The sequence below is a fragment of the Rhipicephalus microplus genome, chromosome 2 (assembly GCF_043290135.1).
Source record: "Rhipicephalus microplus isolate Deutch F79 chromosome 2, USDA_Rmic, whole genome shotgun sequence".
NCBI lineage: Eukaryota > Metazoa > Arthropoda > Arachnida > Ixodida > Ixodidae > Rhipicephalus > Rhipicephalus microplus.
The window spans coordinates 31,243,492-31,315,580 of NC_134701.1; the positions used below are offsets into that span (position 1 = coordinate 31,243,492).

A 72,089-nucleotide genomic window follows, 5' to 3' on the forward strand; every position below is an offset into this window, starting at 1 on the left:
AGGATCACCGTCCTACCAGGGCTAGCCAGGGGGGCGTTTCCGGAGGCCTTATAAAAGAAGACAGCACCGTTGGACTGGCATCAGAGCAGATCCGGCAGCCGCGCGGGCACGCTCGCAAACGCTGCCCTGTTTTTGCTGCAGGCAAAGCTCAGGAAACTGTCTTCAACTCTTTTGCAAGCTAACGTGGTCTTCGCCAGCTGTGCACTACTGCGGCTGCGCAAGTCGACGACTGACGTAACCACTTCGACGCATGGCAGGATCACTATCCTACTAGGGTTAGCCAGGGGGGCGTTTCCGAAGGCCTTACAAAAGAAGACAGCACCGTTGAACTGGCATCACAGCAGATCCGGCAACCGCGCGGGCACGCTCGCTAACGCTGCCCTGTTTTTGATCCAGGCGAAGCTCAGGAAACTGTCTTCAACTGTATGCAAGATAACGTGGTCTTCGCCAGCTGTGCACTACTGCGGCTGCGCAAGTCTACGACTGACGTAACCACTTCGACGCATGGCAGGATCACCGTCCTACCAGGGCTAGCCAGGGGGGCGTTTCCGAAGGCCTTACAAAAGAAGACAGCACCGTTGAACTGGAATCAGAGCAGATCCGGAAGCCGCGCGGGCACGCTCGCTAACGCTGTCCTGTTTTTGGTACAGGCAAAGCTCAGGAAACTGTCTTCAAATGTATGCAAGCTAACATGGTCTTCGTCAGCTGTGCACTACTGCGGCTGCGCAAGTCTACGACTGACGTCACCACTTCGACGCATCGCAGGATCACCGTCCTACCAGGGCTAGCCAGGGGGCGTTTCCAGAGGCTTTATAAAAGAAGACAGCACCGTTGGACTGGCATCAGAGCAGATCCGGAGCCGCGCGGGCACGCTCGCTAACGCTGCCCTGTTTTTGCTGCGGGCAAAGCTCAGGAAACTGTCTTCAACTGTATGCAAGCTAACGTGGTCTTCGCCAGCTGTGCACTACTGCGGCTGCGCAAGTCTACAACTAACGTAACCACTTCGACGCATGGCAGGATCACCATCCTACCAGGGCTAGCCAGGGGGGCGTTTCTGAAGGCCTTACAAAAGACGACAGCACCATTGGACTGACATCAGAGCAGATCCGGCAGCCGCGCGGGCACGCTCGCTAACGCTGTTCTGTTTTTGATGCAGGCAAAGCTCGGGAAGCTGTCTTCAACTGTATGCAAGCTAACGTGGTCTTCGCCAGCTGTGCACTACTGCGGCTGCGCAAGTCTACGACTGACGTAAACATTTCGACGCATGGCAGGATCACCGTCCTACCAGGGCTAGCCAGGGGGGGGGGGGTTCCGAAGGTCTTACAAAAGAAGACAGCACCATTGGACTGGCATCAGAGCACATCCGGCAGCCGCGCGGGCACGCTCGCTAACGCTGCCCTGTTTTTGCTGCAGGCAAAGCTCAGGAAACTGTCTTCAACTGTATGCAAGCTAACGTGGTCTTCGCCAGCTGTGCACTACTGCGGCTGCGCAAGTCTACGACTGACGTCACCACTTCGACGCATGGCAGGATCTCCGTCCTACCAGGGCTAGCCAGGGGGGGCGTTTCCGGAGGCCTTATAAAAGAAGACAGCACCGTTTGACTGGCATCAGAGCAGATCCGGCAGCCGCGCGGGAACGCTCGCTAACGCTGCCCTGTTTTTGCTGCAGGCAAAGCTCAGGAAACTGTCTTCAACTGTATGCAAGCTAACGTGGTCTTCGCCAGCTGTGCACTACTGCGGCTGCGCAAGTCTACGACTGACGTCACCACTTCGACGCATGGCAGGATCACCGTCCTACCAGGGCTAGCCAGGGGGGCGTTTCCGAAGGTCTTACAAAAGAAGACAGCACCGTTGGACTGGCATCAGAGCAGATCCGGCAGCCGCGCGGGCACGCTCGCTAACGCTGTCCTGTTTTTGCTGCAGGCAAAGCTCAGGAAACTGTCTTCAACTGTATGCAAGCTAACGTGGTCTTCACCAGCTATGCACTACTGCGGCTGCGCAAGTCTACGACTGACGTAACCACTTCGACGCATGGCAGGATCACCGTCCTACCAGGGCTAGCCAGGGGGGCGTTTCCGAAGGCCTTACAAAAGAAGACAGCACCGTTGGACTGGCATCAGAGCAGATCCGGCAGCTGCGCGGGCACGCTCGCTAACGCTGCCCTGTTTTTGATGCATGCAAAGCTCAGGAAACTGTCTTCAACTGTATGCAAGCTAACGTGGTCTTCGTCAGCTGTGCACTACTGCGGCTGCGCAAGTCTACGACTGATGTCACCACTTCGACGCATCGCAGGATCACCGTCCTACCAGGGCTAGCCAGGGGGCGTTTCCAGAGGCCTTATAAAAGAAGACAGCACCGTTGGACTGGCATAATAGCAGATCCGGCAGCCCCGCGGGCACGCTCGCTAACGCTTCCCTGTTTTTGCTGCAGGCAAAGCTCGGGAAACTGTCTTCAACTCTATGCAAGCTAACGTGGTCTTCGGCAGCTGGGCACTACTGCGGCTGCGCAAGTCTACGACTGACGTAACCACTTCGACGCATGGCAGGATCACCGTCCTACCAGGGCTAGCCAGGGGGCGCTTCCGAAGGCCTTACAAAAGAAGACAGCACCGTTGGACTGGCATCAGAGCAGATCCGGCAGCCGCGCGGGCACGCTCGCTAACGCTGCCCTGTTTTTGCTGCAGGCAAAGCTCAGGAAACTGTCTTCAACTGTATGAAAGCTAACGTGGTCTTCGGCAGCTGTGCACTACTGCGGCTGCGCAAGTCTACGACTGACGTAACCACTTCGACGCATGGCAGGATCACCGTCCTACCAGGACTAGCCAGGGGGGCGTTTCCGAAGGCCTTACAAAAGAAGACAGCACCGTTGGACTGGCATCAGAGCAGATCCGGCAGCCGCGCGGGCACGCTCGCTAACGCTGCCCTGTTTTTGATGCATGCAAAGCTCAGGAAACTGTCTTCAACTGTATGCAAGCTAACGTGGTCTTCGTCAGCTGTGCACTACTGCGGCTGCGCAAGTCTACGACTGACGTCACCACTTCGACGCATCGCAGGATCACCGTCCTACCTGGGCTAGCCAGGGGGCGTTTCCAGAGGCCTTATAAAAGAAGACAGCACCGTTGGACTGGCGTCATAGCAGATCCGGCAGCCCCGCGGGCACGCTCGCTAACGCTGCTCTGTTTATGCTGCAGGCATAGCTCAGGAAACTGTCTTCAACTGTATGCAAGCTAGCGTGGTCTTCGCCAGCTGTGCACTACTGCGGCTGCGCAAGTCTACGACTGACGTAACCACTTCGACGCATGGCAGGATCACCATCCTACCAGGCCTAGCCAAGGGGCGTTTCCGAATGCCTTATAAAAGAAGACAGCACCGTTGGACTGGCATCAGAGCGGATCCGGCAGCCGCGCGGGCACGCTCGCTAACGCTGTCCTGTTTTTGATGCAGGCCAAGCTAAGGAAACTGTCTTCAACTGTATGCAAGCTAACGTGGTCTTCGCCAGCTGTGCACTACTGCGGCTGCGCAAGTCTACGACTGACGTAACCACTTCGACGCATGGCAGGATCACCGTCCTACCAGGGCTAGCCAGGGGGGCGTTTCCGAAGGCCTTACAAAAGAAGACAGCACCGTTGAACTGGCATCAGAGCAGATCCGGAAGCCGCGCGGGCACGCTCGCTAACGCTGTCCTGTTTTTGGTACAGGCAAAGCTCAGGAAACTGTCTTCAAATGTATGCAAGCTAACATGGTCTTCGTCAGCTGTGCACTACTGCGGCTGCGCAAGTCTACGACTGACGTCACCACTTCGACGCATCGCAGGATCACCGTCCTACCAGGGCTAGCCAGGGGGCGTTTCCAGAGGCTTTATAAAAGAAGACAGCACCGTTGGACTGGCATCAGAGCAGATCCGGAGCCGCGCGGGCACGCTCGCTAACGCTGCCCTGTTTTTGCTGCGGGCAAAGCTCAGGAAACTGTCTTCAACTGTATGCAAGCTAACGCGGTCTTCGCCAGCTGTGCACTACTGCGGCTGCGCAAGTCTACAACTAACGTAACCACTTCGACGCATGGCAGGATCACCATCCTACCAGGGCTAGCCAGGGGGGCGTTTCTGAAGGCCTTACAAAAGACGACAGCACCATTGGACTGACATCAGAGCAGATCCGGCAGCCGCGCGGGCACGCTCGCTAACGCTGTTCTGTTTTTGATGCAGGCAAAGCTCGGGAAGCTGTCTTCAACTGTATGCAAGCTAACGTGGTCTTCGCCAGCTGTGCACTACTGCGGCTGCGCAAGATTACGACTGACGTCACCACTTCGACGCATGGCAGGATCACCGTCCTACCAGGGCTAGCCAGGGGGGCGTTTCCGGAGGCCTTATAAAAGAAGACAGCACCGTTGGACTGGCATCAGAGCAGATCCGGCAGCCGCACTGGCACGCTCGCTAACGCTGCCCTGTTTTTGCTGCAGGCAAAGCTCAGGAAACTGTCTTCAACTGTATGCAAGCTAACGTGGTCTTCGCCAGCTGTGCACTACTGCGGCTGCGCAAGTCTACGACTGACGTCACCACTTCGACGCATGGCAGGATCACCGTCCTACCAGGGCTAGCCAGGGGGGCGTTTCCGGAGGCCTTATAAAAGAAGACAGCACCATTGGACTGGCATCAGAGCAGATCCGGCAGCCGCGCGGGACGCTCGCTAACGCTGTCCTGTTTTTGCTGCAGGCGAAGCTCAGGAAACTGTCTTCAACTGTATGCAAGCTAACGTGGTCTTCGCCAGCTGTGCACTACTGCGGCTGCGCAAGTCTACAACTGACGTCACCACTTCGACGCATGGCAGGATCACCGTCCTACCAGGGCTAGCCAGGGGGGCGTTTCCGAAGGTCATACAAAAAAAGACAGCACCGTTGGACTGGCATCAGAGCAGATCCGGCAGCCGCGCGGGCACGCTCGCTAACGCTGCCCTGTTTTTGCTGCAAGCAATGCTCAGGAAACTCTTCAACTGTATGCAAGCTAACGTGGTCTTCGCCAGCTGTGCACTACTGCGGCTGCGCAAGTCTACGACTGACGTCACCACTTCGACACATGGCAGGATCACCGTCCTACCAGGGCTAGCCAGGGGGGCGTTTCCGAAGGTCATACAAAAGAAGACAGCACCGTTGGACTGACATCAGAGCAGATCCGGCAGCCGCGCGGGCACGCTCGCTAACGCTGCCCTGTTTTTTCTACAGGCAATGCTCAGGAAACTCTCTTCAACTGTATGCAAGCTAACGTGGTCTTCGCCAGCTGTGCACTACTGCGGCTGCGCAAGTCTACGACTGACGTCACCACTTCGACGCATGGCAGGATCACCGTCCTACCAGGGCTAGGCAGGGAGGCGTTTCCGAAGGTCTTACAAAAGAAGACAGCACCGTTGTACTGGCATCAGAGCAGATCCGGCAGCCGCGCGGGCACGCTCACTAACGCTGTCCTGTTTTTTATGCAGGCCAAGCTCAGGAAACTGTCTTCAACTGCATGCAAGCTAACGTGGTCTTCGCCAGCTGTGCACTACTGCGGCTGCGCAGCCTACGACTGACGTCACCACTTCGACGCATGGCAGGATCACTGTCCTACCAGGGCTAGGCAGGGGGGCGTTTCCGAAGGTCTTACAAAAGAAGACAGCACCGTTGGACTGGCATCAGAGCAGATCCGGCCGCCGCGCGGGCACGCTCGCTAACGCTGCCCTGTTTTTGCTGCAAGCAATGCTCAGGAAACTCTTCAACTGTATGCAAGCTAACGTGGCCTTCGCCAGCTGTGCACTACTGCGGCTGCGCAAGTCTACGACTGACGTCACCACTTCGATGCATGGCAGGATCACCGTCCTACCAGGGCTAGCCAGGGGGGGCGTTTCCGAAGGTCATACAAAAGAAGACAGCACCGTTGGACTGACATCAGAGCAGATCCGGCAGCCGCGCGGGCACGCTCGCTAACGCTGCCCTGTTTTTTCTGCAGGCAATGCTCAGGAAACTGTCTTCAACTGTATGCCAGCTAACGTGGTCTTCACCAGCTGTGCACTACTGCGGCTGGGCAAGTCTACGACTGACATCACCACTTCGACGCATGGCAGGATCACCGTCCTACCAGGGCTAGCCAGGGGGGCGTTTCTGAAGGTCATACAAAAGAAGACAGCACCGTTGGACTGGCATCAGAGCAGATCCGGCAGCCGCGCGGGCACGCTCGCTAACGCTGCCCTGTTTTTGCTGCAGGCAATGCTCAGGAAACTGTCTTCAACTGTATGCCAGCTAACGTGGTCTTCACCAGCTGTGCACTACTGCGGCTGGGCAAGTCTACGACTGACGTCACCACTTCGACGCATGGCAGGATCACCGTCCTACCAGGGCTAGCCAGGGGGGCGTTTCTGAAGGTCACACAAAAGAAGACAGCACCGTTGGACTGGCATCAGAGCAGATCCGGCAGCCGCGCGGGCACGCTCGCTAACGCTGCCCTGTTTTTGCTGCAGGCAATGCTCAGGAAACTGTCTTCAACTGTATGCAAGAAACGTGGTCTTCGCCAGCTGTGCACTACTGCGGCTGCGCAAGTCTACGACTGACGTCACCACTTCGACGCATGGCAGGATTACCGTACTACCAGGGCTAGCCAGGGGGGTGTTTTCGAATGTCTTACAAAAGAGACAGCACCGTTGGACTGGCATCAGAGCAGATCCGGCAGCCGCGCGGGCACGTTTGCTAACGCTGTCCTGTTTTTGGTACAGGCAAAGCTCAGGAAACTGTCTTCAAATGTATGCAAGCTAACGTGGTCTTCGCCAGCTGTGCACTACTGCGGCTGCGCAAGTCTACGACTGACGTCACCACTTCGACGCATGGCAGGATCACCGTCCTACCAGGGCTAGCCAGGGGGGGGCGTTTCCGGAGGCCTTATAAAAGAAGACAGCACCGTTTGACTGGCATCAGAGCAGATCCGGCAGCCGCGCGGGAACGCTCGCTAACGCTGCCCTGTTTTTGCTGCAGGCAAAGCTCAGGAAACTGTTTTCAACTCTATGCAAGCTAACGTGGTCTTCGCCAGCTGTGCACTACTGTGGCTGCGCAAGTCTACGACTGACGTCACCACTTCGACGCATGGCAGGATCACCGTCCTACCAGGGCTAGCCAGGGGGGCGTTTCCGAAGGTCTTACAAAAGAAGACAGCACCGTTTGACTGGCATCAGAGCAGATCCGGCAGCCGCGCGGGCACGCTCGCTATGCTGCCCTGTTTTTGCGGCAGGCAAAGCTCAGGAAACTGTCTTCAACTATATGCAAGCTAACGTGGTCTTCGCCAGCTGTGCACTACTGCGGCTGCGCAAGATTATGACTGACGTCACCACTTCGACGCATGGCAGGATCACCGTCCTACCAGGGCTAGCCAGGGGGGCGTTTCCGGAGGCCTTATAAAAGAAGACAGCACCGTTGGACTGGCATCAGAGCAGATCCGGCAGCCGCGCTGGCACGCTCGCTAACGCTGCCCTGTTTTTGCTGCAGGCAAAGCTCAGGAAACTGTCTTCAACTGTATGCAAGCTAACGTGGTCTTCGCCAGCTGTGCACTACTGCGGCTGCGCAAGTCTACGACTGACGTCACCACTTCGACGCATGGCAGGATCACCGTCCTACCAGGGCTAGCCAGGGGGGCGTTTCCGAAGGTCTTACAAAAGAAGACAGCACCGTTGGACTGGCATCAGAGCAGATCCGGCAGCCGCGCGGGCACGCTCGCTAACGCTGCCCTGTTTTTGCTGCAGGCAAAGCTCAGGAAACTGTCTTCAACTGTATGCAAGCTAACGTGGTCTTCGCCAGCTGTGCACTACTGCGGCTGCGCAAGTCTACGACTGACGTCACCACTTCGACGCATGGCAGGATCACCGTCCTACCAGGGCTAGCCAGGGGGGCGTTTCCGAAGGTCTTACAAAAGAAGACAGCACCGTTGGACTGGCATCAGAGCAGATCCGGCAGCCGCGCGGGCACGCTCGCTATGCTGCCCTGTTTTTGCGGCAGGCAAAGCTCAGGAAACTGTCTTCAACTATATGCAAGCTAACGTGGTCTTCGCCAGCTGTGCACTACTGCGGCTGCGCAGCCTACGACTGACGTCACCACTTCGACGCATGGCAGGATCACCGTCCTACCAGGACTAGGCAGGGGGGCGTTTCCGAAGGCCTTACAAAAGACGACAGCACCATTGGACTGACATCAGAGCAGATCCGGCAGCCGCGCGGGCACGCTCGCTAACGCTGCCCTGTTTTTGATGCAGGCAAAGCTCGGGAAGCTGTCTTCAACTGTATGCAAGCTAACGTGGTCTTCGCCAGCTGTGCACTACTGCGGCTGCGCAAGTCTACGACTGACGTCACCACTTCGACGCATGGCAGGATCACCGTACTACCAGGGCTAGCCAGGGGGGCGTTTTCGAAGGTCTTACAAAAGAAGACAGCACCGTTGGACTGGCATCAGAGCAGATCGGGCAGCCGCGCGGGCACGCTCGCTAACGCTGCCCTGTTTTTGCTGCAGGCAAAGGAAGCTGTCTTCAACTGTATGCAAGCTAACGTGGTCTTCGCCAGCTGTGCACTACTGCGGCTGCGCAAGTCTACGACTGACGTCACCACTTCGACGCATGGCAGGATCACCGTACTACCAGGGCTAGCCAGGGGGGCGTTTTCGAAGGTCTTACAAAAGAAGACAGCACCGTTGGACTGGCATCAGAGCAGATCGGGCAGCCGCGCGGGCACGCTCGCTAACGCTGCCCTGTTTTTGCTGCAGGCAAAGGAAACTGTCTTCAACTGTATGCAAGCTAACGTGGTCTTCGCCAGCTGTGCACTACTGCGGCTGCGCAAGTCTACGACTGACGTCACCACTTCGATGCATGGCAGGATCACCGTCCTACCAGGGCTAGCCAGGGGGGCGTTTCCGGAGGCCTTATAAAAGAAGACAGCACCGTTGGACTGGCATCAGAGCAGATCCGGCAGCCGCGCGGGCACGCTCGCTAACGCTGTCCTGTTTTTCCTGCCGGTAGGCATCCTGTATCATTACCTATGTATGAACTAAAGCCTTTGACTTGAATGGCTGTTGGTCTGCTCTGGTGCCATCCGCTGTTTTCAGTGTTTTAGTGATGTTATCGTTTTAACGTTGTGCTGTACATTTACCATGGCTGGAAAAAGCGACGTGGAGGACACCGACACTGATGCGTTAGTGACCTTCACGAAGGCTTTGGGTGATAAAGCCCCTAACAGCGTAAAGGAGGTGGTGAAAGTGTTACTGGAGACGACCACTAAATTTACCGTTGCAATGAACGATCTCAGGTTAAAAATGAAGAAACTTGATTCCTCGAACAATAGCATAAAGGTTGAGCTATCATCAGTAAAGATGTCCATGGACTTTGTTAATACGAGTTTTGAAGAATTTAAGGAGGAACTCAAGTTGTTTCGACAAAAATTTGCAGAAGTGAAGAAATAAAATTGTGAGACTTTGAAAACAAATAAGAAATTTAGCAGTGAAATACAGTTAATTAGAAAATCGCTAACAGAACTAAAGCAGTACGGAAAATGGAACAATGTTGAAGTGAAGGGTGTTCCGCTTGCGGAACACGAAAACACACTCGACACGATTGAGCAAGTTGCCGAATGCTTGCGCATTGAAGACTCCAGCAAAGAAATTGATGCTGCGCATCGCTTTCCCACAAAAAGTGGCACGCCCCCAGATATTGTCATCCGACTTGTGTCACGGACTTCGAGAGACAACTTTCTGAGTGCAGCTAAAAAGCACCGCCTTAACACTTCAATGCTTGGTTTTGAAAAAAACACGCCAGTGTATGTCAACGAACATTTGTGTGCACAGAACAAAGTCTTGCTGGGTAAAGCCTTAAAGGTAAAACGAGAGAATAACTGGAGGTTTGCATGATATCTGATGGAAAGATATAGCTTTCCCACAAAAAGTCGCACGCCCCCAAATATTGTCGTCCGATTTGTGTCACGGACTTCGAGAGACAACTTTCTGAGAGCAGCTAAAAAGCACCGCCTTAACACTTCAATGCTTGGTTTTGAAAAAAAAACACGCCAGTGTATGCCAACGAACATTTGTGTGCACAGAACAAAGTCTTGCTGGGTAAAGCCATACAGGCAAAACGAGAGAATAACTGGAAATTTTGGATGGGTATCCGATGGAAAGATGATAATGCGTAAAATTGAGAACTCCCGAGTACTACGTGTGTCATGTATTGATGACCTTAAACAAATAAATTAACCTCTTTTTATGGCTGAGTCTTACACATCGAATCCAAAAGGAAATATAACTCGTTTCCACTGTAATACACGCAGTATAAGAAAAAATCTTAATATTCTTCTCTCATCTATCTCGCGGCATGGCAAACATTATGACGTAATAGCAGCTACAGAAACATGGCTGAGAAAGGATGAAACTATAAATTTATATCTCAGCCACGTGCATCTAACTCTCGCGGTGGAGGCGTTGCTTTTTTTTTCGTAAAGAACGGACTCCGCTTATCTTTACTATCTGAATTCATATGCAGCCTCCCATAATAGAAGCACTTTTTGTAAAGATAGAATGCTCTGTTGTTGGTGGTGTGGTGTATCGGCCGCCAAACGTCTATACTAGCTGTTTTTTTTTTTTTATAAACTTGAGGGCATTCTGTCCACCCTGGACAGAATGCCCTCATACTCGGGTTATTATTCTTGGGGTTATAAACATTGATGCCTTTAGTTCTAGTTATAAGGACTACGCTTACCTTATACAATCATATACCTTCCGCAATCTGATCACTGCGCCTACTCGAGTAACAAGTACAACAGAAACTATGTTGGACCATGTCCTCACAAATATTCCTAACAACATAACAGCAGGTGTTCTTAATGAGCTTGTCACTGATCACATGCCAACATTTGTCACTGTGGATGGAGGGCCTATAGTAAATCATCAGAGGAAGGTTACTTCTTATAGAATTGATTACTTAAAGGTTCGTTATTTTTGATGCTCTTTTAGATGGCTTGAGGTTTATCGTGATGAGGTAGACCAAGAGTTTGCTAATGTAATTATTGTTATTATGGAAGCCGTACATACCTCGAAAAAAGTCATCGGTAGACGCTCATATAATACACCAATCTGTTCTTGGATGACCCAAGGTTTATTAGGGGCGCTTAAGGCTAAAGAGCACAGGCATCAGAAGTGGAAACGTGATAAACACAATGCTCATCTACTACATGAGTATAAAGCTGCTCGTAACAAATCGGTAGCCATGTCGCGTAAATGTAAAAAAGACTATTATTCGAAGCTTATTGAGCAAGCTTCCGGAAACTCGCGCAAAACTTGGCAAATAATAAGCGAAGCGATCGGGCGTACTCGTGCTGAAAAAACGCTACCCGACAATGTCACTGAGGACACTGTCAACGACTCTAATACTTATTTTACAAATGTTGGTCCTTCGTTAGCCAAAATGCTGCCTATTCCTAACAAAGCGCTGTATGAACCAACATCCTTACCAAATAGCTTCGTTATAAGCCACATAGAGATTAAAGAAATTCTGCTTATTGTGAGCAAACTAGTAATTAGCAAAGCGCCGAGTCATGACGATATTCCAGCGCGCTGTATAAAAGAGAACATTGATTTAATTGGAGAAGTATTATGTAACCTATTCAACCACTCATTATATGCCGGTCAATGCCCATCAATACTCAAGATAGCCAAAGTCAACCCTGTTTACAAAGAGGGAGATAGGTCCGATGCTTCTTGTTACCGCCCGATCTTTGTACTGAGTGTACTTAACAATATCTTTGAAATAATAATTTTGAAACGTATGCTTTCCTTTTTGAGCAAATATCATGTGTTATGTCCGCACCAACATGGCTTCCGGCCAATGCGCACTACAATTACAGCAGTGCTCACTCTAAGCCAAGTTTTAAATACTGCCCTCCAAGATAACAAATTCGCCACAGTGGTTTTTCTGGACCTCAGAAAAGCGTTCGACACAGTAGACCATGACATCTTACTTTACAAATTACGTACATAGGGTTTTCGCAACACTATGTCGAATTTTTTTCTAGTTACCTTCAAGGTCGACACCAGATGGTAATTATCAGTAACATTACTTCTTCTTACATGAGGCTATGACAAGCTACCGATATGCAATGAAAAGGAGAAGGAATGCATTGATTGTGCGAGCATTCCAAGCTAGGAAAAGGCTAGCAGTGGTCTGTGGCTTCTGTAGCATAAGCCATAAAATAACAAAAGCAACCACCGTCACTTTTGCCGCCATCTGAAACGTTTCTTAATGCCACAGTTGTCTTATTCGGCGACTTCAATTTTCCTAACATAGATTGGTCTGATCTCGTCTTCGTCACATCCAAACAAAACATTGAAAGCAACATTGTCGATAGATGTTTAACGTTTTCCCTAACTCAAATTTTTAATGCAACAACAAGGCAATTCAAATATTCAGCCAATGTACTTGATCTCATATTAACCACCCATCCTTAAAAAATCACCTCAATTTCATACCTCAATGGAATAGGCGATCATAAGATCATTCATGGTTTTTTCCAATGTAGACTGAACCGGCCCACGAAAACAAGCAAAAGCTCACCTTATACGATAAGGGCGACTATATCAGCTTCAATAGAGAATTAGAAATATCCTGGCAATTATTATTCAAAGATTTTAATGAAATATCTGTTACAACAAATTGGTTAATGTTTAAATCCAAAATGCATGAGCTGATCAGTACTTCCATAGCAGCCATCGAAATTCGTGAACGCAGCACTTCCCGCTGGTTTAATCTTGAACTTAAAAGGCTTGAAAACAAGAAGAAGCGACAATTTCGCTCTGCAAAAAACACCAACAATGCCGTGGCGTGGCAAAAATATTAAGCCACAGCAAAACAGTACTGCTCTGCTGTAGATAAAACAAAACTACTTTTTAATGAAACAACCTTGCCCAATTTACTCCGCACTAACCCAAAACAGTTTTCAAAGGTGATTAACCCACGACACAAAAACAAATGCATATCCATATTGAATGATACTCGACAGCCTACCGCCGATAACAAAGTAGCTGAAGCACTAAACCTTACTTCTTCTGTCTTTACCAGAAAACCAATTGATAACCTCCCTGATGTATCTTCCCTAAACTACCCTCCCATGGCCAATGTCATATTTTCATCTCAAGGCATCCAGAAAATCATCGAATCGTTAAAACTTACTTCACCCTGCAACATCAATGCTAAGGTGCTCAAAAACACCAAAGAAATCACCAGTGTTATTCTTTTTCATATATTTCAGCAATCGCTATCATCCGGCATTGTTCCTCATGGCTGGAAAGTGGGTAAGATCGTTCCAGTTCCAAAACCAGGTTCATCTAGTTACCGACCCATATCTCTAACCAGCATCTGTTAAAAAATAATGGAACATATAATTCATTCAGAGATTGCTAAATTCCTCGTCTCAGTTAAGTTTTTTCACCCTAATCAACACGTATTTCAAAAAGGACTTTCATGCGATACTCAGCTTGCATTATTCATCCTTGACTTAAGCGCACATACCAGTTTACGCCATTTTTATAGATTTCGAGAAAGCTTTTGACGAAGTTCCTCACAACCGCCTACTTATAAAGCTCCCTCAATTAAACCTTAACCAATCTGTCTACAATTAGATTAAAGACTTTCTCACTAACCGTCAGCCATTCGTAGAAGCTAATGATACCTCCGCATCCCTAATGTTGTTTCCGGTGTACCAGAGGGTACAGTTCTGGGTCCTCTCCTCTTCCTAATTTACATAAATGACTTACCCGATAATATTTCATGTAACATTCGCCTCTTTACTGATGACTGTGTAATATACAGACTCATTACTAACGTTTCAGATAGTTACCCTGCAGCGTGACCTACTAAAACTTGGCGAGTAGTGCAGCAAACGACTCGTGGTTTTAAATACTAATAAAACTACAGTTGTTTAATTCCACAGACGCCAGAGCTTTGCCACTGCTAACTATATAATTAATGGCTGCACAGTTTTTTCCCTCAGCTGTATAAAATAGCTTGGCATCAACATTTCGCAGAATCTAAACTGGTTGAAGAATTGATTTGCTGCACAAACTTGAAGGAAAAAGAGGGAGACAGGAAAGAGCGCAGACTACCATCTGTTTATTGTCGTTTCTTGAAGCCAATATATACGCATGCTACGCTGCGCTTCCACGATGCGCACAAAACTAAAGATGCCGCAAACAAAGCCATCCCAAAACAAATCAATTCAAATGTGACTGCCACCGCAACGCCAAATGCGAAAAATGGCAAATTACAAAAGTGATATCCACCACAATCAAACTGCGTATTCCCAAGGTGTGCGCTCTTATTTAATCTAAAGCTTATCTTTTATTATTTTTTGTATTTTTATTGCACCAAGCATCAACAAAGGCGTGAAAATATGCAATTGTACGCTAGAGACTTCTGCTTAAAAACATTTAAAAAGTGCTTAGCACCATAAAACAATAAAATCATTTTATATTCACTCCAAGCAGCCCCAAGTGAGCAAACCCGAAGAAGCAGTACGCCGAGAGAGTAAAAAAAATATAACAACAAACATAATACCTTACAAAACATTACGTATAGTCGCATGGGGAATAAAACGGGAACACTCATGAACAAAAGAAGAGAAATGGAAGAGAACACTATCCAAGGCGTTACCCACAAGATTACACATGTCATGTAGGAAGACCATTTCCCTGTCCGAAAGTGAAAATGAAGGCATGCTTATGTACTTGTCATTATATTGCCTGATGAAGTACGCTTCGATAATCTCCCTTTCGGTCCTTTCACGTGCCCTAGCCATGACTAACGTATTTTCGAACCGGGGGGTGCATCTGCATGTCCTACAGTGGAAATCTAAATGACCACCATTTTTTTTTCTTTTACGGCCAGACTGTGCCCACGCAAGCGTTCGTTGAGGCAACGCCCTGTCTGCCCTATGTACACCCTCCCACACGACAAAGGAATCAGATATACAACAGCAAATACAGACCTAATGAACACGCTCGCATGCTATTTTGTGCATTTTGCCTTCTTCTGTTTAGTCAATAACGAACAGATCTGACCTAACTTTGTAGGCGCTGAAAACATTACATCAACACCGTACCAATTAGCCACCTTTTTTACATTATGGGAAACACTATGTAAGTAAGGCATAACATGAATAGGCCTCCTCTTTCTTTCTTCGACGCTTGGACCCCCGTTCTTGTCCAAAAGCTACGTCCAAAAAGCTGGAATTTGTATCGGTTCTGCAGTTGCGCCTGTCCTCAGTAACATATTCTTGGCAGCCTTCGACCAACGCCTGAAGGATGAGCTGTCCCATTTGGATGTCGTTCGCACCTTCAGGTATGTGAACGACTACCTTATCGTGCTTGGGAAGGTACCATGTGAACGTGTACAGGGTGTTGTGAAAGGTGTCCTTGAGGTTTTCATCAGACACTCCAGTGGCCTGAAGTTCACGCACAAAATGCCGGTCAAAAATGAGACCCAGTTTCTGGACCTACGGCTGAGGTTTTCCAAGGAGCACATCTGCTTCAAATACAATCCGCGATCGAAGAAAGGCTTGTTGCCTTTTGAAAGCGCGCACTCTAAGTTGATTAAGAGAGGCATTGTGTTGTCAGCTTGTGGGGCAGCTCTCAACAAGTCTTGCCCTCATCTGATGTTTGAAAGCTTCGAGAATCAGGTAGCTTGTCTGGGCGCGGCTGGACACCCGGCACAGATTGTAGCTAGTGCTTGCGAAACCCTTCTTAAAATTTACAAGAACGGGGGTCCAAGCGTCGAAGAAAGGAAGAGGAGGCCTATTCATGTTATGCCTTATTTACATAGTGTTTCCCATAATGTAAAAAAGGTGGCTAATTGGTACGGTGTTGATGTACTGTTTTCAGCGCCTACAAAGTTAGGTCAGATCTGTTCGTTATTGACTAAACAGAAGAAGGCAAAATGCACAAAATAGCATGCGAATGTATTCATTAGGTCTGCATTTGCTGATGTATATCTGATTCCTTTGTCGTGTGGGAGGGTGTACATAGGGCAGACAGGGCGTTGCCTCAACGAACGCTTGCGTGGGCACAGTCTGGCCGTAAAAGAAAAAAAATGGTGGTCATTTAGATTTCCACTGTAGGACATGCAGATGCACCCCCCCCCCCCCCCCCCCGGTTCGAAAATACGTTAGTCAAGGCTAGGGCACGTAAAAGGACCGAAAGAGAGATTATCGAAGCGTACTTCATCAGGCAATATAATGACAAGTACATAAGCATGCCTTCATTTTCACTTTCGGACAGGGAAATGGTCTTCCTACATGGTCATGTGTAATCTTGTGGGTAACGCCTTGGATAGTGTTCTCTTCCATTCCTCTTCTTTTGTTCATGAGTGTTCCCGTTTTATTCCCCATGCGATTATACGTAATGTTTTGTAAGGTATTATGTTTGTTATTCTTTTTTTTTACTCTCTCGGCGTTCTGCTTCTTTGGGTTTGCTCACTTGGGGCTGCTTGGAGTGAATATAAAATTGTTATTTTATTGTTTTATGGTGCTAAGCACTTTTTAAATGTTTTTAAGCAGAAGTCTCTAGCGTACAATTGCATATTTTCACGCCTTTGTTGATGCTTGGTGCAATAAAAATACAAAAAATAATAAAAGATAAGCTTTAGATTAAATAAGAGCGCACACCTTGGGAATACGCAGTTTGATTGTGGTGGATATCACTTTTGTAATTTGCCATTTTTCGCATTTGGCGTTGCGGTGGCAGTCACATTTGAATTGATTTGTTTTGGGATGGCTTTGTTTGCGGCATCTTTAGTTTTGTGCGCATCGTGGAAGCGCAGCGTAGCATGCGTATATATTGCCTTCAAGAAACGACAACAAACAGTTGGTAGTTCGCGCTCTTTCCTGTCTCCCTTAGTTTGTGCAGCAAATCAATTTTTCAAGTATGAACCAACTAGTCTGCAAAAAAGTATTGCTTCTCTAAACTGGTCTTCTCGTGTATGAAAATAGCTCACAATGCTAATAAAGCTCTTGGTTACTTTCGTCGTAACATACATCTTGCCCCTCCCTCAGTAAAATTACTAGCCTACAAAACTCTGATTCGCCCAAAACTAGAATACACATCCACCATTTGGCACCCACCACAAAGTAACCTAAGTAAATCCATTGAACTAATTCAAAACCGTGAAGTTAGATTAATCTATACTGACCTTGGCCTACGTCGTAAGATTTCTACTCTCATTGTACCACAAAATGTATCGTGCGTTTAATTAAAACTCCCCCATTCAGCCAGCCCATCCGACTTCAGCCCGCACAAGCCACTACAAGGCCGTCTACCCCCGTCCTGCTTGCACCACAGCCCACCACCATTCCTTTTTCCCTCAGGCAGCCAGGGACTTCCCTAAAGCGTCGTCGACCATTCCAACACACATACATTTAGGAGTACCATAGAATCGTTTTATTAAATCGTTATTGTTTGCCCCTCTCATGTAAAGCCCTCTTGAGAGCCTTTGAGGTATATTAAATAAATAAGAGCACTACCAAAGGCTGCATCCAGGGTTGTGCAGAGGCTTACGTTATGCAGCTCCATAAAAGTAAAGCAAGGGCACATAAATGTCTCGATGTGGTAGTGTCAGAGCGCATGCTCAAATCTGTTGCGGCCAAATTAGAAGAAAATCACTGCTTTTTTACCGAGTCATTTTGGAAAAAGCTTTAAATCGGTTTGAGGACAATGTTACATTCTACTATAGATATTTGCTGAATATAAATTCTTCGTTAGATTATAAACTTCGTACAATGGTTTCGCTAGATCGAGCTTTAATAGTATTTATTGATAATAGTATTTATAGTACACATTGGGGAGCCATGAAAATTTTGTAGACGGGGGGTGGGTGCTGGAGACGATGTTTTGACAAGTGAACTTGTCTTCCACAAGGCTCAACAAAATTGAAAAATTTCGATCAATACAAGAACCATATTACTTTATCACTGTGCCTATCCCAAGATATGAAGTTATCGATAATATAGAGTAGCTGAGAAATGTAACTTGATGCTATATAATATTGCGCACACGCACCAACGAAGACCAAAAGCTTGTACCGTGCACAGACTACTACTGCTTTTCTTGCATGCTCGTCTACTGATGCAACCAGCAGCCATGGAGGTAGTGACCTCAAGAGTGCACAGACAGGGTTTGAGCATTCGCACGCGTGATCATACCGGTGTCACACGGGCACTTTTGATTGCAATCAGCTAGAGTGTCAGCGCCGAACTCGATCCGGCGCAGAAGCGACAGACTTGTCGATCTCGATCAAAAGTATTTGAGTGACATCAGTATTAGTCCCCGCGAACTGCCCAAACTAATCGGATTAAATACGGTGCAGCCATCATCTAACTGCAATATAAAAGGGTACGGCATAGCAAACAAGAAGCGGTGTGACAGCGGTGTTGTCAGTACAGTGCATCATACCCTAAATCTCATTCAGAAGTATGTCTGATCACAACACCCGGCACCAAGTGCATGATCACGCCTACGCAGGAGTAATTCAACGCTATGGCTCGCATGAACCAGCCAACACTAACATCAAATATGCAGGGAATTAAATTTGTCAAACAAACCACCCCACAGCCCACACAAGACAGCCAGCAGTTGAGCATATGACATCGATGCGGGATGTTGGTCATTCAATGCTACCGCTTGTACGAAACAATCACGGCGCTCATCTCCACCTTTGAAGGATCGGTCCGCTGAGAATCACTTCCGCATCACCAGATTCGCAAGGAATAATACGGTAATCTATACACACCGCCACACAACCCCAAAATCAACGTTGACCAAAATAGAGGAAGCGCCGACAGTCGACGCATAGCTAGGGACTAAAGCGCCTAGGGATGTTCACGCGATTTGGTGCCTAGGCAGCGCGCGTTCACCAGAAATGCACCTAGCGTGCAGCCACTCGCATTAGTTGGCGCCATGACTCGCCGTGGCGCTGCAGTCTCTGGCTGGAATGGTGCTGCAATGTAAAGGCGCATCCAGAGAAGACAATACTGGTGCGCGTTCGCCTCACGACATGACATGACAAGGCGCAGTGGCGCCGTAAGACACCCTAGCGGCTGTGCGTGTAATTTTGGATAGTCGAGATGGCAGCCACTGCCTGCCGGTCGCGCCACTAGACCATATTCTAGTTCACTATAGCCGCAAACGTGCACGTCAGCATCGCAAAGCGTGAAGACGCGCTCGTGACTACTGAGAAACCGAACTGCATCGCAGATTCTCACCGTGAGACAGCTTCAGAGCGCGGTTGCATGGCGCCGCCTACGTCGCTAGAATGACCGAATAGTTGCGCTTATCGGAGCTTTGGTTGCGGTCCCGCCGCAGAATGAGGAATTTCATTGCTCCGCAGTACTGGCGGTCAATTTTTCGAGGTGGCAATGACCTGTTCACAGGAAGGTAAAGAATTCTCTCATTAGAACTTGACCGCTGTCTCCGGTAATTAAAACATTGCTTATTTAAATAGTGCTGCAATTACACAGTCTAGCGATTTTAACATTTCTGACATGCCGGACGCCGCATAAAACCGCCCAGCGAGCCCGCTGAAATGACCGAATAGTTGCGCTTATTGGAGATTTGGTTGCGGTCTCGCCGCAGAATGAGGAATTATTATTCCGCAGTACTGGTGGCCAATTTTTCGAGGTGGCAATGACCTGTTCGCAGGAAGGTAAAGAATTCCCTCATTAGACTTGACCGGGTAATTGATTTGATTGATTTCTGGTGTTTAATGTCCCAAAACCACCCTTGATTATGAGAGACGCCGCAGTGGAGGGCTCCGGAAATTTCGACCACCTGGGGTTCTTTAACGTGCACCCAAATCTGAGCACAAGGTGTCTCCGGTAATTAAAACATTAGTTATTTAAAATACTGCCGCAATTACAGTGTCTAGCGATTTTAACATTTCTGACGTTGTGCCGGACGCCGCATAAAACCGCCCAGCAAGCCGCATGCGGCACACCCCCCGAGGTGGACGGCTTGGCGCAATTCACGTCGATTTTATTAGGTTGGCGCAGCAGTGGGATCACCCGACCAACACAAATGCCAGGCGCACACATGATAATCATGATAAGAAAGTGATGTATGGCATAATTTGTCTGCCTCGTAACATTGTGCTAATGTTAAAGTGACATATATCAACCATCCTCATTCAAGCTTCACATATCGATTTCCACTATATGCAGGATCTGCCAATTTTTCGCCATTGGTTACCTCAACAGCCGTCAGCACAATCGCGCGGAAGTCTACGTAATTGATCGACCGATTCCATGTTTTCGTAGCAGCGCAGGTGTACAAGATGGCAACCAGCCCGTCACATTTGTTCACTATGCATGCTGTCAACATTACTGCCGGTTCCAAAATCACGATGTGGCACAGCAATTGTGGAAATCAGACAAAAAAGACCCCTTTGGAGCTCTATGGCGCAATTTCCAGTTGGAGCAGGTTTGCCACCACTGCAAAAGCAAAGGACAGAATCAACTTGCTATGTTGAAGATACAGGTCAATTTGTCTTTAAAGAATTGTGCAAGAAACAGTGCTACGGTTGTAGCAGATTTTCAAAAGTGGTCACTTGAGGCACTGTCACCCAAAATATTGTGACCTCATATCTTGGCTGCCTGTCCTCAAATACTAAGGCAGACTTGCTTTTAGTATATTTAAAACGTGGAAAAATTAAGCTTTTAAATGATATACAAGCCAACTATACAAAAACAGGTACAGCTGCTGTATCAGCTGGAAAAACGACGTGCTCATGACACTGGAGTAAGACTGCCACCTAAATAACAAGCCCAAACACGGCCCATCACAAGTGAGTGTGTCAATGTACATTTATTGGTGAACACTTATGCAGTGAGGATGCAAGCGCCCCCAACACTCTTCACTTTCTCCTCAGCCTGGCGGCTGAACCACTTTGCCTTGACAATAACTGGCTGCTTGGGGAGAACACCTTTGCCCAGAAGCTTGTAGTATCCCTGCACAAAAACAGTTGCACACTTGTAAACCTTGGCTTGAATCTGCAATGCAGCACTGGCTAAAACACCATGAGCCTTGTTCCAAAATTAATAGGCACAAGTGCCACAAACATTTCTGAACATGGTGGCATTTGTCATCCTTGAAGGAACACTGAAGGCCAACAGCAAGTCCATTGTTGAAATGGTGGTTTGGAAACTTTGTAGTGCTTGTTTTGAGCCTAGAAAATGCTTATTTTAGAACAAATTCATGTTTTAGCAGTCCACACGGCAAAGTCACGTCAATTTTTATGCAGTGGTTGAGGTGATGTACACAACTCAGGCATCCACTAACTTTCACGAGTGTGCAAAGTACACACAGAAGTATGTGTTACGTAAACTGTCACTGAGAAGCAAACGCGAGAGCAAAGCAGTTTTGCAGAAACAGAACTTTTGAACCACTCGCAAGCAAGGTTCCTTTACAATCGAGCAAACAAGGTTCCTTTACAATCGAACTAGTTCGATTACTAACGATTAACTGCCATGGACATCATCGAAAATAAAAAATGTCCTACTCGTATGCATGGTGTCGTACATTTGCCTTAATTTCCCAATTAGCAGAGCACTGCTGTTGAAAATTTTCTATTTGTTCATTTTTTCAAACATTATTCTGTCACTTCGACATCAACTGTTATTTGCCTTTAGTGTCCCTTTAACTGTGATAAGCCCCACTGTTCAATTGGTCACTCTCCCAATATAATGCTTATTGTTTCTAAACATTCATAAAAGATTGCAACAGCACCGAACATAAACTTTATCGCTAGTGCAAGTTGATGCACTAACTGCTCATGCACAGAAACGCAAAATGCCACAATGGTGCTTTGAGCTTGGCTGACTGGGGGAGGGGGGGGGGGTTCATTGGCAACATTTAAAATGCCTATACATTGTTCTGAGAAGCAGGCAGGTTATGTGCCTTACGACGAAACCCACCATGCTCTTAATCACACAGTACAACTTCGATAATTGAGGTTAGGTCTAGTAAAGACTGAGGAGCAGGTGCACCATATGCGTAACCTATATGTGATACACCTAATATAGGTGCAACCTGTAACCACACGCATGAGTTGGTGCAATATGCCTGCTGGTCTGAGACTATCTCGTGCTATGTTCACAAACTTATTTCTGAATTATAGCGAATGTGCAAAAACATAAACCACATTACAACTAAGTTGCATATGACACGAAAATAGGTTCATTACATCCAATTGTTCTTAACACTAATGCAAGAATATTCATTTAGTTTGTTATAACTGGTATTTAATATAGCAAGGCTTCAGTGTACCGTATACTACACGTGTAATTGAAGATGAACGAGACATTTTGATTTTTGGAGCAGAGCCTGGAGCAGGAAAAATGCTGCTCTGGAGCAGATAGCAAAATATTCTGAATGACTCCTGGAGTTAGTGCATCATTTAAGGGGGCGTACTGGTCTTTTACACAAAAATGTGAAAATAAATTCAATTTTTAATATTTACATGTTGGTTTTTGCTAGTATTTTTCTATCTCACATCCAAGTTTCACACACTAGGAGTTAGCGATATTTTTGTTATGTGCAGATTCTTGGTGCTACTGCGATGCAAAACCTGAAAAAAATTGGGAACCTACTTTAAAAGGCTTCTTTTAATTTGCCAGCGCCTGTGTTCAAAACTTGGCCACCAATTATTGAGCATTGCAAAACATGCACATCATGATTGTTATTTTTTGAAGAAACTGTGCGTTACTAGTTCTTTCCATTTTACTAAGGAAAAGTAACTTTACGGCTGATCAATTTTGAAGCCTCAATATCTTTGCAGCTAGGGCAGGTACAACACTAATTCTTTTTGCAATGTAAATCTGTACGTGTATAGAATGCAAGTATGGGAGCAAAATTGAGAAAACAAGCCTTTTTAAGTATTTACTCATGAAAGTTGTAACAAATCTAACCGCTTTTGCACATGAACAGTTCATTTCGCTGTAAAATAACAAAGGCCAAAAAACAAAAATGTCTAGCCATTAGCACACCTTGCTTTATCTTAAATATTGCATTCAATTAAGCACTTTTTTTCTAAGGTGGCTTTTAAAGGGCCAGTAAACAACCGCAAGGTCTAAAGCTTCTCTTTCGTGAAAATGCCGACGCAAGAATTTTGCAAATTTCTGCTATATTAAGGAAGTTACAGGTGTTAGAACATCGCGTTCAGCTGGTTTCAAATTTTCGCACGGCCTCGCCACCCTTTCTCCTTCAGAGGATGGGGAAGCCGTGGCCTGCCATGACTTTGCCCACTTCTACAATCAGTGATTGACGTCATCAGATCAGTCGCAACACACTTCCACTTGCTGCGATGCCTGGTTGTTTACTGTTTACCCGTTGCCGATGCTTCTCCGCATCCAGTTACTCGATTTGCAGCCGACAAGGATTTGAAGCAAAACTGCGTTCCAAAACCCGGACATGAAGTTGGCTCGATTTTTGTGGAGTTCGATTTTTTGGGAGCAGACTGTCGTGCCATCTGGGAGCAGCAACACATAACACAAACAATGCGCTTAATAGCAGGTGTGCTGATCAACAGGTGGTGCAACAATCTGCTCACTCCCCAAAATAGGGTCAGTGAAGTGTCCAGATTTCGATGCATGGATCCTGTGTGGAGTTTCCAAACTCGTATAATTGAATACCTATGCTGGTAGCTGTGGGTGGGAACAGGAACTGTCATCACCGAGTTGTCAACACTGCGCGTGCAAAGAGCATTGGTCAGGCGCAGTAAAGGAGCGCGGGAATGGTTTTTCGAAATAGGGGCTGTGGCGTGACACACAGTTCGGTAAACACAGATAGCCGAACAAGAACGAGCGCAACCTAAACAACAGAGTGCCTTATACGTGTAGTAGACATTTTAAAAATGTCCCACAACGTTTAGAATGAGATACCTAGGCAACTTAGCATTACGTAATGTGCCTAACAGAAAACACTAATGCCGATACTGCAGGCATGTGTAATGAGAAACCTTCAGTTTCAAGCACATCGAGGGGGGGAGGGCTGAAATAATGGTCAGAACATTTAAACGGCTCAAGATAATTTCATCACTCTTCTTCCTAATTATTCTTAAATAGTCAAGGATTGCAAAAAATATTTCAAAAAAAAAACTTTTTTTTAAATTGGGTTTTTAAAGATGGCAACCTGCCTTAAGGAGGGGGGGGGGGAGGCGGCTCTGGGATCACGAAAAAAATGGCAAAAAAATCGATTTTTTGAAAACCAAGTTTTCAGTTACTGGAACCCTTTTTCTATCCGATTCCAAAATATCTACACTGAAAACTGTGCAGAAGTGCCTTGGCAAATTCGTTTCACCTACCTAGGTAACAAAACTTTCTATGGAAATCACGAGAAAACAGCGATTTTTGAAATATAGCTTCACGATGACGGGGCCGGGAGCCGGCTTCTTGGGCTCATCGGAAAGAGCATTTCTCCCCCACAGCTGGCTCCTCCCTTTACAAACAAGCGCACAAAAAGCAAATGTGTGAAGGTCGGTTCGAGGCCCTTGATTGGCTGTGGCCGCCATGTTGCCTCAGCTCGCCTCGCCATTGGCCTGATGCTCGCTCCGGGAGATCATCGTCTGGTGCATGTGCGTCGCGAGGACATGGCTCTTGAAAATTGCTACTTCGTTACATGTTCACGGTTCAATGATCACTTAGGATATAATTACGCTTTAGTTAGGAGCCGTGAGCGGATATGCTATCAGGTTACTACGAGTGCGGCGCGTCTTGCTGTCAACTTCGCTGACAGCAAGACTGCCGGCAGGAACGACGCGCTAGCGCACTCTTGGAGACGTGCTTTTTCGCAAGAAATGATGCATATCACTCGTTAGCTCCTCTGAACCATGTACGGGCCTCTTACACATCGGCAGCGGACCACACAATCAAGCTCATCGCCCCTCCCCCCCCACTTACTGCCAAGGATTGCTCAAAGCAGCAGCTAGCAGTTTTGTGCACCGTCACTCGAAAATGCAATGCCAAGCGCAATGCGCACCGGGGTTTTTTTTGTTTTTTTTTTGTCATCGTAGTTACACATTTTGCACATCGTCACTGAACGCCGCCAGCAAATGCATTACGCGCCGGCTGCACTGTCCACGCGGCCGCGCACTCCACGGTCATATGGAGTGCTGTTAAGCTTTTGAGATGCGATTAAACATGCTTGGAGCCGTGCTTGGTATCGCCACGAACGTCTATGAATGTTCTGCGACAATGAAAGCCTCGTAGATTAGCGTTTCCACGACTGGCCGTATAATGATGCGTTTCACGGCTAGAGTGGCAAAAGAGCATGTATAAATCAGGGGCACGAATTTTTATATGCCCGTTTTGCATCATTTAATATACTGCTAAAAATTTCTGTGCCACCAGTCTTCTGCCCATACCTTTGTTATTTGGAAAGAAGGCATAGGGCATCATGGTGTGATCCAGTTTTCTGATGCAATAAACCTTTCTCCAAATAAAGCAATGTTCAGTGATTATTTGTAATCAAGTACTTAATTATGCTAATTGCAACAAGAAATATGTATAATAATTTCAGTATATTGTCTTATTCAATTACAATCTTTTCTGTCATGCCTATCACACCACTCCTTCACACAAAGAACATGGTTTGAAATCCATACTTGTTCTTTGTAAATCATGAAAAGGAGGTTATGGATAAAACAAAAGGCAACCAAGGCACACTGGTCAGAGACCAAATGCCTGAGAAGTCCAAATATCATGAGACAAACCTGAGATCACAATCTTTAGGTGTTTTAGAGACGTACAGAGAAGTCGAAACTTTAAACGCAGTCTTCTCAATTGTTTTTTTTTTTTCATTATACTCAGCTCGTGGAGCAGATATCGGGGCAACCACTGCACAGATTTTGATGCCGTTTATTTTGTAACACTTCTTGAACTGTGCTACAGGGGGTTGCGATCTTAGTTTTTCATTTTACTACTTAAAGAATTTTTTTATAGGACTTCTTGTTTGTAATGCAAGTGTGCTCATTGCAGTGTCGCTGGAGAAAACGTTAACTACAAGTTTTAGTGTTGCAAAAAAATTATTTTGAGAATGCAGCCCCCTTCAACATACATTTGGCTGTGCATACAGTAATTACCAACTGTTTTGTTGCAGCCTAGCGCTGCAACAAAACATGCCAGGAAGCTGTGAATGGTGTTGATCTTTACTCAAAAGAAAGCTACAGGGTATGACACTCTCAGAATTTTTTAATAAGTTCTCTTTTTTTAGAGATCATCATGGCTGCCGACACACATTGTCAGAAACAGTGGCACGAACAAATCATCGTCTAGAAAAATAACAGGGCCATAAAACAGAAATTGAAGATTACTGTACCTACAAGCAGTGTTCAGAGATTCAGGAAAAAAAAACTGAATCAAAATCGTTCTAATCATTCCCGTGCTACTCTTTCCACGAGCAATGCACAATGTCCAAAACACACTTGTGAGAAAAAGCCTATCGAAGTTTTCGACAGGCTTTATTCAATGAACTTTTTTGTTTCTCGTTGGATATTGATGAAAATCGGCACCGACACTAAGAATGACCTCACAGTGCTTCCATAAAAATTTTGAAGCGATACCACAAACACATTACGAGAAACAAATTATTTCTTGATTGAACCATGTGGAGGGGCTGAGCATAATGTTAAAAAAAAAAAACAGTATTGAGAAAGCTGCGTTTAAGGGGAGATGCTACTCGAAAAACGATTTTCTTTAATAAGAGTCTGAATTTAACACAAATTGGCATGCTAATAGAGTTTTTTCTCCTCTTTTCAAATATGTCATTTATTTTCATGTACCGTTATTACTCGAATCTAACGCGCACCTTTTTTCCGGTTAAGCGAGTTCATAAATCGCATGCGCGTTAGAATCGAGTACGAACAAAAAAATTACGGCCAATCTATTGCCATCGGCAAATCTAAAATGGCCACCCCCTACGTGCGTCGGCATGGCGCGTCGTCCATTTCTGCCTATGTGTTTCTCATGTGCGGCACTTCGTACTTGTGCTGAGGAGTTCATCTAGTAGTGCATTAGCATCGACGGCGTGGAATGGCCGACTCCAAAAACTCGAGTGCACCACGATGCCGCTTTTAAAAGAAAAGTCATCGCGTGTGCAGAAACGGACGGAAATCGGGCCGCATCGCGGTCGTTCGGAGTTCCCGAAACGTGCGTGTGGGATCGGCGGAAACAAAAGCAGAAGATTTTCGACAGCAAAGCTTTACGCAAAGACTTCAGTGGACCACAGCAGGGTCGGTTTCCGCAAATTAAAGAGCTGCTCGGCGAGTATGTGCTTTAGCAGCGAGCAGCACAGCGGCCCGTGACGGCAGAACTGCTCCAAGTGCGGGCTATGCAATTAGTCTTAGAAAAATGTCTAATGCGGAGCCAGTTTAAAGCGAGCAGGTGCTGGCTAACTAACTTAATGAAGAGGAAAGGCTTTTCCCTCCGAAGGGGAACATGCATATGCGAAAAGTTTTGCGGAGGAGTACGATGAAAAGCTTCACAGTTTTCAGAGGTTCCGTCCTAAACTTGCCGCGCAACAACGACTACCTGCTTGGGCAAATCGGGAATGCCGATCAGACGCCTCTTTACTTCGACATGCCTGGCACCACAACCGTCGAGAAGGGGGCGAAGCAAGTTCGCGTGCTGACATCGGTCCACGGTAAAACTACAGTGACGGCAATGCTCTGTTACACGTCAGATGGGCACAAGCTTCGCCCGTACCTCATATTTAATTTAAATGGAAGACGCTCCCGAAAGGAGTCGTTTTTTCGAGTGGTGTGATCATGCGGGCCAGCGAGAAAAAATGGGTGCGCGTTGCAATCGATGTCTTACGTTTTTTTTTTTTTTCGCGGTGGAAATCGGGTGTGCGTTACAATCAAGAGCGCGGTAGAATCGAGTAAATACGGTAGATTGCTTGGTTTTCTTTCTGCAGGTCAGATACTGCAAAATTATGGCCATTGTTATGCAACAATTCTGACCTATAAAAATTTGAGATAAAGCATGTAGATATAGCTGACTATGATCCTTTGGAACTGTAGAGTGCAAAAAACCATATAAATTTTGTGTGTAAAAAGGTGAAATACAATAATAAAATAGAAAAATTTACTATGGCTCTAGTTGCCAAGGGTTTTCAATGTTATGTAATTTTAGAAAAACATAATCAAGTAGCAATGACAATCTGAATAGACACTTGCACTCTATGGGCCTTCATCATGCTATGTGCAAAACTTCATAGAGGTATGACAATTCTAAGTATACGAACTAGCGTGTATAAGAAGCACAGATCACACAAAACTGCAAAAGGAGAAAAACGCATTTGAAAGTTTGAAACCTTTTTTTTTATCACAGAGTTGTTAGAAATGCATAATCTTTAGCCATAATGTTCAACACAACTTTGAAAAGCACTGCAAGTTACTAGAACTGTCCTGTAGCTTAGATTGTGCCCTCACGGTCCTTGCGAGCACTCTCTTCTAGCCGTGCCCTTTTCACTCCACGACGACGGTGGGCCCTTGCTTCTGCTGTCAGACACTCGGACATTCTCTTGATGCGCCTCGCATCGCGGGAATCACTGAAAGTAACTAGATGTCTAGACGGCAGTATGTTGAGCTCTTCCAGGATGTGCTCGAAAGTAGCATGACCCTTGTTGAACCACAGGATTGCCATAGCTGCGGCAGTCTCGACAACCGTTCGGGAGACAAACTTAGTCTTGGGGCAAAGTAGCCAAATTTTGCTGTTCAGGGATTCCGATGCGTTCTGGGTTTCCCTTTGATGTATCGCGCAAGGAGCTTCTCATCCGTTAGCCGCTTATAAATGGGAAAAACAGCCAATCCCTGTGCTATTGTCAGGAGAGGTGCGTGGCGTGGTGCAGGTTCACCAAGTGCTTCAGCGCGTTGATGTTTGCACCACGACTCTGTTCCTGCAGGGCAAAACTTGTGGCTGCCAGCATTGTAAGTAGAGCACGAGTGGAAGTACGAAGCCCATACTGCAGTGTACATATCCCGTACACTCTTCCTGTTGCTTGTTATGGCAATCTGGTAGTATGTTTGGAGCTTCTGAATGGCTGGCTCTTTCATTTTCTGCCCTCGTGGTAATGGCACATGCAGCTTCCGTAGCGCGGTGCCAAGTCTTTTGGCCACATGATTAGTGCAGCCTTCTTTTTCTATATTGACAGCACCATAGCCTTGACTCTGCAACTGCACTATATGCTTTGCTGTCACAGTCACTCAAGAATGTCATGAAATGCAGTGGGGTGTCATAAGTCAATGTTCTCTGCCAAATGCGCGTTGCAGCCTCCGTTTCCATGACATGGGAGGAACAGTCTGCATTTTTTCACAGACTGGGCCATGGAATGCCTGCCACACTTCCTCGTCTGGGCCCATATCCTTGTGCCTACTGCATGTCAGGCAGTAATTTAATATGACCTTGAAGTCTAAGCAGAGGCCAGTATCTAAGGAGATAACTGCGCCAATCCCGTTGTGGCTTTTGTGGCCCCTCTTCTGTCAAGTGCCGTCGAACATAACAGCCACATCAGTTTCGCCTGCTACTTCTTTTGTCAACTCTCTGGATCGGCGCAAGTTTTCACTCACAGCTGCCATGGCAGCGGTGTGCACCTTCTTTGCTATCGAAAAAAATCCTCGGTGGTGCATTGGTTTTGGGAGTCCAATAATGGAGCAAAATCTTGACAATTGCTCATGCCCAATGCCGACAGCGCGTGCAGCCACCACCGCCTTCCCATTTACAGCGAAACTATCTCGGGCGCTCCCACTGTCGTACCGTTGGCTCACCCGGCTGCTGCCGTCCGCCGTAACACGCAGTGACGTATAGGAGCACGAAAGAACAGTCGCTGAGCATTCGCTGTTTTCGCAATGAAGTTCGACGAGCGACGAAAGTCCCTTGCGCTTTTCTGCCGGCTCCCGAACGGCAAGTTTTTGAATACCGCAAGCTGGGCATGCCGCACCTGCCACAAGTGCCGTCAGCAAGAGGGTGTCGCACAAAACTGTCGTTGCACAAACCTCATCGCGCTGTTTTTCGTCTTTTTCGAAGAAGCCGAGCTTCTTTTCCGAAGCACTGACGAAAGAAAGCGCAGCGTCAATCCCTTCATCGCAGCCACTGTCGCTCGCGCACTCGTCGATGCCGCCGTCAGGCCTAACAAACGTAGGCGCGTTCTCCTTCGTCGCCGTCGTTCGGGGCGCTTTACGCCGCCTTTTCTTGAACTTGTGCTTCGTTCGAAACTTCTGCGGTCTCACGTTGCACTTTTTCGGGCTTGTCATCGCGAAAATATGCGTAGACGCGCAGAAAAGCAGACGGACCAAATGCCGATGGCCGCCACCAACACAGCTGACAATGACTCGGTAGCCAATGGCGATGCGGCTTAAGGTGCCGCGCGTTTCAAACCGCTCAAACCACGTGATAAAAAGGCCCCCTTTTTTTTTTTTTTGCCCACGTACGAAACTGGTGGTCGTCGGAGCTGTAAGAAGAAGGCCGGACGCAACTTTCCCAACCGATTGCGATGGCGGGCGGCACTGCGACGGGGAGCAGCGCGCAGTCAAAGATGGCCAATATCTGCGCAAATTCACGAAATTTTGAGCCACCGCGATGCCTTCATACACATTTTTTTGCATTTTGCGGTTCGAACTTAGTTTTGAAATTTTCACAGATGAAAGAAGAAGGTTTGAGATTACAATGCAATAAAAATCAGAAATACGAGAAATTTCGCTAAAAACGAGATTTTTCGACTCGCATCTCCCCTTAATGTTTCAACTTTTCTTTACGTCTCCAAGACACCTACAAATTGTGATCTCAGGTTTGTCTTGTGATATTTGACTTCTTTTCAGGATTTACTCCTTTTCATGATTTACAAAGAACAAGTATGGATTTAAAACCAAGTTCTTTGTATGAAGGAGTGGTGTGATAGGTATGACAGAAAAGATTGTAATTGAATAAAACCATATACTGAAATTATTACACATACTTTTTTGTGCTGAAGTTGTAATTAGCATAATTAAGTACTTGATTACAAATATTCACTGAACTTTTCTTTATATGGAGAGAGGTTAATTGCATCAGAAAAATGGATCACACCATGACGGCCTATGCCTTCTTTCGCAATAACAAAGTTATGGGCAGAAGACTGGTGGCACGGGAATTTCTAGCACTATAATTAATGACACGAAACGAGCATATAAAAATTCGTGCCCCTGATTCATACATGCTCTTCGCCGCTCTTGCTGGAAAACGCATCATCATACAGCCGGTCGCGGAAACTAATCTACAGCAATTCATTAACCTCGTAACATTCATAGACGTTCATGGCGATACCAAGCACGCCGCCTCTAAGCACCTCTGAATCGCATCTCAAAAGCTTATTGACAGCACTCCATATGACCGTGGGGTGCGCGGCCGCGTGGACAGTGCAGCCGGCACGTGATGCACTTGCCGGCAGCGTTCGATGACGATGCGTGAAATGTGTAACTACGAAGACAAAAAATCAGCACGCACTGCACTTGGCATTGCATTTTCGAATGACGACGCGAGAAACTGCTAGCCGCTGTTCCGAGCGGTCCTTGGCAGTGAAGAGGGGGGGGGGGGGGGGTGACGAGCTTGACTGTGTTGTCCACTGCCGATGCGTAAAATGCTCGTACGTGATTCAGAGGAGCTAGTGAGTGATGTGGTACATTCCTTGCGAAGAAGCACGTCGCCAAGAGTGCGCTTGCGCGTCGTTTCTGCCCGCAGTATCGCTGTCAGCGGAGTTAGGCCTAAGGCCGACTCCGATGACGCGCCGCACTCGTAGACCGCCGCGCGCCCGCTCGTAGTAATCAGATCGTGCCGCCGCTTTCAGCTTCGTTGCTTGCGAAGAAGGACGTCGCTGCGAATGCGCTAGCGCGCCGTTCCTGCCCGCAGTCTCGCTGTCGGCGGAGTCAGGGCTAAAGACGACTCCGATGACGCACGGCGCTCGTAGACTGCGCTCCCGCTCGTAGTAACCTGATCGCGCATCCGCTTACTGCTCGTAACTAAAGCGTGGTTATATCTCAAGTGATTATCCAGCCATGAACACATCACGAAGTGGTGATTTTCGAGAGTCATGTCCTCGCAACGCACAAGCAGCAGACGATCTCCCGGAGCTCGCTTGTTGTTAAAGGGAGGAGCCAGCTGAGGCGGGAAAGTTAAACACGGAGAATTGCTCTTTCCGATGAGCCCAAGAAGCCGGCTCCCGGCCCAAGCATCGCGAAGCTAAACTTTTTTGAAAAACGCCGTTTTCTCGCCATTTCCAAAAAAATTTTCCCTACCTAGGTGGGTGAAACTAATTTTCCGAAGCACTTCTGCGCGGTTTTCAGTGTAGATATTTTGGAACCAGATAGAAAAAGGGTTCCAGAAACTGAAAACTTGAGTTTCAAAAAATCGATTTTTTTGCCATTTTTCGCGATCCCAAAGCCGCATTCCCCCTTAAGCAATAAGGGGTGATGTTATCTTAGGAACAAGAGTTACAGAAAAAGTCATTATATTTGAAATCGGCAGAAAAAACTGAATCAGCTTGTGAAGTTTGATCAAAGTTGCTAAAAGTAATAATTGATTGATATGTGGGGTTTAACTGCTAAAAGTAATAAAAAATGTCTGAGTGTCCCCTTAAATTACATATAGTATGTATAATTAAAGGGGCATTAAAACACACCAAGAAAAGAGAGATTATGGTTTCACGATACTTAAATTTATGTAGCAAACTCGAAAATTTGCATAAACCAATGCAAATACAGTGAACTCTCTTTAAGAAGAACTAGAAGGGACCATGAAGAATTGTTCGTCGTATCAGATGTTCGTCTTATCAGAAGCACCCTCGAAAAAAGAATTGGCTACATACCCAGCTGCATGGAACTATCATAGATCAAAACAAAGTATCAAGTACACTTACAGTGAAAGAAAAAGACACAAAAATTAACTTGCGGGAGTAACCTGATAGGCAACTGCGTTCAAGTGCTCTTGCTCGGCTTGATCCAGTCCATAATGGAGGTCTGTCGCTGTTGTGCGCATCGGCGAGCAGCCACAAATGACGCCATATCTCCTAGCGATTTCAAAAACACTTCAGTTCCTTCATGCTGCTCAAAATAGTTCCTTAACGAACTAATGTAGAGATCTGCAGCATCATTTCCCACTGGCGCAGGCATCTTAGTCATCCTCCGACGTCACCTCCGAAGGAACCTCTAGAACCTCATCAATCAATGTGTCCAATGTGTCCTCCCTTCATCGACAGCGACATCGACAGCACATCTTCATCAACAGTGACATAACTGCCTATGTCCACGACGAGTCCTTTATTACTTAGCGAGGCAACGAGGCTAACCTCTTCGTCGTCTTCGCAACTGTCCTGCGCCGAGCACTCGGGCACCACAAAACCAGCATGACGGAATGAATTTATTATAGTCATGTCAGTCACCTGGCTCCAGGCATTTGTGAAGAGGTGAAGTGCTGTCAGCAGGTCCACTGTGTACTGTTTGTCGCTCTCCATGCACCGTAACATTTTCTGCAGAAGAGATCAGCGATAGTGCCTTTTCAGGCTGCTGATCACCCCCTGGTCCATTGGCTGGAGCTTGGCTGTGGTGTTAGCAAGCAAGGCAGGAGAGGGAGAACATCCACGTGGAGGCTGTGGCTGTATGACGTGAGCTCACATGTTCCCGCTGAGAAACGGCATTGGTCATGAAAGCTGCTCTCTTCGCGAATAGGGAGTCTCGGTCGTCATTTTGTTTTTTTACTTTTTCCCCTGCTTGCTTCTTCGCGACCGATGGCCGATCTCAAAACTCTCGCTCTCTCATTTTCTTGTTTGCTTTGCCGCTCGCTCTGCGGGTCAAAGTGCGGGTGATGCCGCGGGCCATTCTTTTGTCGCTGCCTCCCTCCCTCCGCCGTGGGGCGAATTCGCTTCGCGCCGTTGCTGCTTTTGTATTTTCTTTCCCTCCGGCCGTGGGAATGCCCCCCCCCCCCCCCCAGATTGCCATAATTCCTCTGTAGAGTCGCCTCAGTCTCCCAGTCTCCATGAAAGTGTTCGTCTTAACAGAAGAGCAGGTTCAAGGCTGTTCGTCTTAAGCGAATTTTTTTTGCATTGGGTTTATGAAAAACCAAACAAACATTCTCACGTTGTTCGGCATAAGCGAGAATTCGTCTGAGCGAGAGTTCACTGTACCATTAATTTGCTTAAAACAAGCAACAGGGGCTGCGGCAGCTGTCACAAATATCGCCACCATCGTGATTCGTCGAAGCTCCATGACATTGTTAGGAAGGTGAACAGTTATGCTCGCCGGCAGGCAATGCTGGTTTTATCTATTGATTGATTGATATGTGGGGTTTAACGTCCCAAAACCACCATATGATTATGAGAGACGCCGTAGTAGAGGGCTCCGGAAATTTTGACCACCTGGGGTTCTTTAACGTGCACCCAAATCTGAGCACACGGGCCTACAACATTTCCGCCTCCATCGGAAATGCAGCCGCGGTTTTATCTATTGAAATCGGGTAGTTGCTAGCATGGTGAATTGTAAAAGTCGTAACGAGTTCACTGTACACCTGTACATGTTTGAGCCTGTCCCCAATGTAGAACGATGACCGAAGACGACGTCAGCGCTGATGATGCAACACAGAAAAGAGTCCCAACCAGAACTCAGTCACTCGCCAACACAAGACTGGTATACGTATAAGATGCATGTCAGTGCTTAATTTCACTGTAGTAAAACGATACAAATGATACATTGAATCATAGATATTACATGAGATAAACAGCAGTATCGGCAGTTGCTTTTTGTCGCGTATTGACACGGTCGGCACTACGCGCGGAAACAACAGCTGTTTCTGGATTTTACTGATCGGAGCGCAGTGTTGTTGATGCAGTCAGTATTGCCCTTCTTAGCAGGCAACAAGCATGCGATGAGTCAGTGTGCTACTACTGCGCGACTATACACACAGCTGCCCAAGCCCTGTTACGCAAACAGTTCGGACTACGATTATGCTTCATGCCGTGGCATTCAGCAGTGATCAAATGTTACGGTAGCAACTACCGTAATTACTCAAATCTAACGCGCACCTTTTTGCCGGTTAAGCGAGTTCATAAATCGCAGGCGCGTTAGAATCGAGTACGAAAAAAATTAATACGGTCATTCTATTGCCATCGGCATTCCAAAATGGCCGCCCCCTACATGCGTCGGCATGGCACGTCGGCCATTTCTGCCTATGTGTTTCCCATGTGCGGCACTTCGTACCTGTGCTGAGTAGTTCGTCATCTTGGTGTGCATTAGCATCGACAGCATGGAAGGGCCGACTCCAAAAACTTGCCGAGTGCACCACGATGCCGCTTTTAAAAGAAAAGTCAACTCGTGTGCCGAAACTGACGTGAATCAGGCTGCATCGTGGTCGTTCGGAGTTCCCGTAACGCGCATGCGGGACTGGCGGAAACAAAAACAGAATATTGTCGCCAGCACAGATTCACGCAAAGGCTTCAGTGGACCACAGCAGGGTCGGTTTCCGCAAATTGAAGAGCTGCTCGGCGAGTATGTGAGCAGTGAGCGGCACAGCGGCCCGTGACGACAGAACTGCTCCAAGTGCGGGCTATGCAATTAGTCTTAGAAAAATGTCTAATGCGGAGCCAGTTTAAAGCGAGCAGGTGCTGGCTAACTAACTTTGTGAAGAGGAAAAGCTTTTCCTTCTGAAGGCGAACGGGCATATGCCAAATGTTGCCGGAGGAGTACGAAGAAAAGCTTCAGTTTTCAGAGGTTCGTCCTAAACTTGCGGCACAACAACGGCTCCCTGCTTGGGCAAATCGGGAATGCCGATCAGACTCCTCTTTACTTCGACATACCCGGCACCACAACTGTCAAGTAAAAGAGGGCGAAGCAAGTTCGCGTGCCGACATCGGGCCACGGTACAACTAGAGTGACGGCAATGCTCCATTGCACGTCAGATAGGCACAAGCTTCCCCAGTACCTCATATTTAAACGGAAAACGCTCCCGAAAGGAGTCTTTTTCCTGAGTGGTGTGATCGTGTGGGCAAACGAGTAAAATGGGTGCGCGTTGCAATCGATGTCTTACTTTTTTTTTTCGTCGTGGAAACCGGGTGCGCGTTACAATCGAAGGTGCGGTAGAATCGAGTAAATACGGTATGCCGCCCCCAACAAAGCGGAAGTTCATCACGCTGGAAGATAAGGCTGCAATTATCAGCGAGGTGGAAAAGGGCAGAAAAAAATTGACATCGCCGAACGATTCGGCGTTGCTTGCAGCTCATCCACGATTCTCAAGAACAAGACCTCCATTCTTGGTGTACTTGAAAGCGGCGCATGTGCAAGAAATAAAACTGTGACGGCTGCAGCGTTCCCGGACGTGGAAAAGGCGGTGTTCGCGTGGTTTTGTGAACAACGTGCCAACAAGGTGCCTTTATCTGGCAAGATCCTGCAGCAGAGGACGCTGGACTTCGCTTGTATGCTCAGCCACGACAACTGAGGAGAGTCCCGGCTGGCTGAGCCGTTTCAAAGCTCGCCATGACATCGTTGCTAAATCATCTCCGGGGAGGCAGCAGCCGTCGACTTGGCGATGTCGTCGTGACTGCTGAGCAACAAAAAACTGCTCGGCCAGTACAAGCCTTAGGATGTATATAATGCCAATGAAACGGCATTGTTTTATGAAATGCTGCCATCCAAAACCTTGGACTTTAAAGGCCAGAAATGCCACAGTGGAAAGCACAGCAAGCGGCGTGTGACAATTTTATTGTGCGCCAACATGAATGGCACAGATAAACGGCCACTGCTCGTTATTTTATTGGCAGGAGCAAGAAGCCCCGCTGTTTCAAGGGGAATCGCAGGCTGCCGGTCAGTTACACCACAAACTTGAAGTCGTGGATGATGCGTGCTATTTTTAGCAGCTCGCTCCAGTCTTTCGATGCCAACATGCGGAAGGCAAACAGGTCAGTCTGCTTTCTTCTTGACAACTGTAGCGCCCATCACGCCGACGTGCAGCTCGGAAATGTGCGCCTCGTGTTTTTCCCACCAAACTGCACTTCGGTGCTGCAGCCTCTCGATCACGGAGTTATTCGCAGCGTGAAGTGTGCTTACAGAGAGAGGCTGATTCAGCGTTTGCTGCTGATTATAGATATGATGCACCCGACTATGCTTCTTGACAACTGTAGCACCCATCACGTCGACGTGCAGCTCGGAAATGTGCGCCTCGTGTTTTTCCCACCAAACTGCACTTTGGTGCTGCAGCCTCTCAATCAGGGAGTTATTCGCAGCGTGAAGTGTGCTTACAGAGAGAGGCTGATTCAGCGTTTGCTGCTGAATATACATATGAAGCACCCGACTGATGTGGACTTATTCATGGCGCTAAAGATGATCGCCGCCGCATAGATTGCGACGAGTCCAGCCGTGATAACGAATTGCTCCACACACGCCGGCCTTGTCACTCCGCAGGCATCATGCACACTAATCCAGCCGAACCAAAAGAAGGTTCGCCTGTAGGCGCATTTAATGACAATATTGGTAACAGCACAGTGCTGCCGTCACTGACCAGTGCATGAGGCGAACTTTGTGTCGTGGCAAACGAGATTCCCAATGGCCTCAGCGTCCATGAGTTCGTTTGCGCGGACGAAGGCGTCGTCGTGCACGAAGAAGTGACTGATGAAGCCATCGTCAGTAGCGTGTGCGAGGCGGCCGATCCCGATGAGCAACGACTGGAGCAGCCAGAGAAAACAACAAGTCCGCAGGATGTGCTGAACGCCTTCGACACAATTCGTACGTTTTTCGGCGAGCACAACGACGACGTGGCGACGGACTATTTTTTACAGTGTGAGTCGAGAGGCATGAAATCGCTGCAATGTAAGGCCCACCAATGTAAACTTACTGACTTTTGGAAGTGAAATGTTTTTTCCTAAATGTCACGTCTTTTTTGCTGCATTCTCGCACCAACGAAATTCCCGCAAGAGCAAAATTTTGTGCTTTCCCTGCTGATTTCGTTATTGCGGGTTTCAACTATATTGTCACCAATCTTGTCTCACTCAAGGAAACCTTCCGCAGAACTGCTCGTCAAGCTAGGACAAAAAGAAAAACTGCTCCAACCCAACCTCTTCGTCCTCTTCCACACGAAAACCACGCGAATTCATGCGGCATTAAAAAGCGGCTCAATCCCAACCTCTTCGTCCTCTTCCACACGAAAACCACGCGAATTCATGCGGCATTAGTCCCCCCTTTTAAAAAGCATCGACTCGATGCTTCTAAATAAAAAGAAGAAGAAAAAAAAAACCCATAATTAGAACACGCGTTGACGCAGAGAATGACAAAGTGAGTGCCAGGGAAAACAAAGAGGGCGCACAAGCACTTGGACCATGCGCGAACACAACAGCACCAGTGGGAGAGTCAAGAAAAAGAAAAACACCACATGAGATCACTGTCACGTTTGCGAAGTAACTCGCAAGCACAGAGACTATTGTGTGTAGTACGGCTTGAGTCGTACGACATGCACAGTTTCGGGCTGATGTTGTCGACGTGACGACACTGTGCCGTCCGGAAGTACTTCGTATGTAAGGTCACTCACACGTCGGATAACCTTGTATGGTCCGAAATAACGGCTCAGAAGCTTTTCAGACAAGCCTGGTCGTCGGACAGGAGTCCACACCCACACTCGTTCACCCGGGTGGTATGCGACGTTTCGACGGCGAAGGTTGTAACGTCGTGCATCTGCGTCTTGTTGGTGACCGATGTTCACGCGAGCCAGTTGACGAGCCTCTTCGGCGTACTGCGTGTATTGCTCGGCTTCTGGAGAAAGAGCATCGCTATTATCGTACGGCAGCATAGCGTCAAGCATCGTTTGTACGTTGCGTCCATAAACAAGGTGGAAAGGTGAAAATCGGGTTGTTTCCTGCATTGCCGTATTGTATGCGAACGTGACGTATGGGAGGATATCGTCCCAGGTTTTGTGCTGCACGTCCACGTACATTGACAGCATGTCCGCTATGGTCTTGTTGAGCCTTTCCGTCAGTCCATTACTTTGTGGGTGGTAAGCCGTTGTTTTTCGGTGACTCGTGCAGCTCAGTCTGAAAATGTCCTCTAGCATTTGTGCCGTAAACGATGTTCCTCTATCCGTAATCACACATGACGGCGCGCCGTGCCGGAGGACGATGTGCTGCACGAAGAACTTCGCCACTTCAGACGCCGTGCCGCGGGGTAATGCCTTTGTCTCAGCATACCGGGTCAAGTAATCGGTTGCCACTATAATCCATTTGTTACCAGTGGCCGACAAAGGGAAGGGTCCTAGAAGGTCCATTCCCACGAGGTCGAAAGGTGTCCGTGGTGGTGTAATAGGGTGGAGAAGGCCCGCAGGTTTCACGGGTGGCGTCTTGCGACGCTGGCACTCGCGGCAGCCTTGCACGTAGCGGTGTACACTGGTCGAAAGTCGTGGCCAATAGTACTGCTGGCGCACTCTGGCGAGAGTCCGCGAGTAGCCCAAGTGTCCCGACGTGGGCTCGTCATGGCACGCGAGGAGGATGTCATCCCGCATGTCGGCTGGTACAACGAGGAGGAAGGCTTTGTTGCTACCTCGAGCATTTTTCTTGTAAAGAATGCCCCTCCTTAGACAAAAGGATGACAATTCGCGAGCGATGCGCCGAGGAGTGTGAGAATTTCGGCCTTCTAAAGAATCAATAATAGGGCGCAATTCCTGATCGGCTCTCTGTCTAGACATAAAGTCAGAATCACTGAGGGCTCCGAGAAAACCATCAGCATATTCCGAGTCCATATCAGGATGTCCCACGGGTGCTCGAGAAAGTGCGTCGGCATCTTCGTGCTTGCGCCCAGACCTATACACAATCATGATGTCAAACTCTTGCAAGCGCAAACTCCACCGAGCGAGACGACCAGACGGGTCACGGAGATTGGCCAGCCAACACAGCGAATGGTGATCGGTCACCACCTTGAAGGGACGGCCGTAGAGGTAAGGTCGAAACTTTGCCGTTGCCCACACGACTGCGAGGCATTCCTTCTCTGAAGTGGAGTAGTTGGCCTCGGCTCGAGAGAGAGTACGACTGGCGTAAGCTATGACATGTTCTACGCCGTTGTGCCGTTGTACAAGGACAGCGCCAAGTCCGACGTTGCTTGCATCCGTGTGAACTTCGGTATCAGCGTCCTCATCAAAATGCGCAAGAACAGGTGCCTCTTGCATTCGCTGCCGTAACTCTGTGAAAGCTGCTTCTTGCTCTGTAGTCCAGGCAAACGGTACATCATCTCGGGTGAGTCGCGTGAGCGGTTCGGCTATCGTCGAGAAGTTGGTAATGAATCGGCGATAATAAGCACACAAGCCGAGAAAACGCCGTACCGCTTTTTTGTCTGACGGCACAGGAAAGGTGGCGACTGCTGCAGTTTTTTCTGGGTCAGGCCGCACTCCATCCGCACTCACAACATGTCCCAGAAATTTCAGCTCATCGTAGCCGAAATGGCACTTCTGGGGTTTTAGCGTGAGTTCGGCCGAACGAATAGCTTCCAGAACCATTCTTAGACGCTTCAGATGTTCTTCGAAACTCTCGGCAAAGATGACCACATCATCAAGGTATACAAGGCAGCTTTGCCACTTCAAGCCAGCGAGGACGGTATCCATCATTCGCTGGAATGTTGCGGGAGCTGAACAGAGGCCGAAAGGAAGAACTCTGAATTCATAAAGCCCATCGGGAGTTACAAACGCTGTCTTCTCTCTGTCTCGCTCATCGACCTCTATCTGCCAATAGCCGCTCTTCAAATCTATCGATGAAAAATACTTCGCGTGTCGTAGCCTGTCGAGAGAATCATCAACCCGTGGAAGCGGGTAGACGTCTTTTTTGGTGACGCTATTGAGTTTCCTGTAGTCAACACAGAATCGCAGCGTTCCGTCTTTCTTCTTTACTAGAACGACTGGCGAGGACCACGGGCTGCTCGACGGTTGTATCACCCAGTCGTCAAGCATCTCCTTTACCTGCGTCTGTATAGTCTCGCGTTCTTTAGCCGAAACACGGTAAGGTTGCTGGCGGATTGGGCGAACATCATCGTCGGTAATAATTCGGTGCTTTATGAGGGGTGTTTGACCGACTCTAGATGAAGAGGCGAAGCAAGATTTAAATTCCTTCAGCAGGGTATGCAGTGCGGCCTTCTTCTCGTCCGAAAGCTTCGAACTGACGTCGATGTGGTCCAGAAACTTATCTCCATCAACCATTTCCTCGGATGCGAAGCACTCGGTGACATCCGCTACACGGTCTCCGAAGGCCACGGTGGTGCCGCGGAAAAGATGTCGGTGCTCGAAGTTAAAATTTGTGACGAGTATCTGCGACCGTCCGTCACGCACACGCAGAATGCTTCGCACTGCACACACACCTTGAAGCAGTAAAAGGGATACGTTGCTCTCGGCGACCACGTCACCGTCTTGGAGGTCTTCACAGGTGACTTCTACGAAAGCAGTCGCTCGGGGAGGCAACGTCACGCTTTCGTCGGCAACACGCAGCGCAGGTCTACGACAGCTATCAGCGCCTCGATCGGTTGCAAGTTGCGTCGAGAAAGTCACCATTCGCTCGCGGAGATTTATGATCGCGCCATTCTCTCGAAGGAAGTCCATTCCAAGGATGAGCTGACGAGAACAGTCGCGTAGTACGAGGCAGGTTACCACAAACGTTGACCCGCGTATTTCCACTCTTGCGGTACAGCGACCCAATGGAGTAATAACGTGGCCTCCAGCAGTGCGAATACGCGTCCCATTCCAAGGTGTCATCACTTTCTTAAGACTGGTTGCCAATTTTCCGCTCATAATAGAATAATCTGCACCTGTGTCCACCAATGCGCTGACCTGAAGACCGTCTATCAGCACGGGAATGTCGAGTGAGACTCGGCCACTGGGTTCAGACGCACAATCCGGCATTTCTCTCGCACTGCACTCAGACGTCAATTCAATGTCTGCAGCGTTTTGTGGAAGCGTCGATAGGAGGTCTTCCGCACTTTTAGTCCCAGCGACCTCGCCCCCGAAGGTCGCTGCCTTCAGTTTTCCCGACGAGGGCTTGGGGAACGTCCCCGTGCCATCGTACTGAGACGTGGTCCAATAGCTGCGGGTCGTCGTGGAGATGGAGACCGCGATTGACGCCGTGGGAAAGGCAGACGTTGCTGCGCGAGGTAGTCCTCAATTTCTCTTGGCCTCTGACCAACTAGGGGACGAGGCGAATGAATAGAGAAACCGCGCAGTCCAAGTTGTCGGTATGGACATTCCCGGTAGATGTGACCGGCTTCACCGCAATGGAAGCAGAGGGGTCTTCTATCCGACGTACGCCAAATATCGGACTTCCGCGGAGGGGCACGGCGACCGTCGATGTCCAAACCAGCATGCGCAGATTGAATTGAAACTGGCGGCATCGTCTGGATTGGGACTGCAGGGCTTGAGACCGGCATGGAAGTGCGCAGAGCTTCGGCATATGTGCGGTTCCCAACATCAGTGGACGCAGGAGGTGGTTCTAGATTTGTAACCGTTGGTTGAGGGCGACGGCTGTGAAGCACCTGCTGGACCTCGTCCCGAATAATATTGGTGATGCTGCTTACCTCCGGCTGTCTCGCCCCGTGTAGTTTCGCGATTTCCTCGCGGACGACGGAGCGGACGATTTCGCGAATCCACTCAATGCTGTTGCTCCCGAAGCTGGCGGAAAATTCAGTAGGTGATGCAGAATTCACTTGCCGGTTGAGTAGGGCTGACCGCTGATGAAGTACCCTCTCCATCGTAGTGGCTTCGGTCAGGAATTCTGCTACACTCTTCGGAGGACTCCGCACTAGACCAGCAAAAAGCTGCTCCTTCACGCCTCGCATCAGATAGCGTAGCTTTTTTTCTTCTGGCATTGCCGGATCCGCTCGCCTGAAAAGCTGCGTCATGTCCTCCACGTACATGGTGACGGTCTCATTAGGCATCTGGATGCGTGAATGCAATGCACGTTCAGCACGATCGCGGCGGTCGGGGCTCCGGTAGGTCTCCAAGAGGCGATGCTGGAACTCGCGCCAGGATGTCAAGACATCACTTCTGTTCATGAACCACGTTCGGGCGCCGTCTTTCAAACACGCGTAGACGTTGCGGAGTTTGGCGGCTTCGTCCCAGTAGTTGATCGCTGCGACGTGTTCGAACTCGCTCAGCCAGTCGTCCACATCTTCAAACAGCTCTCCGTGAAAGGGACTAGGCATCAGCGGGTTCTGGACAGTGCAATAAATTGGTGCCGACGACGTAGGAGTTTCCATGACGCCTTGAGGCGAAGTCATAGTCGCTCTATGGATAAGCTGTGCCGGTGTCTCTGGTGGTAGGCCTCGTTGGCGGCGGCTTGTTCTGTGAACTGGCGTGTCCACGGGCACAGGGCTTGTGTTCCGGCTCCTGGATGGGCTCTTGTGCATGGGGTGCGTCGTCAGTTGTCGTACCCAGCAGCTCCACCAATCTTGTCACCAATCTTGTCTCACTCAAGGAAACCTTCCGCAGAACTGCTCGTCAAGCTAGGACAAAAAGAAAAACTGCTCCAACCCAACCTCTTCGTCCTCTTCCACACGAAAACCACGCGAATTCATGCGGCATTAAAAAGCGGCTCAATCCCAACCTCTTCGTCCTCTTCCACACGAAAACCACGCGAATTCATGCGGCAATATTGACTGGGCAAATTCTCCTTTCTTGTTTACATCCGAATGTAAAGCAGAAGGCACGACTCTCTCCGGCTCGGAACCTTTTTCTTTAACCTTTTTTCCGGTTAAGCGAGTTCATATATCGCATGAACGTTAGAATTGAGTACGAAAAAAAATGAATACGGTCATTCTATTGCCATCGACACTTCAAAAATGGCCGCCCCTTATGTGCGTTGGCATGGCCAACTCCTCCTCTAGGAAGATGCCTGCCGCATGAGAAAAAAAAAACAGCTGCCACACCCTTTCCCTCTCTCATTCTGAAAATGTTCTCGGTCGCTAGCGTCACCTGCGGCGGACGGTGCAACAACTCAACACTTTGCATAGCCTCCGAAACAGTGGTGCACAGTTGCAGGTCTCGAACAACTCGAGACTTACGCGCCCCTATGGGCCGCAGATGAAAAACGCTTAGCTGGTACCGCCCGTCGCCGTGATGATAGAGTCGTTCGCGAGCGCCACCACGCGGAGCTTGTTTAAAACTGAAGGCAGGCCAACTCTGCTGGGAGCGCGAGCCATTCCTCAGGCATTTTTCTAGAGCAGGTGTTGGCATGGCGTGTCGGCCATTTCTGCCAATGTGTTTACCTTGTGCGGCACTCCGTACGTGTGCTGAGGAGTTAGTCATATTGTAGTGCATTTACATCGACAGCATGGAAGGGCCGACTCCGAAGACTCGACGAGTGCACCACGATGCCACATTTTAAAGAAAAGTAATCGCGTGTGCAGAAACGGACGAAAATTGGGCCGCATCGCGGTCATTCGGAGTTCCTGAACGTGCGGGACTGGTGGAAACAGAAGCAGAAGATTGTCGACTGCAAAGCTTCACGTAAAGGCTTCAGTGGACTGCAGCAGGGTCGGTTTCCGAAAATGGAAGAGCTGCTCGCCGAGTATGTGCTTGAACAGCGAGCGGCACAGCGGCCCGTGACGACAGAACTGCTCCAAGTGCGGGCTATGCAGTTAGCCTTGGAAAAAGGGCTAACGCGGAGCCAGTTCAAAGCAAGCAGGTGCTGGCTAAGTAACTTTATGAAAAGGAAAGGATTTTCCCTCCGAAGGCAAACGGGCATATGCCAAAAATTGCCGGAGGAGTACGAAGAAAAACTCACGTTTTCAGAGCTTCGTCCTCAACTTGCGGCTCAACAATGGCTACCTGCTTGGGCAAATCGAGAATGCCGATCAGAAGCCTCTGTACTTCGACATGCCTGGCACCACAACCGTCGAGAGAAGAAGGGGGCGAAACAAGTTCGCGTGCTGACATCGGGCCACGAAAAAACTAGGGTAACGGCAATGCTCTGTTGCACGTCGGATGGGCACAAGCTTCCCCCGTAACCGCCATTTACGCGGAAAACGCTCCCGAAAGGAGTAGTTTTCCCGAGTGGTGTGATCGTGCAAGCCAACGAGAAAGGTTGGATGACGACGGACCTGGTCGCCGATTGGATCCATCACGTCTGGCGGAAGCGGCCTGGTGCCAATTTGGGCCTGTGAGCGATGCTCGTGCTCGACGCGTTCAGGTGCCATCTCGACCAGCGGATCAAGAACAAGCTCGCTGCGTGCAATACGGACCTTGTAGTCATACCTGGCGGCATGACGTCACAACTTCAACCACTGGATGTCTGCCTGAACAAGCCGTTGAAGGACAAGATGCGGGCGCTTTACACCGACTGGCTGATCAATGAACGACATGATTTCACGGTAGGCAACAGGATGAAGCGCGCCTCTCTGCGTGGGTGAAGGACGCGTGGTGTGCAATACCATCAGCCATGGTGATCAAGGCATTCAAGAAATGTGGCATCTCGAATGCCATGGACAATACCGAGGATAAGATGCTTTGGGCTGTTGACAGTGATAAGGAGTTGTCTGACAGCGACGAGGACTGACCTATTACGCGACTCGTAACACCGCCGTAGTGGTCACAGTTTTAGCTACAGGGCTGGCTGTTTGACTGTGTTTTATCTTTTGGAACTTCAGTGCATTAAGGGGGCACACGGGTCTTTGGGGCCGAAAAATTGCCCAAAAACGAATTTTTTTTAGATGTCATTTTTGAAATCTACAGGTATTTTTCTATTAGTTTGCTCAGTTTTTCCTCCGAAAAGTTGGTACTTGAACAGTAACAGCTATTTATAAAAGCCGTACGGGCTCGATTTGGCAAGATTCTGACGCCAAAATGGCAATTTTTCAATAATTCCCCGCGGCTGCGCCACGGGCAGTATCGCAGTGGATCTAGGTCTCATTTGAAAGCGCGGTCTTCGGTATTCAATTTCCCGCCACTCTGGCTCCTGTCCGCTCATTGGTAGAGTAGAAAACACGCGCCACAAAAAAGCAAAAATACGCGTTCCTATTCGCCGGCGAGCGCACGTGACTAAACAGCGCAACGCGATTGGCCGCAAGCGGCGTGTGTTGTCTGCTTCGCGCCGTCGGCGGCGCAGTCAGGTGCCATATTGCTCGGACTGAAAACGACGGATTAGCCAAGGATCGCGCGCGATGTGGAAAGCCAGAAGGAAATTCCACACAAGGAATCAGTACGGCAAAAAAAGAAAAAAGTCCCTCCTCGAGAATTTCAAAGGCCGTTCCGCGTCAGCGAGGAGCGCTGAACGAGCAAGCGACCCACCTTCCGTGGCCAGCGGCGAGGCCCCTGGTAACATAGGCCTAGCACCTCCGCCGCCGCCCGCTCAAGATAACGCATCCGGCAGCGGCCGCGTTCGTCTTGACACAGCAGTGCTGCACCCGTTAGAAGTGGCAGAGGTGCGTCGCAACGCCGAAAACAAGCTGCAAGAGCTCGCTTCAACTGGAGCAACACAACGCAAGTGCGGCCTGTTAGCCGATATCGACGATGCCGCAGCCACGCCGCTGGACGAAACACAGTTTTTGATCGTGAGTTTGGACCAGGTGAACGAACTGATGCGTGCAGTGAAGTGCAAATTGTGCTCCGGTGATGTAAACATCGGCAAAGAGGACAGGGAGTACGGCCTTGCCGTAAAGCTAGTGCTTACGTGCGCGACCTGCGGCGATGTGTCGGTGGCATGGAGCTCGCCGCGCGTTGACGGCGAGAGCAAGGCAAAGCCGTTTGCCATCAATGTTTTGGGCGCGCGCGCTATGCAGTCTACTGGCAATCAGCAAACGGCATTCAACGACGTTTTTTCAACGATGAACATTTCTTCGCGAGGCTACGTGAAGACGAAACTGACGGCCGCAGCTGTTCGTGCGTCGGAAAAGCTGCCCGCGGAGTGCGCGCGATCGGTTCGGGAACTGTACGCGGAACTGGACCTCGGCAACCCGGGCAACATCGCTGTGTCGTACGACGGTTCCTGGATGACGAGGGGACACTCGTCGCACATCGGAGTCGGCACAGTTATCGAGTTGTTTACGGGGCTTGTGCTCGATTTTGTCGTGCTCTGCAATTTTTGTGCCGGCTGCGAGCGGGCGCCTAAAGAAAGTGACCCGTCCTACGACGAGTGGAAAGCGAACCACCACTGCCAGAAAAACAGCACAAAAAAAAAAGCTGGAGAGATGGAAGTGGAAGCTGCCCTCATTCTGTTTCAGAGGTCGTGGGAGCGTCATAAGCTGAGATACACTCCAGTTCTTTCTGATGGCGACTGCCGCACCTACCCTGCTTTGAAGGAAGCAGATGTGTATGGTTTTATAAAGGTAACCAAAGAGGAATGTGTGAACCACGTCCAGAAGAGGATGGGCACGCAACTGCGCAATCTCCCCAAGCAGAGGCCAGCTGGCTCTGAGAGCCTCAGTGGTAGGGGGCGGCTGACTGGTGACATGGTTAACAAATTGACCTCTTACTATGGCTGGGCCATCAAATCTCACAAAGGGGACGTGCCAGCCATGCACAATGCTGTGATGGCCACATACCACCATGTGACGTCCAACGATGCCGTGTCCAACCACAGCCTGTGCCCTACAGGTCCTGACTCGTGGTGCCGCCAGAACGCTGCCAAGGCCAGGGGTGAGCCGGCCCCCAAACACCGCTACAACCTGCCGCCGCATGTCTGTGAGGCCTTGCTTCCAGTGTACGAACGCTTAGCGGACAAGAAGCTGCTGGAGCGCTGCCAGCGAGGCAAGACTCAGAACAGTAATGAAAGTCTCCACTCTGTGATTTGGTCGCTGGCCCCGAAGGAGCGCCATGCATCACTGCACAGTGTAGAAGCTGCGGTCGCCGAGGCAGTGATGAGGTTTAATGCCGGAAGTCAAGTAACATCATCCAAGATCCTCAAAGAGCTGTGCATGAACCCCGGCCTACTGAGTAGCAAACGCATGGCTGAAAAAGACCGCCGCCGAACCAGGGACTCTACCCTCAGGCGTGCGTCTGCAGAAAATGTGCAGCGGACGCTCAAGAAGCGGCACCTGGATGCCAGCAGTCAAGGGGACTATGCTTCTGGGGCCTACTAGTCATTTCGCTCCAAAAATGTACAGAATGTTTTACCGTTTACATTAAACATGGCACCGTTGTGTTTTTTGCCATTTTCTCAAAATGCATATTTTTGACGTTTAGGAAATTCTTGAGAGGTACATCTCGGCATGCGGTGCAGCTAGAAAGATAATTTCTTTTGCATTGTCAAGCTGAATGTTTAAACCTTGAAGTAAGGGAAACAGGTGTTGCAGTTCACGTTTAAATAATTGTTTAAATAACTGGTTAGCAGGCATAATTTAAACCGAGAAATTAGAATTGATGTAAACTTGCATGTGTGATTGCCAGACAAAAAAACTGTTTCCGTCATTTCATTCTCCACAACTTCTAGTATCTATTCATGTCATGCTACTAATTTTTTGTTGACTAGTTTTTTTTCTATTGTTCTCAAGAACAATCACAAGATTTTTAGTGATCTCGGGAACTAATTAGCTTACATCAAAACTAATTGGATATTTGAAATCAGCTAAAAAAACTGAACAAGCTCATGGAGTTTCATTAAAATTGGTTGGAAAGCAAAAAAAAAGTTTCTAAGACCAGTGTGCCCCCTTAAGGGGGGACGTGGCAAGTAAAACTAATTTTTTTATTAATGTACTGTTTGTGATGAAATTTGGTGTGTGTATGTGGATGATTGTGAGGATTCCAAATATGAAAACCGTTTTCAAATACCTCTTGTACTTTTTGAGTTACAAGCATAATTATACTAATTATTGCTCTTCACACTTAAAGAGATAATTATTGCTAAATGAAATTATTTTTTCATATTATTATGTTCCCAAAGCATCAACTTGTGCAAAGAAGCTATTAGTTGATTTTTCTAGTTCTTGTAACCATAAATAAAATTTTTAAAACATGGATGTTGTTTTGCGCACACATCGCAGTAATTATAAAATGTGTTCTAAAAATTTTAAATGATGAGTAAGAAGAGAGATAAAGCTTTATTGCACTGCTAAAGGCCTCCTGAGCCTAGTGCAAAAAACGGAACGACTCTATCAGTCTTTGTTAGAAAATGACAGATGTTCTAGCGAAGGCACATAGGCGAAAATCAAGAGTTGAGAAAACTGACTTTGAAAGTTCACTCTTGTTTGGAAGTTCACAACATGCCTAAAACACTCAGAATCCTCCTGGGCAGTAATCCTGAGATGCTGTGGCCTTGGCCTCTGTAGAGCGCAACCCAGTTTTGCGCTTCTTTGTCGTGGAAAAATGCGCCTTTTGAGCCCTCTTTACCCTTTTGGCATCCTTTTTGGCTGCTCGCCGCAAAGAGCAGTCTCCTGGATTGAAGCCCAGTTGAGCAGTGATCTCTTGCAGCGCACTCTTGCAGCCACCATTGAAACGGCAGACTGCATCTGCAACTGCACTTTCCACACTTCGAAGGGAGGCGAACTGGCTCTTGGACTGGAGTGACCAAATGAGGCTGTTCATACTCTCCACAGCGTTCTGGGTTTTTCCCTGCGCACACCTTTCAAGGAGCTCTTTGTTCGAGAGGCGCTTGTAGATTGGCAGCAGTGCCACTCGCACGTGAGGGGGCAGTTTATGTTTGTGAGGCGGCAGCGGCTCTCCCTTGGCCAATGCCTGATTGTGCGGGCACCAGGAGTCAGTCCCACTTGGGCACAGGTTGTGGTGTGGATCCTGGTCTGTGGATGTTACATGGTAATAAGTGGCCATGATGGCCCTCTCCATGCCAGGAACATCGTTGGGGTGGCTCTTAATGGCCCAGCCATAATAATTCGTCAACTTCTTTATCAGGCCCTGCGTCAGCCGGCCTTTGCCACCCATGCTCAGTCCTCGGCCTTTGGATTTGTGCTCATCAAGAAGGTTGTGCAAGGAAGTGCCCATTCTTTTTTTCACATGGTTCACACACTCCTGTTTCTTAATCACCATGTAGCCATACACCTTGTCTTGCGTGAGGGCAAGGTACGTACGGCTGTCACCGTCGCAGAGCACATTGATGTATCGAAGCTTGTACTTGGTAAACGATCTTTCAAACATGATCCTAGCTGCTTCTACTTCCATTTGGCCTGCATTAGCATCGGTGTTCTTTTGGCACTGTGGCTTGTGTTTCTCAAGCCACTCCTCATAGTTGTCGTCACCAGGCTTGGGGCCAACAGCACAGCCTTGGCAGTAGTTGGACAGGACACAGTGGTCCAAGACCAAGCCTGTGTACAGCTCGATTACACAGCCCACGCCAATATGACTTCTGTGCCCCCTCGTCATCCACGTGCCGTCGTAAATGACGTCAATGTTGCCTGGCACTCCTCCTAGGTCCTTGTAAATGTCATGCACCTTCTGTGCACTTTCTGCTTCAATGCGGGTGGCAGCTGATGTGGTGGCAGGGTGGCTGTACTTCCTTTGCAGTCTCTGGTAGGACTTGTGGTGCAGTGCTCGATGCGAAATGTCCATCGCAGAAAAAATGTCATTTATGGCAGATTGTTTTCTGCCAACTGACTGCACAGCCCTCAAAGCACGCACGTTTACCTCAAAGGGGTTCGTTTTTTGTTGCCCGGAGCACCTCGGGGACGACCACGCACTGTTCACTCTGCCACAATTGTCACAAAAAAGTTCCATCCTCGCTGCGAGTCCAAGGCAGTGCGTAGTCTCGAGGCGTATCGACCCTTCGTCGCACTTGTTGCACTTTACTGACGAAAGCAGACCGTTCAGCATCTTCTTATTTACAATGAAGAATGTGGAGTCCTTACCGCCGTCATTTTCGTCGCAGCCTTCGTTCAGAAGCTCGAGCTTCCGCTTTGAAGCGGACTTCGATGCTACGGCATCCAAAACATCCCGCCTTGTCTGCGCCCGCTGCGCGATTTCTTCACTGCTCGGAATCTGGGCCGAAACTCGCGATAGAATGTTCGACGCGCGCACGCCCGGAGTTGCAACGGCTGCCGACGCGGTGCCACCGCAAGCGGGTTTGCAAGAGCGTCCATCACGGTCGACGGCATCCGGCGGTCTGACATACGACGATGTGGCACCTTCCACACTCTCGGCCTCACAACAATCAGCGAAGGGTCTGAGTAGAGGCTCCGTGACGCTTGAAGAGCATGCTCCGTCCGGAACTGCGACTGGGACGGCAGCCGCAGTCGTCTGCCCTTTGTTCCAAGCTTTCCGACGCTTGCCGTACTTGTGGACGCTCCGGAACTTTTTTTGCGGCAACATAGCACCGCAGTATGAGCAAGCACTCAGAAGAGACCACCGATGTAAACAAAGCTTGGTAAAAAAAAGCACGCGAACTATCACAAAAACAGCAAACTGGCAAAAAACGAAGCGAACGCCGGATGATTCTCGACACGGCGGCCGCAGATGCGCTCGCGCTTCCAAGGTTGCCAAGGTGCGCGGCGCAGCTTTGACCAGTAAGAGGTCGCGCCTGCTACCACGTGACCCGCGCAGCCAATTGCCGTTCTTCGTTTTCGTTTTTTTACTTGCTCCTCGCGCTTTTATTTTCACTCGGCGAAATACGAGACCGCGACCATCAGGAAGCCGGCTTTCTCCTCTTTCCAAAGCTACCAAAATGGCGGCCCACGGTCAACAACTTGGCGCGTTTGTGCGGCGTGAACAACACCGTTTCAGGGGCTTTTTTTTCGCACTTTTCGGCGACTAGCCTCGGCAAAAACACTATTTGCGGGATTTGTAGCGCACGTTTCGCTGTAATATTTTAGAACAAGGAAGTTGAAAATCTGAAGATTACGAAAAAAAATAAATCAGAAAATCGCATATTTTGACCAAGATCGGCACTTTACTTGCCGCGCCCCCCCTTAAAACCCAAATACTTGTTCTCAATGTGCAAAAGTTGACTCCTACGGACTTTTTTTTTTTCTCTCTCCCGTCGCGGAAAACGGGTGCACGTTACAATCGATGTCCTACTTTTTTTTTTCGTCACGGAAATCGGGTGCGCATTACAATCGAGGGCGCGGTAGAATCGAGTAAATACGGTATATGCACATGAGGTCCGTTCGATTCGCCTGCACCACGTGAATTAGTTCACGAGGTGCTGCACCTTACCATTCGTTTCAGCGGTGCAGTATTGACAACCGCTGAACCCTGCCATTCATTTCGAAAAGTGCTGAAGAGGTGCAGCACCGGTTCACGATTTTCCTGCACCTCCTTCGTTGACGGTGCCGGCTTGGTGCAGGCGCGCGTGCAGCTAAGCAGACGACGCAGCACTTAGACGTAGGTGGCTTAGGCGCCGTACCCGCCTCTACAAATGCGGTGTGCTTTGCCAAGATGTTTGCGCCTCATAAACTGTCCGCATGTGCATTTCGCCATAGGTAGTGTTTGCTGAATGGTGTAAATGAACCGAAAAGAAATAAGCCCAACACCTTGTCGGCACATCAACATTTGTTTCGGGTGTCGTGCTGTGTTTGCACCGCTGAACTCACGCTGCACAATTTCTGAACTTCGCGTGCACAGCCGTGAACCGGTTCTGACCGCTGCAGGTGAATCGAACGGACCTATGGTCCTCATTGCGTCTTGCTGGGCTCAACAGCGTCGTCCGTTGTCACAAGCACGAGCATTGCCCAACCGTCACTGACCTGCAAGGCGTTCGTCGTCGTTCCGCTTCGTCATGGTGCCCATCGCAATTTCGCTGAGCACTAATTGGTTCATCCGCGTCATCCGCCGCACGACATATAGATATGCACTCATTCTACACACTGTTGAAACCTCGTGATGGACAAAAGGATTTGTAAACGTTGCTAAGAGTACAGCAACTCCCAGGAGAACACTGCGTAAACAATAACGTGGTGCAGAGCAAGGATATTGTCCGCCACGGCTCAGCACGAGACCTGGGGAGGCACACATTCCGCCGCCAGCCGCGGCCGCTCCCTGCTAGACCAGCTCCACGGTGCAACACGTAACCATAGCAACGCGGCCCATTGTACCCAGTGAATATGGCCGCCATGATGTCATTTCCTCCACACTTCTCACGGCGCGCACCGGCTGGGCAAGCCTTCTCCTACCTTTCCTTCCTCCGTGTGGCAGGCCCAACGCGTCTTGGTGGCTTTCAGCTGCCGTAACCAGTAGCGAACAAAACTCGTAGACTCCGAAGAGCCTACCGGCAGCCCTGTTGCCGTTGCTTAGTGCATGATCTACCACTTTCAACTTTAAAGTAGCCGTGTAGCTTCAGTATCGCCCCTTAACGTGACAAGGTTACCGACACAACATACAAAACACGCCGCAACGTGCACTTGCCACTTTGGCTTGGCATGGCTTAAATTGAATATCCGTGCATTAATAGTGTGCTTGATGCTTAAGAGATGGCGCCTTATGGCGCACGCTATCATCATCAGTGGTTGAAACGAGCAGACGTTATTGCGGCAGTTTTCGGGGGTGCGATATTATTCGAGGAAACAAAGAAATCGTATTTTTGTTGGGCGATGTGGGGGGTGCAAGAATTATGCGACTGCGAGGATTACGCGAGTAAAGACGGTAATTACTCGAGGAAAAAAAAAATCTTATTTTTGTTGGGCGAAGTGGGGGGTGCGAGAATTATGCGAGTACGAGGATTACGCGAGTAAATACGATAATCGAAAGTTCAGAACTCGCCCAAACTATCAAGGGAAATGGCATCGGACGCTTCGCAAAGCGACAGCAAACGCCGATGTCACCGCCGACCAACGCCCGACTACGGATAGGCCTAACACTCACACCGAACCTTGCGGCGACAGTGGTGGAATTCGTCAGTGCATCCCAAATGAAGAGTGAATTCTTAGAGAGTGAACGTACCGTATTTACTCGCATAATACTCGCACTTTTTTTGCCAAAAAACCGATGCAAAGTTGGGGGGTGCGAGAATTGATTGATTGATATGTGGGGTTTAACGTCCCAAAACCACTATATGATTATGAGAGACGCTGGGAGGTGCGAGAATTACGCAGGGAAAACTTTCCGCGAAAACGCAGAGAGCGAAAAAGAAAACGAAGTGGCCGCAAATCGGGATTCTCACACCAGCAACTTACAGCAAGCTTTAAGAAGTACTAAGTAGAACTTACCTCAACAATGAAAGCAGAGGTTCAACACAAGGCAAGATTTATCTGAGACACAAAAAGTGGAAGCAAATAGTCGAGAATCAGAATACCATACGCGAATTTTGTGGGCGTTGCGGGCGTAGCGGAAGCGGTCGGCGCTCAACAGGAGCCCTCAAAATGTAAGCGTAGGACGTCAGTATTGGGCTGGTGCCTATTTAACAGAATCTTCAGCAGTTTCCTTCTGAAGAAATAAAGTTTACCATCAATCCCAGTTTTAGGCACATGGCAGGCCCAACGTGTCTTGGTGGCTTTCAGCTGCCGTCACCAGTAGCGAACACAAAACTCGTAGGCTCCGAAGGGCCTACCGGCAGCCCTGTTGCCGTTGTTTAGCGCATGATCTATCACTTGCAACTTGAAGCAGCCGTGTGGCTTCATTATCGTCCCATATCGTGCCAAGATTACCGACACAACATACAAAACACGCCGCGACGCGCACTGGCCACTTCGGCTTGGCTTCGATTGGATCTCCGCGCAATAGTACGCTTGATGCTTAAGAGATGGCACCAGATGGCACCTGCTATCACCATCAGTGGCTGGAACGAGCAGATGACATCACTGCCGCAGTTTTCGGGGGTGCGATAATTACTCGAGAAAAAAAAAAATCGTATTTTTCTTGGGCGATGTGGGGGGTGCGAGAATTATGCGAGTGCGAGGATTACGCGAGTAAATACAGTAGACCAGTAGCTGCTGCTACTGCCAACACGCTTTGCAAAATCGATGCGCTGACTGCCCTCGTGGCGAGTGCACAATGCCCAACCTGCCGCGAACAGAAACTTAACATCCGAGAGGTAGCTGGAAAGCGAAGGGCTTTCGGCATTCCTCGAACTGTGCTGTGAAAATACGGATTGTCCTAAATCTACACTTTCATTCACGCACGCGGCGAGACATACAACTTCGGCCAGGGACCAAGGGACGAGCACTCGTTTCGACAGCCGCAGCTCGCGCGATAGCTTTGCTGTAAACCTGAAGGCAAGGCAGTTCTGGCAGCACGCGCTATAGGTGCAGGCCATGACCAACTTTCCAAGATTCTGTGCGATTCTCGATCTTCCAAGCATTCAGTGCAAGCTGCTTTTCATTGTGCCAAAATTTGATGCAAAAATGGTTTCCTAATAAATGCCAACTTTTAAAACTTTCAAACTTGTTTTTCTCATTTTCATTTTTTTTTTGACAATTTCACGTCTTCCGGACAGCCTTTTAGACACTTATACTTATTGCATAGTAACGAAACTTGGCACGCATATTCTTCAACACATGCAGAATGCAAATATCTACTTGAAATTGCAATGCCTTCCAGAATTACTTGCGAAAATATTAGGTTATTGTTTCAAGGGAGATTAAAAATATTTTGACATATGAGTCAAACAAGATCAGACAATGCTTTTATTGAAAGTTGATTGATTGATATGTGTGGTTTAACGTCCCAAAACCACTATATGATTATGAGAGACGCCGTAGTGGAGGGCTACGGAAATTTAGACCACCTGGGGTTCTTTAACGTGCACCCAAATCTGAGCACACGGGTTTATTGAAAGTTAAATACATATAAGAGCACCTGCAGAAAATGTCACTTTTTGCTATTGTGCATGGCATAACTCAATAACTATAGTATCTACACAACAAATAATTGCATATTTGAAATCTTCATGAATAACTATTAACAAGATTTTCAAATGTCTATGACTAGAAAGGAAAAAAAAAAGTTCTTTCGAGGAGCGAATCCCCTTAATGTAGTGAACATACACTGAAAGTTTCATTAGGGTAACTTAAAGAAATAAAAAGTTCGGTTTCCAAGGTAGCCTCCCCCCCTTCAGCGGACAACAGAAGTTGCATCGGCAGCAAACATAGCATCACGCATTACTTGGGATGCACGTCTGAACACTGTTTATTCAGCAGAATAATTCTAGGTACGTGAGTGTTGCTTTGGTGGCCCAGAGAAAAAGGTGCATACATTTAGACGCACCGGAGCGGCTATTGCCGGTGATAGACGCTTCCAAATCCGACTTTGGCGCAATTTCTGTTGATACAATCGGGATGCTGGAGATCAGATCCCAAACAGCGTTCCCTTTTAGTTGGTATGACAGCAAATGGTAGTTGTGCATTGAAACCAATTTCTTTTCAATTGCTCCAGAGAGACAAAAGGTGGTGGCACTATGTTCAATTCTGGTGTAGTGGCAGGCCTCGCGCTACAATAAAAGTGGTGCTATTCACACCAAAAAATGATATTGATAAATGTGCACCCCATATTTCTAATCTCAAACAATCTCACTCACGTGTTTGACAATGTCGATGACTGGCGCTTTGCCATTTCCGTCGTTTTTGAGCTTCTGGCGCGTCTGCTCGGAGACCAGGGACCACAGCTTGTCCACGTTCAGGCATGGCTTCCAGTAGTGGTTCTTGCGGACATGGTAGTTGCGCATGCCCACCTTGCCAAAGTAGCCTGGGTGGCTGCGTCAAGGACCCACGAATTATGGAGCAGCAAAACACGAGCTTATCCTTCACACAGCAAATTTCAATGGCCCATCAAAGGCAGCTAAATATGAAGTTCACCACGAAAACCTTTGCATCACAACACCCCAACACACACCAGATCACATGAAGTGCCATAGGCAGCTAAATATGAAGTTCACCACGAAAACCTTTGCATCACAAGACCCCAACACACACCAGAGTGCAATCATCCACTGCTGTTATGCACCGTGACTGCATGTAGAAGCTGGGTATGTAACTAACAAGGTGTCTCCCCTCAGAAGTAGTTAAGGTTAAGGTCCACTAACTGCATGGTTATGCGAAGTATGGATTGAGCAGAACCCCCTCTAGATTTTTCTGTGGTACAAATTCTGAACTGTGGACAAAAAGCTTGCTCGACATCCAATAATAGAGTCAGGCAAACTTGACCACACACACACACACACACACACACACACACACACACACACACACACACACACACACTAACACACATAAGGAAAAAGTGTATACTTAAGGGCTTGTTTTTCCGTTTTGACACAATATTAATCAGATCTAACAGACAATAATGCCAAGGAATGCACAGGGGAAATTATCAGACCCAATTGTAATGTAAATGTGATGAAAGGATAGTGGTTGAAAAGATAACTTGCCATGAGCAGGAACTGAACCTGCTACCTCCGAATAACGCGTTCGATGCTCTACCACTGAGCTACCACGGCGGCTATCCCCCCAGCCACTTTGTTGGATTTATATGTGAATTGAAACATAGGAGTGTCAGTCAGCGCTCCCTGTAGCCATGGCCGCGAGTGTGGCCCACTCTCCTGTTTGGCATCACGTAGCATGTGAACTTATTACGAGCTGGCAGCTGACATATAGTCCTTCATATACAATTTAACGGCTTGAAGTCTGCCAGTACGAGACCCTCGTTAATGAATAAGGAAAAGAAGTGTATACTTAAAGGCTCATTTTTCCATGTTTTGACACAATATTAATGAGACCTAAGAGACAATAATGTCAGGCAATGTACAGGGAAAGTTATTAGACACAATTGTAATGTAAAAGTGATGAAAGAAAAGTGGGTGAAAAGATAACATACCATGAGCAGGAACCGAACCTAGTCACGGCAAGTTATCTTTTCACCTACTTTTCTTTTTTCACATTTGCTTATTACTATATTAAGATATTACTGTTATAGATCTTATTACTATAGTGTCAAACACAGAAAAACGAGTCCTTTTAAAAAAGTACACACTTATATTAAATTTCCATCTTTTTGGGAGGAATATTTTTTTTAACTGACATGTACAGTGTGGATCAGCATATCGCTGCCCTCTAGATTGATTTGAAGTGTATGCAGTGAAAAACAACAATGGATGTTCTAAACAATCAGATGCCCTGCATGGGACGCTGGGGACAAGCTCGTGTACCCAGTAACAGTGGCCCGTACCGTACATAGTTGACACTTGTGACGTGCTGTTTGGACACTAAGACAGACACATGAAAACCACAGTTAGCAGACAACATAAGCACTCATGTGTACTATTTCTTCGTGTTAAAACTTTCCACTTCAAAGACAGAAGTGTACACAGAACGACACTGTGTCATGTAGCTGCTGAAATATGTCGACAAACAGGTTCAGGTCGGCCGACACCTGAAGACAGCCATTGTAATGTACCCACCAACTGCCACCGCAGTCGCACAGAGATGGATGCAGACACGGCCGGCTTACCAGAGGTGGGTTTTCAAATAAACTTTCAAGTTTATCATCTGGCTACTTCCAAGACACTTTTGGGCAGTGAAATGAACGCAAATCGCACTTGAAAAGCTGCATGGCGAGAATGTACAGATGAAATTGCACTTGTCTAGAGCGGCGATGCGCGTGTCAGTGAACGCTGTTGTCCTCAACTGCGACCTCACATTCGCTATGAGCATTACAGCACAAGGTCATAGCTAACAGAATGACTGTTAGGTATCACTACGGAGTCTGCCTTTGCAAGATTCTTATAGACAATGATTCTGTCTGTACCAGGGCAGCAGGTAACACGTGAATGTCTTACAGTTAACTCAAGCTGGCATGCAATGCGACGCAAGCACTTACTATTTGTCGAAGTTTATCCTGTGGTGGTGCTGGCCACCGGCGTTACCCCGACCGCCAGGATGCTTGCGGTGCTTCCCTGCACAAATAGGACTACACCGGTGACGACGGCCGCTCGATGCATGTGTCGCCGCGAGTATCGAGAAACTTACCCACGCGCCCGTGGCCATGGCTCACGTGTCCTCTTAATTTCCTGGTCTTCTTTTTGTTGGTAGACTGCGCGAGATCACAAGCAGGCAAAACGCATCAGTCAAAGGGCACTCCGCACAAGTTGATGTGTAAAGGCATTCCAACAGTTTCGCAACGCGACTCTGATTTACTGATAAAACGCAGCGCTCGTCTCAACTATGCAATTTAGACAATTTCCTCCAACATTGTGCGATCACATCACTGCGTTGCAAGTAAATTAAAAGGGTTATATACGAGGATTACGCGGATTTCGCGATAGAACTCGAAGGCAAGCGTACTCACCATTTCGACCACACTGTCGCAAAAGAGGAAATGTGCGCTACGCTAGCGCCGGATATGGAGACTGCGTTGGCTACCGTTGGTACTATGGTGGCTACTACAGCTGGCTAGAAGAAGAGGTGTCAGCATCGTCCCGGCCCGGCCGCTTCTTGAAAGAAGGTGTGCTGGTATTTCATTCCGCCGTGGAGCGTCGCGCAAGTCGCCACCGCGATCGGTCGAGAGCGCTTTGCCAGCCGCTAGCGCGGCACTTTTAGTCGCTTGCTCGTGTGCTAACAAGCCGCAAGGTCTGCGCTTTGCCTATTTGGACTTGTTCGGGATCAATACGTGCCAATGTGACCATGCAACAGAGAGGAGTGAACAGCAAAGACACTGCTCGCAGAATTCCTGGCTATTACATTGGCCCTTTGAAAACTAAATTATCAGCAATCAAAAGCTATTATTATTTCGGATGCTTTGTCTGTATGTACACATCTCACGTCCGCAAAGAATTCTCCTCTTCTCAGGATATTTTGGTCTCTCGTACCGCATAGCCTATCGGGAGTTCGGTTTATTTGGGTCCCCGGGCATGCTGGAATTGAACTAAATGAAATTGCTGATTCGCTCACTTCGGCATCTTTAAATTTCCCGGTGGTGCTAGTAGCTCCACAGTTTCCTTTTGTTACTGCCGAACGATTCAAACGCCTGTTAATCTTAAAAATCAACGAAACGTCGCTTCTACAATCTGAAGAATTTCGGCACTTGCAATTCACATGGAACACCGCAAAATGCCTTTCCCGTCAATGTGAGGTGACCCTCACAAGCCTTCGCTGTAGAGTTCCTCTGTTAAATTTTTATCTCAACAAATCAGGATTTTCATTAACTAACCTATGTGTAGTTTGCAATGAACCGGAAACAATAGATCGCTTTCTTCTCACATGCCGCCGCTTCGCCTCACTGCGCCGAATAATTCTTGAAAGACCGATTGGTATGCTCGGATTGCCAGTCAATACACCGACCCTATTATCGTTTGGAGCCAGTCAGTTGGGTGTGGGCCGCAGTGCTATTCTGTCAGCGCTACATAAATTCATTCAGGCAACCGGAAGGATACGCTGCTAGTGGTACTGCCAGATATATACAATTCTTTCTCTCCCTTCCTCATTCTTGTTAATTTGTTTTATATAATCCAGTTTATCGCATTCTTCTGCAATTTTTTCACGTTTTTTCAAAGGAACATTATTATTGTTCCTATCTAATTTCTCTTTATTTTTTTAGCAAGCGTTGTAAAAAATGATCTATTATGAGGTACAGTGTGGCCCATCCCCCATGTGGGTATGAGCCAAGATCTCCTAGGAGACAAGACAAGACACTGCTTTGCACCTGGATGCAATGTGGGATATGCTTCGGCCCGCAAACAAGGCAAGAAAGCGTCTCTCTTCTCTGCTCCCGCCGACGATGAACAGCGCAAAGCCTGGAAGCGTACGATTCCTCCCTCGCGCTGACAAACCACTGGAAAATGACTGCGTTGTGTGCGAAGCTCATTTCGACGAAAGATTCATCGTCCGTAGCTACATGAACGTTATCATTTAATTTTATTTTATTTCCTTAAAGACCCGCGAGGGGGTATTACATAAGGGGTGGGTAATTATAAACACAAAACATAGAAGCCAAAGATTTAACATAAAGAGTGCTTATTGATATTTTATATGAACGATGATGGGCAGAGAATGGTTGCAATTTCACTGGGAAGGCCATTCCAGTCTGGTGCGGTACGTGGAAAAAACGAGGCAGAAAAAGTAGAAGTCCGGGAGCGTGGCCGAGCAACTTGAAGCAAATGGCTCGTGCGGTGAGATATGCGTGTTGCGGGAACGATATAAGGTGGGGAATGCAAGGGACTCTGAAAAAGTTTGTGGAACAATGACAGGCTGGCAATACGACGGCGAAGTTCTAGATCTGGTAAACCAGATTCTGCTTTCAATCCAGATACGCTGACAGTTGAAGAGTATGAACAGTGAATAAATCTAGCGGCCCGGTTTTGAAGCGATTCGATAACGGGTTCTTGGCAACTTGGGAAAACGTTGTACCTAAGGAGGGTGGGTTCATATGTGATTCAACTGCCGAAAGACTCCACGTCACTCTACTCAGCACCCTTTCCATCCGGCACAATGCCGTGAAACCCTTGGGCTATAAATACTTGATTACGTCTCGCCTCTGCCAGGACGCACTTAAATTATTTTTCTCTTGGAATTCTGAAGCAAATGTCTGGCTCGAATGATCACCCTCCGCCGACACAATTTTTTATCTCTGTGGATTGCCTCAGTTTTTTACAGTTTGACACAGTCACCCTCCAGTGGAAACATATACCTTCGGGAGTACTGATCAGCTTTCTATGTCCTGGCATCCACAATAATTCAATAAAATGGCAGAATAAGCTGGATGAGCTGCTAAATATGGAACGACTCAATGAGGTTCATGTTGCTTTTGAAGCCCTCCCTTACCACACTGATCTCATTGGACGCAAAAGTGACTCCCGGATCACATTAGGTCAGTGGCTATGTGGCCCGGAAGATGGTGAAAAATACGAAGTGCAACGAATGTAGCAGGTTGTTGCTTCACTAAGAAATCAGCTTGCTTCCGGCAGAATCATGCTTTCTGTACCCGTCCGAGTCCTTAACAGACCTGGTCAAGCTATGGAAGATGCATTCCCCTATTGCTTCAGTTTCAATACGTTGAAAAGTGGCCACATAACAGACCTTATCTCTTGCCTGTCTGTTAAGAGGTTAAATATGGTTGGCTGTGAACACCACACTGGAAGTGACAAATCAGATTAGATTTTTTACACTGACCACAATGCATTTTTTCGTTGCTGGAGAAAATGCGTCCAATAAAAATAAAGAGAAAAAAATGAAGTTCTTGAAGTTAAGACGTATGACTTAACTGTCATAGTGCTAACTCAGAGAACAAAGTTTTATTTTATGTTTTTGTGCGTTACTCACACTGCTGTTTCTTGTGATTTTACTATTGTCTTGTTCACATTGTTATAAATGTCCCGTTAACAGCAGTGATGTCACTGTCTGGCTGTATTTCACATACGCAGAAATCAATCTTTTCGCGAACAGGTTTGTGACTATATGTTTGCCAATGAAACCTCAATATTATGTGTGTATGTATGCACACTGTATCATCGTATATTTACTGTTCTCTTTATTAGCCTTATTCACTTCCTTTAGCTAAGTTCCATATAACTTGCAGTTTTTCTCAACCTTAATGCATGTGCTGTGTTTATTTTTCATGTTGTTTTTTTTTCGCTTTCGAGAAAATAAATGTCTTGCTTGTAAAATTAGACCTTGATTGCACAAGTCATGAAAATAAGGGTTGCCGATATCTTAACGTGCATCGAGACTTCACGGAGAATACTGTGGCATCAAATTTGAAAACTGCACGGACTTTGTTTTGGTGCAAGCTCACGGCAAGTCACTTGATTCTCTATCGTCTAAGCTTCGTAGATGATATACAACGAAGTGAATTGAAAACAGTAGTTTTCAGTGCCAATACACGCTTTACAGCGTGCCGCCAGAATTGTGGCAGGTAGACTTTGTTATAATCCGCAGGGTAGCGTGAAATATTTGCAACGAAAAACGACTGATACGCACGTGCGGGCGTGAGGAGGGGCATCTTGAAAGCGACCGCAGAGCTGCCGCATCCGGATGAATTCTCGCTCGCTCTCCGGCGCGCTGATGCTGACACCTCTCCTTCAAGCCACCATATTGGTACTATTGGCAGTGGTACAGTGGCTAGAATAGGGAAGTGTGATGAACGCGCCGGCCAGCACGTAACGCCTTAGAAGGAAACCGCCAGATGGCGATGACACACGTTTGCACGTCACCCAAGCTGGCGATGCGCTGCGCATGTATTAGACGGGAATCAACCACGTAGTTTCGCGTAGGCAACGCGAAACATATAAAATATGTTTTGTTGCTCGTGCATGGTTTCAAATTGCGACCGAGAAAACATGCTAATAAGCTTCTGTAATAACTGGTGGAAAGGAGTAACTGGTGGAAAGTTAGTCGCGCACCCGCGACTAACTTTCAGTTTAGTCGCGGGTGCGCGACTAAACTGAAATATCGACAGGGTGCCGAAAGTGAGCGCGTTGCGGCACTGAAACATTTTATTTATGTGAAATGGTTGAAGAGTGGAACGATGGACTAGGTTGTGAGCCACTGTTTGCAACACCTTTTACGGCGAACCATCATTTCAGGGACGAGAATCCCGAGTAGTATCTTAATGAAAACCTTTTATTTTCTGCACACTGGTCATACGAGGCATTTCTGAGTAGTGACTCACTATCTGTTTACAACAATGCATACTTGATAATTGGTCGCGCGTCTTTTTTTTTATCCCCCCAAAAAAAGTTTTATATTTCACAAGCACCCCCCAGAACATTGTTTCCTTTGGACTGAGAGCCAATGACGCACCTGGGCTTCAGGTACTTCTTTTCACGGGAAGATGCGCGCTCCTTGTGGAGTGCCTTTGTGTAAAGACGCAAATGGATGAGCAGAAAAAAACGTGTTCACTTGATTGGTGAGGCTCGAACCATGTTGTGCGCAGCCCAGTGTGACATCTTTGTTTTGTTTTTTAATGAGAAAAAAAAGGCTCTTTCAAGCTGTCACTGTGAAGCTCGTTGTAGCAAAACCACTTTGTAACAGGGATTTCAAGGGCGTCTACAAATACGAAGAGCTTCACCGAAAAGCCTACCAATAGGCGTCCGCACAAGGGGGGGCAAAGGGGGTGAGCGCCCCCCCCCCTAGTCACCTGTGAGGGGGACGCTAAATCTGCTCTATACATTGACTAGGCAGCGGGGCACTCTTTAAGTCATCTAAAGGGGGGGCGCAAAATCTGCCTCATACACTGAATTAATAGGGAGAGGGCGCACTGCAACGAACCTCCCCCCCCCCCCCCCCCTGAACGACAAGCATACCTATGGGCCTACCCCTTTCTATGCGGACAATTTCGCCGTCCACAGTGAGCTCGAAGTGCCGGGAGATGTGCATACCTCTCGTCGAAGTGCAGCTTGCACACAGCCAAGTTTTCTTGAAGCGGCTTGTCAGCGCGCGGGATCGCTCTCCGCCACTGCGCAGAGCTTTGTTCTTACTAACGCCGAACAACCTGACTTCTAGCCTGTAGGGCACCCCGGGACGAAGCAATGACTTTATTTTCGCGCCATGAGAGTGCATACAGAAGCATTGGTGGGAGAGTGCCACGGAATAAAAAAAAAACGAGGACGAACGTGCCCGACCAACCTGTCGGAAACGTGCAAACAACGTTAGATGGATGGATGGGTGGATATGGCTGTACCTTTTAGATCAGGCAGTGGCTAGCGCCACCAAGCCGTAATACATAATGAACGCAAAACTATATTTATTTTTTTTTCTTAAAATGTCAGTTTGAAGATTCGTACTTTGCAGTGAAGAGTTCAATTTTCACTCGTGCCTTGACTTTAGCCACCAATCAGATAACCTACTTCTAGTTAAGTCTACTTGCTTAAAGTCTATTTTGCTCTCCCGGTCCCTAAACCTCAGTGCTTTGAAAAACTCTGCGCCATCATCCTGAACTATAGGGTGAAGCCCTTTACAGAACATTATCAAGTGTTCGGCAGTTTCTTCTTCCTCTCCACACGCACTGCATACTGTGTCTACCCCTTCGTATTTGGCCCGATATGTCTTGGTTCGCAGTACTCCCGTCCTTGCCTCAAACAGTAGAGAACTACCCCGAGTATTATCATATATCCTTTCCTTGGCAATTTCCTGCTTAAAAGTTCGATATATCTCTGGTGCGGACTTCTTAATCATGCCCATTTTTCACATGTCAGTCTCCGTTTCCTTCACTTTCTTCTTAACCGATAGTTCTTTTTGGTTTGGCCACCTGCTGTTTTCTAAGTATTTACCAGTCAACTTCCTGGTTCGCTTCCTCCATTTTGTATCGACATTCTTCATGTACAAGCAGCTGAAAACCTTCCTAGCCCAATGCTCCTCCTTCATTTCTCTCAATCGCTTCTCAAATTTTATCTTGCTGCTAGCTTCCCTGCCCTCAAATGATGTCCATCCCATATCACCTTGTACTCCCTGATTTGGTGTATTCCCGTGAGCACCTAAAGCAAGTCTACCTATTCCACGTTGCTTAATTTCTAATCTTGCTTGAACTTCTGATCTCATGCACAAGACCGCATTGCCGAACGTCAGCCCAGGAACCATGACCCCTTTCCATATTCCTCTCACAACATCATACCTATTGTAATTCCACAGTGCCCTATTTTTCATGACTGCTGCATTCCTGTTACCTTTAGTCGTCACGTATATTTCGTGTTACCTCAGGTACTCGGTCCCATTGCTTATCCATACGCCCAGATATTTGTATTTATCTGTTATTTCTAGCGTGACCTCCTGTATCCTAAGCTCACTACCTTCGTTGTCATTGAAAATCATGACTGGTGATTTTTCCTTACTGAATCTAAAATCTAACCTATCTCCCTCATTACCGCAGATGTCCATTCATCTCTGCAAATCTTCCTTGCTGTTGGCCATTAGCACTGTATCATCTGCGTACATTAATGCTGGTAGTGCCTGATCAATAAGTTTTCCTTGTTTGACTAAAGAGAGGTTGAAGCCCAGCCCACTTCCCTCTAATTTTGCCTCTAATCCTTGTAGGTACATCATGAATATTAAGGGTGACAGGGGGCAACCCTGCCTAAGCCCCCGTTTCACCTCTGTGGGCTTAGATACATGTTGCTCCCACTTTATAACCACCTTGTTACTTTTATAGATGTTCTTTAAAAGACGAGTGACTACAACTTCCACGCCTAGTGTGTCCAGTATTCCCCACAATTCCTCTTGGACCACGCTATCGTACTCTCCATTGATATCCAAAAATGCTAGCCGTAGGGGCTTGCGTTCCTTTTCTGCTATTTCGGTGCACTGCGTCAGTGAGAACAGATGGTCTTCCAACCTCCTGTGTTTCCGAAACCCATTCTGCAGTTCCCCCAGCACCCCCTCATCTTCTATCCATGCCTGCAGTCTTTCCTTTAAAATGTGCATCGCCAGCCTGTAGACCACTGATGTCACTGTTATAGGACGGTAGTTGTTTATGTCAGCTTTGTCCCGCTTTCCTTTATATATCATGCTCATCCTGCTAAGTTTCCATCCATCGGGAACTTCACTATCGATTATTATTTTGCTCACTGCCTCTCTCAAAGCCTGCTTAGACTTCGGACCTAATGTCTTTATCAGCCTAATTACGTATAAACGACTGCGCGCGCCCCCACGCGGCTCCTCCTCAGAGGCTTCAGTGCTCTCCGTAGGCGCTGCTTGCCGCTCATCACACTTCCCTATTCTAGCCACTGTAGCAGTGGTGTGACATGTCCAGACTCGTTCATGATCATGGCGCATACCCACTATTGGGGATTAGCCAAGAATTGAGTAGTTTTAAAAGTTATTGTTCAGATTTAGAATAATGGAGATATAATAGAAAGATTATCGATAACCTAGAAAATTGCGGTGCTTCATAGAGCCAATGGGGACAACATTTAGACGCGTTGATTAGCGTCGTCTGGATTGCAGCGGCAATAGTACAAATATTAAAAAATCCCTATATCACTGACAACTGAACAAGTTGTTGAAATATTCTGCATTGAAGTAACTTTCTGGGCCAATTACAACTAATAATATTATGGCAGCGTCTCGTGCGCCGCGCGGCGCAGCAGCCATCCTCACACAGGAGTGGCTCCTGCACCACACAAAAGTGACGTCACTTAAAAAATATTATGCAGAGACTGCTGCGCTAATTCGTGGAGAGACGCGGAATGGGAGGCTGCGTTCGTACGGCTCCTGTGGACGCGCAACTAAATCTGTGTTTCTAGAGTTTTTTCTTCAAGTGTTCATGAACTGTTGCTCGCATCGGTTCCGAGAAGTCATAAGGATCCTACCGATACCATATTTGACCACAGTGAGTGAGTTTTTGTCAAGTTAGGAACAATTTCTTTTCGTGTGGAGCGGTGCCCTCTTTAACCCTAACGAGTGGCTCGGGAGACCGCGCTTTTGCTGGGCTTGTTCTCGCCTGCGGCCGGCCCTTCGGAGGCCCGGTGCGCGGAATTATTTGCTCACGATGGAGTATGAAGTGCACGGAGAGGATATTTCAGAAGAAGAGTTTACTCAAGATAAAGGTTGGCAGTCCGCTGGGGCCAGAAAAGCTGGCGCCAAAACACGCACTGCTGACTCTAACGCGCCATCGTTGCAGCCGGGCGCACGCCGCGGCAAATCGAGAGGCGCTGCGCTGAAGTCCAAAGTAATACGCGCGGGAAAGATGCCCTCCCTTCCTCAAGATGACATCAAGATTGTGATCCGGCCGAGAGGTGGACTCAATATCTCGAAAATTGGCGCAGCTACGGTGGCTGACGCAATACTAGTTGCCGCTGGCATAAGCCAGGAAGATTTGTGCCAGGATACTCTATGCCCGAATCTGCAGCAAAATATTATGGTTGCCAGTACTCCCAAGCGCGAAAACGCAGACCGATACGTTCGGATGAAGCAAATACTCATTTCAGGCAAGGTGCACGAGCTAAGTGTCTATGAGACTGCCCCACACTTCACTTGCAAAGGGGTGATTCGCAACGTCCCACTTCAAGACGGCCCTGACGTCATCGATGCGAAGGTTGTCAACACAAATAATCCACTCGCCTTAGCAGCTAAGAGAATATCCCAAACTGGCACGGTCATCATCGCTTTCGACGGGTATCGTGTACCGAACTTTGTCAGGTATGGACCAGTGCTGATGCAGTGCTCACTCTACCGCAAGCAAATCGACGTGTGCTATGCGTGCGGCCGTCTTGGTCATCGCGCTGACGTGTGCCCCACTCCCGGTGACACGATTTGCCGAGGCTGTGGTGCCGCAAGCCCTGACAAGCAACATGTGTGTACTCCCAAGTGCAAACTCTGTGGTGGCCAGCATCTCACGGCTAGCAAAGACTGCGCTCAAAGGTTCAAGATCCCGTACATTGTGCGCCGTCGTCGCAGTGAGCGTTCCAGAATGGCTGGTGCTGCGTCACCGTCCCCGCAACGTCACCTCGACACTGCGGACGAGTTCCAGTCTTCGTCACCCACCACTGATGCTCAGCGCAGAGGACGCCCCCGTTCCAGGGGACGCTCGGGAGGCCGCTCCGGATCCAGGCGCCGTGGTGCCTCCAAGGGATGTTCCGGCTCGCGCTCCAGGTCGACAGAACGTGCCCGGGGAAGTTCCACTTCTCAGCCTCGCTCCAACTCAAAGCCGGGGCACGTTTCGTCGGGGCCGACCAGGTACCGCTGCCGCACGCCCACCACTTTTAACAGCAAGAAGCCGACGCTCTCCTGGGCCGACAAGGCCCGAGGAAGACGTGAGTCTCCTAGAGGCGACGAATCGAATCGCGGTTCTCCCCACGCGAGTGAGCTCGACGAGATGCGACGAGCTAACGAGCAGCTGAGGAAAGAAAACGCGCAGCTTAAGCAAGAAATGAGCAGGCTAGCAGCAGAGATGGCGGAGATTAGAAAGCTCGCGTCCTCGCCCCCTTTGGCGCAGCCCGCCCCAACCCCGGTCGCCATGGATACGTCTGAGGCACTTCATAGGCCTAGCGGAACTAAGCGCCGAGCAGTTGAGAACCCACAAGAAGAAGAGGCGGTAAACTTACTGTCGGAACTCAAGGTTTCCTTTGTGAACATGCAGGCTACCTTAGCGAAAATTCAAGAAGCCGTGGCGCATCCAAAGATGGGATTAGGAGCACTGAGTGAACGCATAAGCAAGTTAGAAGAGGTCGATGCGAGAAGAGACCCCGGTCCGACTCCTTTGCAGGTCCCAGCACAACGCAATATACTAGCGCCACCGACTGAGGGCGCGATCCTCCGGGCTGCTATAGCTGCTCAGCCATCCCCTCAGCCTAAACATGGATAGTGTGGACGAAAACTTCAGAATCTGGCAATGGAACTGTGGCGGGTTTACTCACAAAAAGCCCATTCTACAGCAATATTTAAGAACTCTCGATGTTAAGCCCCAAATAATCGCTGTTCAGGAAGTTGCGTCTGGCACCCCCATCAAAATCCCGGGTTACCTAGTAGCGTCATCACATTCAGGAGGTAGGGGAGTTGCCACACTTATCAGCAAAAGGTACAATTACCTATCGCGTGACCTCGGTGCAGTTGCCGATGGCATTGAGTACGTAATGACTGAAATTATAATGAACTCACCCAAGAAGGGTCTTCGAAGAAACAGCCTTTTTATTCTCAACATATACTGCAGTTCCAGTTATCGCAGGGCGAGAGCAAACTCTCTCCTCAAAAGGGCTGTGAGCATGGCCAGTAGTTACCCCCTTGTAGTTGTAGGGGATTTCAACGCCCCACACAGCGTGTGGGGATACATTTATGATACCCCAAAAGGACGCGAGCTATGGCAGACTGTGACAGAAGCCGTCTTAACGCTTATAACTGACAAGGATTTCCCCACTAGGAGAGGTAACTCTATATGTAGGGATACCACCCCGGACCTGACTTTTGTGAAGAATATAGATGGGGTCAAATGGGTCAACACGGCTCTAGACCTCGGAAGTGACCACTACATCATCGAAGTATCCTTCGCGATTGCCTGCTTTAGGACGAAAAATTCAAGGTGGTCGACTGGGACGCTTTTCGCAAAGTCAGAGCTGAGAGAGCACCGACGGCTGGGGCAGACTTTGAAGGATGGTACAAAGGAATCAGAGATGACGCCACGGCAGCGATCAAGGAGGTCGTCACTGACCTCGATGTTGAAAACATGGACAGCAGGTTGGCACACCTACTAGAAGCCAAGCAAGCCCTACTCACGAGGTGGAAGGGACAGAAGCATAACAGGAGGCTCCGCATGAAGGTTTCCGAGGTTAACAGGGCGATCGAGGAGCACTGCAAAACCTTGTGTAAACAACAATAACATGAGCTCTGTGAGAGCGTCGAGGGTCAGCTCAGATCTGGGAAGAGCTGGGGTCTTCACAAACATCTTCTCGATCAGGGCAGCACCAGGTCCAGTCAGAGGCGATCCCTCGCGCGAGCCATCCATCTTGCTACTGACTCTACCCCGGACGAATTGGTTGTCAACAAGCTTATAGACAGGTATCTGCGAGTCGCGGATAGCTCTGCACCCACACAGTTCTCAGACTACGCGGGGTGCGACGTGCAGGAGTTGGACCAGGACTATACTGTGGCCGAGATACGGCAGGCTCTCTTTTCCCTAAATGCAAAATCCGCCCCTGACCCTGATGGCATAACCAATAAGATGCTCAAGAACCTTGATGATGCCTCCATCGAATTCTTTACGGAAAAGATTAATGAGGTGTGGCGCAGTGGGGAGGTTCCCGCACAATGGAAGACGGCCTACACAGTTCTAATCCCGAAACCTGGTAAAGCACCAGGAATAGATAATCTAAAACCGATTTCCTTAACTTCCTGCGTTGGTAAGGTCACAGAGCACGCCCTTCTGAACCGACTCAAGGTGCATCTCGAGACCAATGACATGTACACCCACAATGTGATTGGTTTCAGAGCTGGTCTCTCGACACAGGATGCCATGAAGCTGATAAAGCATCAGATCATCGACCCGAGCACAGGAGATACCAGAGCCATCTTTGGATTAGACCTGGAGAAGGTTTTCGACAACGCTTCTCACGAATTCATTCTCCAGTCTATTGCCAGCCTAGGGCTAGGGAAGAGGGTCTACGACTTCGTGAGATCCTTTCTTTACCAGAGAACTACCAAGCTCAAGATCGAAGGGTACTTCTCACGAGAGATCAACCTCGGTTCACGTGGCACGCCTCAGGGCTCAGTTATTTCACCAACACTATTTAACATCGTGATGATCGGGCTCTCCAAGGAACTCGCGAAGATTCAGGGAATCAATCATACCATCTACGCAGATGATATAACCATCTGGTGCAGCGTCGGGAGCGACGGTCAAGTTGAGGAAGCCATGCAGCACGCAATCGACGTGACCAAACGTTTCCTCCGTCCCACCGGTCTCAAGTGCTCCCCATCGAAATCTGAGCTTCTGCTCTACAAGAAAAGACCCCGAGGCGGCGGCCACCGTGACTGGAAACCTGCGTCTCAAAGTGAAATACGGCTTTTCACTAGTGACGGATCCCCAGTGCCAAGAGTGGATTCGCTCCGAATATTGGGAATGTATATCGAGTCCAACGGCGCTAACGGAGCTGCACTGAGACAGATCACTACCAAGACGGAAAGTGCTCTCGGCCTCATCCAGAGGATCGCCAACAGACACCGCGAAATCAAGGAAGACAATCTCATCCGCATCATACATGCGTTTGTGCTCTGCCACCTTTTGTACTCGGCGGCCATGTATAATTGGCACGTCGCAGAAAGAAGTAAGCTCAATTCCCTCATAAGAAAGGTTTTCAAGCTCGTGCTCGGCTTGCCTGTAAGCACTGGCACTGAAAACCTTTTCAAGCTCGGTGTTCACAATACACTCGAAGAGATAATCGAGGCGCAAGAGCGCTCACAGCTGCTCAGGCTTTCCGGAACCAAATCGGGCCACAAGATACTCGATGATTTGGGCCTCAACTCTATTGGCCAGTGCCCCGATTCCATGCAGATTCCCAGAAACATCAGGTCTCAGCTGCGCATCGCACCCATTCCCCGCAATATGCACCCTGCGCACAACGTCGGTCGGCGTAGGGCCAGGGGTCTGCTCGAGCAAGTCCGTAGCGACCCCACTGATGCAAGCTTTGTGGATGCTGCGCCATACGTCCAACAAGAGGCATTCGCTGTTTCCATCGTCGACTCAAATTCCAGACTCACTTGCTCCGCCACAGTACTTTCACTTTCACTTTCACTTTATTTCCTTAAAGACACCACAGGGGGGGG

General features: G+C 48.4%; 1 protein-coding gene across 1 annotated transcript; it reads right to left on the bottom strand.

Moving 5' to 3' along the window:
- Positions 1-20,865: 20,865 nt before the first annotated feature.
- Positions 20,866-59,306, bottom strand: RpL27A (ribosomal protein L27A). Its single transcript, XM_037420256.2, has 5 exons — positions 59,194-59,306; positions 58,875-58,938; positions 58,726-58,801; positions 56,429-56,603; positions 20,866-21,027 (listed from the first exon to the last, which is right to left on the bottom strand). The coding sequence occupies exons 1-5, from the start codon at positions 59,194-59,196 to the stop codon at positions 20,899-20,901; spliced, it is 447 nt and encodes a 148-aa protein (XP_037276153.1). The 5' UTR covers positions 59,197-59,306; the 3' UTR covers positions 20,866-20,898.
- Positions 59,307-72,089: the final 12,783 nt, after the last annotated feature.

What these genes read in the sequence shown, in the direction of transcription:
- RpL27A (XM_037420256.2), bottom strand. An exon ending in AGGATAAACTTCGACAAATA is followed by an intron (nt 56,604 to 58,725) that starts GTAAGTGCTTGC and finishes TCCTTGACGCAG; the next exon opens with CCACCCAGGCTACTTTGGCA. An exon ending in TCATCGACATTGTCAAACAC is followed by an intron (nt 21,028 to 56,428) that starts GTGAGTGAGATT and finishes GTTTTTGTGCAG; the next exon opens with GGATACTACAAGCTTCTGGG.